A 72,089-nucleotide genomic window follows, 5' to 3' on the forward strand; every position below is an offset into this window, starting at 1 on the left:
AGGACCCTACTTAGCGCCCGTCACTCTGCCACAGATGTCAAACTGTCCAGCTCTGTGCCTACAATAGAGCCTGCCTTCCTAACAAGTTTGTCCAGGCGTGAGGTGTCCTTCTTCTTTATGCTGCCTCCCCAGCACACCACCGCATAGAAGAGGGCGCTCGCCACAACCGTCTGATAGAACATCTTATTGCAGATGTTGAAGGATGCCAGCCTTCTAAGGAAGTACAGTCGGCTCTGTCCTCTCTTGCACAGAGCATCAGTATTGGCAGTCCAGTCCAATTTGTCATCCAGCTGCACTAGCAGGTATTTACAGGTCTGTACCCTCTGCACACAGTCGCCTCTGATAATCATGGGGTCCAGGAGCGGCCTTGGTCTCATAAAATCCACCACCAGCTCCTTGGTTATGCTGGTGTTCAGTGGTTTGAGTCGCACCATTTAACAAAGTCCTTGATTAGCTTCCTGTACTCCTCCTCCTGCCCACTCCTGATGCAGCCCACAATAGCAGTGTCGTCAGCGAGCTTTTGCACGTGGCAGGACTCCGAGTTGTATTGGAAATCCGATTTATATAGATTGAACAGGACCGGAGAAAGTACAGTCCCCTGAGGCGCTCCTGTGCTGCTGACCACAATGTCAGACCTGCAGTTCCTGAGACGCACATATTGAGGTCTGTCTGTAAGATAATCCACGATCCATGCCACCATGTATGAATCTACTCCCATCTCTGTCAGCTTGTCCCTAAGGATCAGAGGTTGGATGGTATTGAAGGCTCTAGAGAAGTCCAAAACATAATTCTTACTGCACCACTGCCTCTGTCCAAGTGGGAGATGGATCGATGTAGCATATAGATGATGGCATCCTCCGCTCCCACCTTCTCCGGGTATGCGAACTGTGGAGGGTCGAGGGCATGGCGGGCCTGTGGCCTCAGGTGGTGAAGCAGCAGCCGCTCCAAGGTCTTCATCACATGTAACGTCAGAGCGACAGGCCGGAAGTCGTTCAGCTCACTAAGACGTGATACCTTTGGGACAGGGGGGTGATACAAGATGTTTTCCAAAGCCTCGGGACTCTCCCCTGTTCCAGGCTCAGGTTGAAGATGCGCTGTAGAGGACTCCCCAGTTCCAGCGCACAGGCCTTCAGCAGTCGTGGTGATACACAATCTGGACCCGCTGCTTTGCTGGCACGAAATCTCCTCAGCTCTCTGCTCACCTGTGCTGCTGTAATTGTGGGTGGGGATGTCTCACCTATGCTGGTATCAGCAGAAGGATGGTTGGAGGATGCAGTACTCCGAGGTGAGAGTGGGTTAGGGTGGTCGAACCTGTTGGAGAAGTTGTTCATCTGGTTTGCTGTCTCCATGTCTCTGTCGATGGTGGCACCCCGCTTCGAGCTGCAGCCAGTGATGATCTTCATCCCATCCTACACTTCCTTCATGCTGTTATTCTGCAACTTCTTCTCCAGCTTTCTCCTGTACTGCTCCTTAGCCACCCTGAGCTGGACTCGGAGTTCCTTCTGCATCCGCATGAGCTCATGCTGATCACCGCCTTTAAAAGCCCTTTTCTTCTGGTTCAAAAGGCCCTTGATGTCACTTGTAACCCATGGCTTCTTGTTAGCATATGTAAACGCTGGCCCCGGCACAGACAGACGGACAACATATTTTCACCCAACACACCGTTTATTATACACTATATACAATATCAAGTCCAAATCACGTGCACTCACAACCCCAGCGCCCTTGGCACTGAATCCCCCAAAGTCCAGGGCCCACAGTCTCTGTGCCTTTGTCCTGGCCGCCTCCTGTCCTCTCTCCAGCTCTGTCCACTTCCACCCGACATCCACTGCTGACTGGAGGGAGGCGGCCCCTTTTATGGGGAGCTTGATGGGCTCCAGCTGCTCCCGGCACTTAACGGTGGCCACACCCCTGTGTGGCAGAAGTGCCGGCTGCGCACCCAGAAGCCGTCCGTGTCTCCCGTCGTCTTCCCCGGCACTTCCTGGTGTGGCGGAAGTGCTGGGCTCCCGGAATAAACAGGCACTGGGGCGCCGCCTGGCAGTGGCCACGGGTCCCTACAGGGCTGGGCTTCCAAGCCCTGTACCCGAGGCCCCCTGTCTAACCAGGACGGACGCCCCCACTCGGTCTGGAGGAGGCTCCATCCCCAGCCGAGGGCCACACGGGATGAACCGGCATCGGGCGCCGCCTGGCGGTGGCCACGGGCCCCTACAGGGTAGGGCTTCCATGCCCTCGACCCGTGGCTCCCAACAGAACCAGGACGGACGCCCCCTCGCGGTCTGGAGGAGGCACAAGCCCTCCTCACGTCCTCCTGGGCGTCCCGGCCGGGGACCACACATAGCAGCATACTGTTCTTTTGACTGCTGATGACTGATCAAGAACCCTGAGGGTTGGTTCCCAGACTGTGGCAGACAAACGGGCTTTATTCGGTGGGAGACACTTTCCCTTTGTTTCCCACCTGCTGTGCACAGCACAGCAAGCTCCAATAATACCAGAAGACTTTGTCTTCTTCTTCCTCTGTCTTGTCTCTCTCTCTCTCTCTTTCTCTCTCCTTCTACCTTCACTCCTCCACTGGCAGGCTTCGTCTCCGACTCTGGCTCCCAGAGTAGTGGCATTGGGCTTCTTTTACACTGCATTCATACTACTATACTGGAAATACTTCTGGATGAAGTGGAAGCCCAATGTAGTAGGGCCCCACAGCCCCTGCAGCACCCCCTGGTGGAATCCACGGAACCCACCAGGGCTGTGCGAACTACAACTCCCATGGAGCCCTGAAGGAATCTGAGGCACTGCTGCAACTCAGGGCTGCCATCTATCGCTCCGGGGGAGATAATGCTCTGAACGTGCTCTCTCCCCTGGTCCTTTCACTATAGAGGCGTTCCAGCAGGATAAGGGCCATGGCCGTCGGCACCAACATATATACATACATATAAACACACACCAATCAGCCACAACAGTTAAAACCACTGACAAGTGAGGTGAATAACACTGAGTATCTTGTTACAATGGCACCTGTCAAGTGGTTGGATATACATGGTGAGCCAAAACGAAGTGCCACATTTCCCAAGGTCATTGTGCGAGGTAGAGGCAGCCCAGTGGGTTGGGGTTCTTTGATGTGTGATCCCTTGTAGTTTTCAGTCGGCAACATGCCCTGGTCCGGTGCGCACTGTGCTTTCGCTGTTGAAGAGTTCTTCAGAAACAGCGAATCCATCATCAATACGCAACGTGCCTTCCAAACACACTACAGCATTCCTCCTCACGGTGGCGTCCCAAATCAGAAAACAGTTCTTCAGTGGGTGGCTACATTTAGACAGACGGGTACGACAGAAAATCTACAGGCCATCCTCTGACCTGTACGAATGCCTGAAAGCATCCAAGCTGTAAGGGCATCAATTTTTCAGTCTCCTAGACGTTCAGCGCATAAACATGCTTCTGCCTCAGGCATTTCCAATATGTCTTTGAGGAGGATTTTGCATGAGGACCTTAATGTCCATCCTTACAAAATAATGTTAGTGCAGGAACTCACTTAGAGAGACTGGGAGAGCCGTAGAGAGTTGTACGCGATCATTCTGCAAACCGTTCATCGAGATGCCATCGTCATGTACAGCGATGAGGCACATTTCCATTTGAATGGTTGCGTAAATAAGCATAACTTTCACTTTTGGGCTGAAACCAACCCTTGTGAACTTCTTGAGAGACCCCTGCACAGTGAGTGTGTTACAGTTTAGTGCGTAGTTGCAGAATTTGGCATTGTAGGCCCTTATTTTTAGAGTAGGGAGGAGCACTGGTCACCGTCACTTCAGAAGCTTACATTGAAATGCTAGAGAACTTTTTGCAGCTCCAACTGGAAGAAATTGATGTGCTGGATGCCTGGTTACAACAGGATGGAGCAACAGCTCATACGGTGCAGGGATTCATGCAAGTTTTGTGTGAGATATTTCTGGGGAAGCTGATCTCCCTGCATGGCGATGTCAGGTGGCCTTCATGTTCACTTGATCTTGCTCTGTGCGATTTCTTCTTGTGGGGTTATATTAAGTCGAAGGTATACACTCACCGACCTCAAAACATTGAAGCCCTCAAGGACTCTACTCGCTACAAAATCGCTGCTATTCCCCTTTAAGTGACCGAACGATTCATGTGAGCGTTCAGAAATCGTCTCAAAGAGTTTTTTTGTTAATGATGGCCATCACATTGAAGACATCATTTTTAAAACTCAGTGAAAAAATCTATTTTGTATATCCTTTCTTGTGTCATAAATTTATTTTATCTTGTAGCGTTTTTGTAGAATAAATGTTTGAATTGTGGTACTTCTTTTTGGCTCATCCTATATTAGGACGCAGGTGAACACTCAGTTCTTGAAGATGGTTTGGAACTAGGAAAAATGGGCAAGTGTAAAGATCTGAGCACACTGGTGAAGGCAATGTGATGCTCTGAGCAATGCTCTGCTGAGACACTATGGGAATGGGCATTTATGTGGATATTACATTGACGTGTACCACCTACCTAAAGGTTTCTGCACACCAAGTACATCCTTCAAATTAATGGTACCCCCTGATGGCTGTGGCCTTTTTCAGCAGGTTAATGCCCCCGCCACACTGCAAAAATTGCTCACCAATGCTTTGAGAAACACAACAAAGAGTTCAAGGTATTGATGTGGCCTCTGAACTTCCCTACATCTCAATCCAATCGAGCATCTGTGGCATGTGCTGGAAAAACAAGTCTGATCCATGGAATCCTCACCTCACAAGTTACAGGATATAGGATCTACTGCTAATGTCTTGATGCCAAATACCACAGGACATCTTCAGAGATTCTGTGGAGTCCATGACTCAATGAGTCGGAGCTGCTCTAGTGGCATGAGGAGGATGTACACAATATTAGACAGGTGGTTTTAATGTTGTGCCTGAGTGGTGTATACACACACACACACACACACACACATACATATACATATATATATAGTGGATGCTAGAGGCACTGTTGCCCCATTGAACGCACCAGACAGATGTCCCAGACACACTTGTAAAAGCACAAAGAAGATTCCTTTATTATTATCTTCAATAATAGTGCCCAAAGCACCGCACACTCCACAATTAACAATTCTCCAATAAATAATCAATAAACACAATCCTCCACTCCCAGCAGCTCCGTCCTCTACCACCCAACTCCGGCTTGACCTGCTGGGGTTGCCCACAGTCTTTTTAAAGTCTCTGACCCGGAAGTATTCCATCTCCGGGTCAAACGCTTTCTTCAGTTATCCTGGAAGTACTGCGGGCTTCCATCCTGCTGACTCCTAAGTACTTCCAGGTTAATGTCACCATAATATCCCCCTGGTTCTTGGTGAGCTCCCCCAGGCGGCACCCAACAAGGCTGAAGAACCGGACTCCATGTCCCATGCTGGCCTGCGGGAGTCCGGGGAACCATTTCCATCCAGGGGAACTGCCATCTAGCGTCCCGGGGGATGTATTGTCCTGAAAAGGCCGGTGTCTTCATTTGAGGGATGTTCCAAATGGACTGAAATGCCAGCCATCCATCACAATATATATATATATATATATATATATATAAATATAGTGATAGACAGCTGGCAGCTCAACTCAGCTGGGATGCCCTGAGGATGGAAGGATGGGGGGGAAGCAGCTACTTTTGGACACTACCTCCCCCAAAACTCTACAAGGCAGCTGCCCTGGAATGTAACAGTGCCCTAGATACCTGCAGGGCATCCTGGGAATTGGAGTGTGGTTTCTCAGCCATGTTGGGTACTGTGGGTGCCGCCAGGAGGAGCTGTGAAAGGACCAAAGGAGCCATGCATCATCCATAGCCCAGAAGTACTCACGAGTCACAAGGACAGAAGCTCCAAAGTACTTGCTGGCTGAAGAAAAGCCAGTTCTCCATCTTACCTGGAAGTGCTAGCAAGTCACATGGGCGGAAGGGCAGGACTGCTGGAGACCCAGCAAGCGAGTCAGAGTCGGGTGAAGGTGGACAAAGCTTTCTGGGAGGTGTGGAGGAGAGAATTGTATTTCTTATTATAGTGATTAGTGGTTTATTTGCCTGTTTAGTGTGGCTGTGGTTCTACGAGGCACTATTACTGGAAGAAAAATAATGAAAAGTCTTCTTGGTGCTTTTATTCCGTGTCCTGCTTGTCTGCCTGTTGGGTTTGAAGGGGCAACAGCGACCTCTAGCGTTCAAAATATACATATACATAAATATACTGTATTTACACACACAGAGATACTGTAGATAGATTGATATGCACAATAACAATGAGTCGTGTTATTTTCCAACCTGCTAAATCCAGACTATGCTCATGGGGGTTGCTGGTGCCTATCCCAGCTAGAATAAGGGCACCTGTCCATCGCAGGGTCAACACACACAAACACACCAAGCACACACTAGACCCAATTTGGCGTTGCCAGTTGACCTAACCTGCGTGTCTTTGGATAGTGGGAGGAAACCAAAGCACCTACAGGAAACCCATGCAGACACTGAGAGAAGATGCAAGAAGAGCAGGAATGCAAACTGTCATCTCCTTACCACTACCACTGCTCAACTGTGTCACCCATAAACTATGAGTGCTAAATATGACTAAATGATTTATACAAAATAGGAATGAATAATTGTAATGGCACAACATGTGGCAGTGTCATGCCAATTATTCATTCATATGTTGTATTAAACACTTAGTCATATTCAGCCACTTAACATTTCAAGGTGGATGGAGAGGACCTGCTTATCTCTGAAGAGATCACAACCATCACAAACATACTGAACAAAGCGTGGAGGTTATCTCTGTACAGTATTGACACCAAGCTAAAGCTTTACCAGAGCTGCATTATGTCTAAATGTTTGTATGGATCAGAAATCCGGCAGTAACAGAAACAGACATTTTTAAACTGTCAACATTCTGCACCAGTAGTCTGAGAAAAATCCTTCACATTATTTGGCCACACGTCATGTCAAATTAGGAGCTGTTTACCAGATGTAAGAAAAAGAGCAATGAACACCATCATCATCAAATGAAGATGGCGATGGATTGGACACACCATCACAGGAGAGTAAGACTTCATCATGAGAACAGTGTACCTCCACTGGGCCATCCATTAAACTGGTGACTCCACCCTGACTGGCCTAATCACAGACAGGGATGAGTTGCCATGTCAGAGGGAGGTGGATTACCAGGCCACTGGTTGCACCCTCAACAATCTTAATTTGAATCCCTTGAAAACAGCAAAAATGATTGTGAATTTTAGGAGAAACTCCTCACCTCCTGTCCCCCCTAGTTAAAAATGATCTCACTGTCAACTGTCATTTACAATCTGATTTAGGATGGAAATGTAACTAAATTTTATCAAAAAAGCTCAGCAGCAGAAAAAGCTCTTTTAGCTTAGTAAGTTCAACCCACCACAATCATGCTGGTACAGGTTTATAGAGCGACCATCGAAGGCATCCTCACTTTCTCCATAGCATTGACCATTCTGTCAGTCCAACTCATAACCACAGGAAACTACAGCCAGCTGCCCCCCTGGGCCAGAATAATAAATTAGAATTGGTACAGCCTGGCATGGGGTCTGTGGTGGCGTGTAATTTTTACATAAGAACAGTTTGTGGGTCTGAGTGTGTGCCAGTGGAAAGCTGCGTAGCCATGGAGCGTTCAATGAGGAAGTTGGCTAATTATGATAAGCCCAACTGTTCCTCTTTGGCGCACAACATGTCACTAAGGAGAGCACCAGAGTAGGCCAAACAGGCAAAGAGAAACAAAGGAAGATAGTTATGGAGAGAACAGATAGTAGGAGATCGAGCCAGTGCGTTGGACTGAAGGCGAGGTGATCGGGTGGCCCACAAGAAGTGAGGAGAAACTACACTCCATGGGCGGCTTGCTCCTGTTGAGTACTGAAGGAGCAGGAGTAACCAATGGCTTCAAGCGTCAGACCACATATGCCAAGGGATGGTGGCGGGATGACAGGGCTGAGCTTTGGGCATCCCAGCTGGTACTGGGTGAGGTGACTAGGATGAAAGTCAGTAATGGATGACTGTGCTTGCCCACACCTGCAGAAAAGACACAGAAAGTGAGCAGGGAAGATGGGAAAACGAGATGTACTGGGGCTGAGAGAACATACAGAAGAAAAGGAACCTAATTCTGACTGTGTGTTAGACATTCATATGAATTTATTTATCGATTTGCACTCCTGCAAAGATGCTTGCTTTTATGGATTTGGCATTTAATGAACAACCCGCACTGCACTTTTATTGGACGCTGCTTTGGTTTGGGGAGTAAACACACTAAGCATTTTGCACCACTTTTTGTTCTTTGTGTCCTCATTGTCATCGTCTACTCTTAGTACAGAACTACCAACATCCGGGAAACAGGCGATTACAGGCACTCACAGGAATTTGGACAATTCATTTTGCCTTTACAGTACAAGAAAGATGTACAGTATTCATGAAGAGAATAACCAATTAGACACAGGTTAGCGAATATTTATTGAATAAATGGTTAAAGATATTCTAAAAACAATGCAGTCTTGTTGGAAAACACTTTTGTAAATAAAAATGAAATTCTTCTTAAAAATGCAAATACATGTATATACCTTGTATTCTTATTAGATTGCTTATATAAATAACTCTTGCATATTTTATTAACTCTGACTATGAAGATGGCAATTAAGAAAAAGTGCACTATAAACTATAAACTGGCTTACTGCAGGTATTAATAAAGAACTCCACAAACCGATGGCAACCCAACATTTTTCTAGTAAACAAATTAAACGGACTGTCAGCACCTCTTGTGCTGAAAGCAGAATTTACAGAAACCAAGGTCATAACAAGCAAATAACACCTTTTACGTTGTACAGCTTGACCAATAAGAGTCATCACTGTGTGCAAATTTCCCATTATTCATTTTAAGCTTACAGAAGAAACCGTGTACTTTTCTTCAATGTTTACAACATTATAACGCAATTTAGAAGAGTAACGGTTTAATGTGCAAAGTTTCCAGCACACTTATGATGACTATAAACATCTGGTAAATGAAATTCTCCAATAATCAGAAGAACATTCGCCCAGGCAAAAGGAGAGCACACACAAAAACATTTTAATTTAAGAAGAGAATAAAGAAACATGAAAATACTTCATTTATAAATAAAGATGATACTGTCAGTTTAAAATACTGTACACTCTTCATTACATCTGTCGTGTCTCGGCTAGTCGAGTGCTTGGATGAGGCTCTTTGTTTCAAATGGTGTCAGAATGGCTTTAAAAATTATTTGTTAATTATATATTTTTAGTTCAAAATATAAAACTTAAACATTGGTTTTGATTTTGGGAAAACGGTGATATTGGGATTTGTGCAGGTACAGGTTTTCTTTCAAAGTGACGTTATTTCACATTGCACTGGGGTCCTGAGGGCAACGAGAATGATACACATAATGGTTGCATTTCCACAAAGACAACTAACTGCATGCTGTTGAAAGTTAAACAAAATTAGCAATTGCTATATTTAAAAGAGAGCTTTGTTACCATAATACATCCATGTGCATGAAGTCACTCCTGTATAAAATAAACCTTAAAAAAACGAGATCTTCCAAGGGACTATGAAGGCAAGTATAACATTTCAAATAAAAGCAACTCGTTTGTTAAAGTGTGGCTAACAAAGTACACTGTGGGCATTTACATTTCAACTTATTATTGTTTTAGAAACCCTACCTGTTTCTAAAGAAAGTACTTAAAAGGTTTTCAGGCTACAACATTCTGAAGTCAGAAGTATTTTGATAGTTCTTGTAGCAGACAACAGAAGAGATCAAATTGAAGAACAGTAAATGCAAAGAAAATCAAAGCACTTAACTGAAATGATGAGGACCTTTTTTAAGAAATATGCGTCTTCCTCAGCTTCCTTTGTACAGTTCACGTAGTCCTTCAGTCAGTTGACACATGATAGCAGGCTTCACTATTTTTCCCTTTTTACTAAATATAAGACAATTGGCTTTAAATTTTGAATCCAATTAAATGAATCAATGTCTAGTGTAAAATAAGTTGTTAGACGGCCCAATCTCATGTTAATGCTGCCTTTGCATATCAGATATGCAAAGAACTCGGTATAATGTATAAATCATATTGCTAAAGAAATTTTTAATGCAGAAATGTTATACGTCTCTGACTGTGACAAGTGACTTTGGCTAACTTTAGGCAATTATGAAATTCAATAGTTACATTTCTGAAAAGTGAAATTCTTTTTTGATTGTTAAGAACAGAATACATCCACATACTTTAACAAGGGTTTCCAAATTACAGGCTAGAGAATTACATATAATGTGGAGATTTATTAGGAAGCATTAAGATCACAAATAACTGTGAAAAATCGGTTATTAAAAAATAATGTTGATCAGTCATCCTTACATAAAGGGAATATGACATCACTTCCATTAACAGAATAAACAGCTTGTCTTTGGTACTTTTCAATACCCACCTTTTGGTCATTCTAGAACTGTACGTTACTGGCTCCAAAATGTATCTGGTAATGTTTTAAAAGTGTCAGAAACCTTTTCAGATGTGAAGCTACATCCAGACAACTGACATTTAATGGGACACAAGTGTTCAAAAGACAGCTATCAACTGTCCATGTTCACATTCAACTCCCAGTCTGATATTAACTTAGTTAAATAAACATCTTCATTATTAATGATATCTTCTGAACACTGTCTAACAAACACTGTTGAAAGAAGTTTTTCTGTTTCCTCCTGGACGACACAGGGATGAAGTTCCTGTTCTTCATTTTCCTCATGTTCAAGTATAGGAAAATTTAGCCTACGCATTTCACAGTCCCAGTCAATAAAAATGTTACTGTCTTCTCCTTGTCCGTCCTCGTTTTTAAAGTCTAAGCTTGGGACCAGCTTGCTCTGATCACTGTTCTTGGAAGTCACTATCACTGTTTGCATTACATAGGCACATTTGCATGCTTTCTGATTTTGTTGCTTTATCAGTGCATTGATCTGAGAGTCCAAAGGGGGAATGGACGTATTTAAAGAGATTCCTGTCTGAGACTGGCAAGCGATGTTCTCTACTTCATCCACACCACATGGCTGTTCAGTTGACGTCACTATTCCATATTCACAGTTATCACTCAGGATGCATTCTGACCCATGGTCGTTTGAGGATTGATTGTGGGATGGCAAATATGCAGTTAACTGGGGTGCATAGCTTATAACTTTTTCCAGTTCTTGCTCCAATGTCTGAAGACCTTTTCTAGCTGGGTCAATGGAAGACCAGTTTATAGCAGAAAAAGCAATTTTACTCAAAGCGACATCATCACATGGAAGAAGCACAATTTCCTTCTGAGTTTCACAATGATGTTGTAGAACCTATAACGAGAAAGTTAGTTAAGGTTAGTTAACACTATGTAGCATAATATAAATTATATTTTCAAACATTAATGATTTAGGTTGTTGGCAATCTAACTTGTGTGTAGCTTTAGAAATGGCTTTACATGCACAAACAAGGCCTTTACCATTACCTTTCACGCTTATTTTGCAAGATTACAGTTACTGAAGATAAATTTAATCAGTGCTTTCATTAATAAATTAATGTGCTTTTTAAAATTTTTTTACAGCATTTACACACTTATTTTGTATGCTTTTTTCATTTTCATGTTACTGCTATGTGTCATTTTGAACAGTCACTGTAATATTATAAGTCTAGGAGTTGCTTCTTAGAAGAATTTCACATGAAACTCAAAACACAAAATAAAAACAGAATCAACGGCATGTGCCTCTTCTATGATTAAAGTGCTGCCACATATTTATATCATAATTTTATAATGCAGAATTCAACATTATTTTGAAGTAGTAAACATCTTACCAGGTTATTAGGCTGCACTTGCTTATTTCCAAAAACATAACGATACATCAGGCATCCACCAACAGCAATGAGTGAGAGTATGATTATTGGGGTCAAAATGCATGCATAAATGATGAAAATCATTGTTCCCCAAAGTGCATCTAAAATGAGAAAGTATCTTCACTGTTACTCATTTTACATTAGAACAGGCATTTATCACTATCTTTATCTAAAACTTTATTCATATTCATGCTGTATACATCAAAAATATTAATGTGTAAAATATTAATTTAAAAATTGTTTCAATCTTCATTTTCTTTCTGAGTGGGAATACTCATGCCTGATAGTAAAACATTGTTCTATCATATCTAGATCATTCTCTGAATCTGTTATTAAATCTGGAGCTTTGGTTTGCCAGACCTGTTTATATGGGGTTTGTGGATACAGAAAAAGCCCAAGACCAAGTGGTAGTTGAGGGGTTAGTACAACTTTTGTTGGGTTTGGTAAGGCTGCAAAACTTTAAGAACATATTCCAAAGGAGTGTAACCCCTCTATCGGATACACAACGTTTACGGAGTATTGAGTTTGGAAATTACAGTACAGGGATGCTAAATGTGACGTGGACGGGATAACCACTAGCACATCCAAATTTGAAGTTGTGGTCCTCTCCCAGTAGAGATATGCAGATAATAGGTGAGTAGCTGCCCCAGGGTGGAGGAGCTTAAGTACCATGGGATCTAATTCACAAGTGAGGATAGAGGTGATTATGAGACTGACCAACGAATAAATGCAGCAGTAGCAGTTTCATGAACATTATGCTAGACTGTGGTGGAGAAGTGGTAGCCACGTCTACAGACAAAGCCCTTGATTTACTGGTCAGTCTACATCCCCAACCTCATGAAGTCTGAGAAGTAATGATATTGCCGGTACAAGCAGTCGAAATGAGGCTCATCCTCCATGAATAAGGAGCTTGAGATTGAAAGAAGGAAGTTAGTAGAATTCCTCCTGAACACTTTCCAAAGGACAGACATTGGGCATGCTAGCAGTATTACTGTCTTGGTAGCGTCCGGGTATTCCACAGGAAGGTCAAAAAAATCTGAAGGGGATAGGGAGTCCTGCCTAGCCCAGGCTCAGGCTTTTGCTACTGTGATCCTCACCAGAAAAAGCAGAATGAAAATGATGATGATAATATGGTGGACAATAACATGACATTTTACCTTGCACAGTGAGGAGAATTTCATATAATTACTCTGTTTTAGACATATATTCCAACATTAAAATCAGTCATAACTTTCACCATAAAATGTATCTCTCTATGCTGCACAAACATAATAATCATCGTGTGAGATAACCCAGATTCTCAAAGTTATGTACTATATATGTTATCCCAACATTTCTCCCTGAAGTACTTCTGGAAATAATATTCTTTCATTCATAACTGTAATTAAATCAGACTTGACTCTGTTTAGGGTGGAGTGGTACCTCTGAGGCTAGGGATCTGTGTCAGCAATCGGAAGGTTGCCGGTTCGAATCCTTAAATGCCTGAAGTGACTCTACTCCGTTAGGCCTCTGAGCAAGGCCCTTAACCTGCAATTGCTCAGTCCTGGGTATGACGTTAATCTGCATCCAGCCCTGCAAGCAGGTCCTCCAACCTACAGGGATTGGCACTTCAGCTGTAATCAGTACGTGCTCTCAACCTGAGTCTGTTCTCCCATTTCATTATTGGTATAAAATATTTATTTTTAAAGCCTGGCATTGTTTTGCCTCTAAACAGGTGTTTTTTTTTTAAAATTGTTTTTGGTAAAAAAGGTTTGATTTCACATAAGCAGTAATAATAAAAGTGTCAAAGAAATCTAGGAATGAATATGTCTTGAAATAATCTTCTGCGTAAGAGATTGATTTTATACAGTAATTGACTATGTAATTACTAGAAAAGACAAAAATATGCAAGGCACACATCCAATATGTTTTGCTTTTTCCATAACAAATCTATATTTTTAAAAGCCCTTAAAAACAGTAAGTGAAAGGTTACGGTGGTAATTGCTTACCTTGTGGTGTGGTTACACAAACCTCATCTGAAAGGTTACTGTATTTAGAAAACAACTGAACATGTGAGCTGGCAGAGACACAGTATTTTGTACCACTGTGTAAGCTGGACAGTCGTATTGAATTATTTTTTAATAGAAAGAAGAACTGAAACAAATCAGGATAAGTTAATGTTAATAGTTGTTATTAACAATAATTTCCAAAACTATAAAATACCAAATGCCTAAATTAGACTTATTTCTAAGCTTATCCTAGCTTTACTTAAAGCATATGACAAGAATAAAATTTTTTAAAGCACTGATTTGTATGTGTTTAAAACCCAATCAAAGTTGGTTATTTGTTTAAATTTGTGCTGTAGTCAAGTGCAAAGACATGCAGGTTAGGTGCATTGGCAATCCTAAATTGCCCCTAGTGTGTGCTTGGTGTGTGAGTGTGGGTGTGCCCTGCGGTGGGCTGGCACCCTGCCCGGGATTTGTTCCTGCCTTTCACCCTGTGCTGGCTGGACTGGCTCCAGCAGAACCCCGTGACCCTGTGTTAGGATGTAGCGGGTTGGATAATGACTGACTGACTGACTGTTACTATTTTTATTCTTTTGATATGCAAAAGCATCTTAAAATGCATTAGTTTCATAAAATGTACAAAATCTAAAAATGTGAATTTGTTTTTGCCAAGTAAAAAAGAAATCATAAAATCTTTGATGAAATGAAAAATAAACATAAGAATTTGTTTAAAATGTGTACATGGGAAACAGTAGAATATATTACTTTTTCATTTAAATTCATTCTTATTATGCACACTTATTATTGTAACCCCACCATGCTAGACAATTATAACAAATATCAAAAAAGTGCAACAATAAAATAATGTTGAAAGTAAAACACAAAAACATTATGCAATATACTGTATACAAAAAGATATACAGTAGATGTACAATATAAATATATAAATGCAACCTTTAAAATCAAAGTTCTAACTATCCTAGGTCAGTCACAATGTGAGAAGGACCTTTAAAATGTTGTTATACAGTATGTGTTGTTATTACTATTTAAAAAATGATTTTCCTACTTTAATCTGAGTGTTCCAAGTTACATTTCAATTTCATACTATCAATGCAGCAATTAAGCCGATATTAATCCATATGCAGAGATGATTGCAATGAAAACAAAGTGAAGCACTTGATTGCTGGCTGTTAATTGATAAACTCTTTTTTGTGATTTTATGTTGTTTTCTTCATTAGTTTTCATAAGTTTGTACAATTTATTCAAATTAAAAAAGGATAATTTAATTTCATTTAATTTGGGGTCACACTGTGTTAGAAAATAGGTACTCAGTATGAACTGGACAGGAGTATATATCACTTATTTAAAAATTAAATAGAAATAACTGAAATAGTGCATGTAATGTAAAATGTTTTTCAATGTAGAGTTAAATCCACCATTCCTACATCATTCATATTCATCATCCATTTTTTTTATTAAGCTTAGTCCCACAATGGATCAAGGGAAGCTGCTTTATTTCTTTATATTCTCATTATATACAGTCATATACTACAGTAGTTAAGGCAAAAAATATGATTTAAGAATTTCTTACAACACATTTTACTTACCGATCGACGTGTCTTGTCATTGTAGACAGTAATGTTGTATTGCAATGAAGGATAGTAATCAGCCATTGACCTTTTAGTTTTGCTGTTGTTTTGCCAATCTTCTGGATCTTTTATAATGATTAAAATTGCTTCTTTATCTGGAATCAGGTCCAATGCTGGAGGTCCAAATAAAGCTAATAGAATATGAAGAAAAAATATATAATATACTTAACATACAAGACATAAACATAAAATAGCTGCAAAACACACAGATAAAATTCTAAAAAAAATGATAAAGCATGGGTGTCAGATCCAGTGGGGCCACAGTGTCTACAGGTTTTTGATCCAGCCACTGTCTTCATTGGTAACCAATACCTGATGGTAATGGAACATACCTATTTTACATTCAATTTAAATGATTTGCTTTTTGAAGGTTTTGAATCTGAGATGAAACAATAATTGGATGAAAAGCAAGTCAATAGATGACAAGTTATTTCAGGGACAGTTAAACTCACTCTTTTCACTTTAACCATTTTCTTAATTATAAGTCAAAATAGTGTTTTAATGAAGCACACATTCTAATTCTATGGATTGTTGCTTTCCTCTCTCTGCCACGTCTGAATTTTGATTTTTATTTCTGAAAGAACCATAAAAATATTTTGAAGACCAAAGCAACTTTATATATCTCAGACCTTAACTTAAGTGGATTGGCAATTCTAAACTGGCCTTGGTGTGTGGATGTGTTTGTGTGTGTCCTGCGGTGGGTTGGCACCCTGCCCAGGATTGGTTCCTGTCTTGTGCCCTGGGATTGGCTCCAGCAGACCCCCGTGACCCTGTGTTCGGATTCAGCGGGTTAGAAAATGGATGGATGGATGGATGGATATATTAAGATGAACACGTGTGCAAAGGAGAACAAGATATTTGGTTATCTGTTGGCCTGCTTGCATGTCTTTGTTATTAGTGATGCACAAACATTGCCAAGTTAGTTTTTCCAAAAATCACAGCAATATTTGCGATATTGTTTGAATTTGGCAAACTGCATTAATGTCAATGGGGAAGGACTAAATGAATTAGATTTGATTGGATTATAATGGTACAGTCGTCTTTAAAGAGTTCCTGAGGACTAGGGAAACGTCTGCCAACTATACTGAACCAATTATTGTCATCAGAAAGATGATCTGTGCTGTGAGGCTGGCAATTCAAAGATATCAGCTGAAACTAAAAATATATGTGGACCTACTCTATGCAGCGGTCTAGCCAAGCACGTTGGATACTTGTAATTGGCACACATTAACACTATTTGTTATAATACATTACAACTTTAGAACTAGTTATTTATGCTGTGTATGTTTCATTATTGTGGCCAAAAAGGTGACCTGAGCTGTGCAGCAGAAGTGCCAACCACTGCACCACCGTGCCTCCATAAGAAGAAAGAATGCAGTCTCAGAAGTGCAATCAAATATTTCATCAAAACGAGACAGAAATGTTGAAATCATAGTCAAAAGTCAGAAAAATATTTAGGTCTTTTAAAGGCAGAAAATTCAAAGTGGTGTGTCATGATTCAAACTGCTGCCTCGTTCTATTTTTTGAAGTCAAGCTGAAGGCTGTCTAGACTGTCTGTGCTGATGCTTCACATTTTTTATTCTATCAAAACGATAGACACGCCTTATAAATAGTAATAAATGTTTTGTTATTATTATTTCTTAGAATCTGCTCTGTTATGTCAGGCACCTTCAAGTTTTGTTTTCACTCTTGCCGTGCCAAGTGGTTAATTATTATGCATGCATAGGACACACACCTCATTCTCTTATGTTGATGTGGAACTCGAAGATCGACCTGCACATTTGGCAACAAGTATAGGTAACTCCTCCCACAGAGTCTGTAATCCAAATGATCAGGATTATATACCCATTAATGTTGACTGTTACAGCACTGGAGGACGTCGCACTGGCCTCGCAAAGCATTATGGGGCACTGGTATTAACAAAAATTCTCCTAAACTGGCTGAATTATCTGTAAATAATTCGACAAACAAGGGCGAACCGGAACGCAGCAAATTTGCTGTAAATAACGCTTTGGCAAAATTCACTGATCAACACTAATCATTATTGTTTAGTTGCAGGTTAAAGAAAAATGAAACAAACATTCATAATCTTAAAAAGCAAGTCAATTAAAATCTGGGCAAAGGAAGTACATTATGTTCTATTAGCTGCAGTAATTGGTTACTAATTAAGAAACAGGCTAGAGTGAAAAACAACAGCCACTGTGGCCCTGCAGGATCAGAGCTTGCCACTACTGCCCTAGAGAGTTTATCGTGTAGAGAAGATGACTATCTGTTGACTCAGTGGGGCCAGGATGACAAACTGACTTCTGCACCTACAGATGCTGTTGAAAGAGTGAGCAGCTTTAAATTTCTAGGAATGAGCTGACAAAACTAAAGTGGGTATAGCACATGTTATTTCTGGTCAAAAAGGCTCACCAATGAATCTACTTCCTCAAAATGTCTGAGGGCACCTTACATTTCTCAACCTGTTCTTACAAACTTCTACAGGGTGCACAGTAGGGGTCTTTCTCACTGGAAGCACAACTTTCTAGTTTAGCCCCTGATCAGCCCAAGACGTGTGCATTAAACACATTTGTGTGATTCAGAAAGTCACACCCTACTCAAATGACTCACACAGACAAGGTATGTAGTCTGATGTATCTTGTCTTTGGGATAATATACATAATTTAGTTTAAAGTACTTTGGGTACATAAGTGCAACAAATCTAGTCCTTGTGTTTATAAGATCCTTCTGTTTATAAGATCCGCACTGATAAAAGACAAATCATAATTATAAAAAAGAATGTGTCTTTACTTAAGTAATACAAAACAGAACTACAGCTCAAAGGTATGACTACCAATTAAAATTACTGTTTTATATTCATTAACACTCTCGGGCATTACATGCAGAGTTAAATAATCATTGTGTGTGAAAAAGTTTTCTCTTTTTATGAAAACAGCATGGGAAGTAAAAAAATGTAGTCTGAAAGTTATCAATATTTAAAACTTCCTGAACAATTAGGAACAAACTCATATTTTCTTAAGAATCATTGTTACAATATCTGTGAAACTTATTTCTCCTAATGTTCGTGTGGGATTTCTTTGGGAACTCTGGTTTCATTCCACCACTCAAAAGTGCAAATGTTAGCTTAACTGGCAACACTAAATTAGCCGGGTATGAGTTAGCACGACTGTGTGTGAAATAATGTGTCCTGCAAGGAGAGTCTTTCCGCACATGATCATTTTCTGCATTGAGACTAATGCTGTTAGGACAAGCTTTGGATCCCAGTGGCAGGAAATAACGTTTCCCCTTTGCAAAGACAAATAGTACACATGTATCATAAATACATTACAAATGCAAGACATTTAAGAACTATGCTATAATATACTATACTATAGTTTGCTGACTTATGTAACCAAGGCACTAAAAATTTTTTAAATTTGTTCTTAGAAATGATCAGTAAATATTGTTGATTATAAGATCTTATTACAGTTGAAAAAACACTGACATAGTTTATTTTAATTTTAACTAATAAATCAACAAAAGATTAACTAACAGTAAATTAGGGTATGCAGATTTTTAATCCTTTACAGCAGCTGGACAGGTTTAGAAAACATGTTTGAAATTAAAGGGGTACATAGAACCTTTTGCTTTTGTACCTTTTCCCACTGTTTCCTTCTACTCCTACCTGAACAATGGACCTTTCTTTCTATTCCTATCTCTACTATTTCCATTCAGCACTTTTCAACTATACCATTAAAATTTGGTAGTTAATGCATTTCTTTCAATACGCTTAATGTGTGCTGTAGGCAGATGGAACATAGTAGTAGAGAACATTTTCTAATTGATTAAATAAATAACATTTTACAAATAAACCATCTCTTTAGGTTTATTTCTAATGCCAATGATATGACTTTATATTTAACTCTATGACTGAAGAAAACTTATTTATCATTGTTATCAGATACCTACGTTTATTCAAGTGGATACAAACACACACTTTTAGTAATGGTTAAAACAGTGAGGAACACTAGGCTCATTTGTTAATTGAAGCATGCTAGATCACTTTGCTCTACTCTTTGCATCACCTTCTTGGTTTAGCTACAAACATTTTGTGGTGAGATCACCTCTTAGGCTACTGCAGAAATGAGAAGCATGAATTCTCAGAAATGATGAAGTTTATTATAACAGAAAGGGGTTTTACTTAAAATTTGTTTCTTTGACAAAATACAAAATAAATTAGCTTTACCTCTTTAACATATTTATTTCCTAACTCCAACAGCACTGTCTCCTATTACACATTGCCCTATAAAAACTATACTGTAAATATCATTTAGAAACAAAAAACCTCTAATTTGGTCAATTCAATTACATGTCACAATAAAAGGGCATGAAAAACCATTAAAGACATTATAAATTACAATTGACAGAAATAAAAATAATTCAAATCCAAATTATATTCTAAATAAGGTTGATGACACTTACTATCATACTTGGGTCTGAATTTTCTTGTATATGCCCATTCTGATGAGTTATCTCCTAAGCTGGCCTTTACGCGTCCATAATATGCACTATCAGGATTCCTGGTCTCTTCTGAGAGATCACATGACAGACTGGCAATGTTTATACAATGTCTCACATATTCATTTGTTTTTTTTCCATACCTATGAGGAAACATAACATAAATCACTACTAAATGGTTGAAATAAAAAGAAATCAGACCTTTTAAATTAACTTAAGTTACAAGGTAGCTATGACTGGGAGTTATAGAAAATTTAGTTAGCACTTGCAATTTATTGTAACTAAACTGCCTGTTGCAACATATGCTACCTCATTGAGTTAGCAGCATATACAGTATAAAGGAGATATCTTGTAAACAAAAAATGAAAAATATATGTTTTATTGTCAACATTCTGATAAAATATGCAGTAGTTTTACATCTGTCTGAATTTTCTTTGCTGCTCTGTACCATTCTTTTCTGACATTTTACTATTTAGTTTGTTTTACTGTAATGAAATACATTTGTGGGGCATTAATATTGCACAGTGGCAGTGGTGCTGCCTTGTAGTATGGAGACCTGGGCTCACAGCCCAGGTCCTCCCCCTGGAAGTTTCTCCCCATTTCCATGTTTGTTTTCTCCTACAGTCCAAAGACATGTAGTTTATGTGGATTGATGATGCTAAACTGGTCCTCAGGATTAAGCAGGCTTAAAAAATGGTATGGTAAATACATTGTTGGATTCATTTTTCCAAACTGTTTAATTGACTCTTTCTGAGCTATTTCTGATACCTGATGTAAACGCTGGCCCCAGCACAGACAGACGGACGACATATTTTACTCCACACACTGTTTATTATGTACAATATATACAATGTCTTTGCTCACGTGCACCCCCAGTGCCTTCTCGCACCGAATTCCCCAAAGTCCAGGCCCACAGTCCTTTGTGCCTTCCTGGCCGCCTCCAGTCCTTCCTTCTGCTCAGTCCGCTTCCTCCCGACTTCCACCACTCACTGGAGGGAGGCGGCCCCTTATATAACGCCCCCGGATGAGCCCCAGGTGTTTCCGGCATCTGCTCCTTGGCCACGCCCCAGCGTGGCGGAAGTGTCGGCTGCCTTCCTGGCAGCTCTCCGGGCCCCACATAAAGTCTTCCCCCCGGCACTTCCTGGTGTGGCGGAAGTACCGGGCTCCCGGGATAATTAGGCACTGGGGCGCCGCCTGGCGGTGGCCACGGTCCCTGCAGGGCTGGGCTTCCATGCCCTGTACCCGGCCCCTGCCTAACCAGGACGGACGCCCCACTCCGCCTGGAGGAGGCACTCGCCTCCTCTTGTCCTCCAGCGCCCCGGCCGGCTCCAGCCCCAGCCGCTGACCGTGACGGGTAAACCGGCATCGGAGCGCCGCCTGGCGGTGACCACGGCCCCTACAGGGCTGGGCTTCCACGCCTTGACCCGTGGTCCCAACAGAACCAGGACGGACGCCTCGCGGTGTGGAGGAGGCACAAGCCCTCCTCTCGCTCCTCCAAGGCGTCCCGGCCGGGCTCCAGCTCCGGCCAGCGACTGTACGGGGTAAACCGGCATCGGGGCGCCGCCTGCCGGCAACCACAGGCCCCTACAGGGTAGGGCTTCCATGCCCTCGACCCGTGGCTCCCAACAAAACCAGGACGGACGCCCCCTCGCTAAACTTAAGACAGTCTAGCAAAGTCAGCTAGTGATTTGTTTTAATACGGAATTAAGAAAAAGTGTCAATTCCAACACTGCAATGTGACCCACTCTTCTGTTCAAGAGTGTATTTTGTTAATAAAAAACTATACAGTATAGTTGACAATATCTGTTAATAACAGTGACTACAAACCACGTAGAAATGGGCTATTGTTCATTTACTTAATTCTATGATTGGAAATTTAACACACATCTAAACACAATGGTGATATAGCCCTTATTTATGTAAAATTCTGGACTAGTATCTTTTTTCTTGGTCAGCAAAATTTGAACAATGAATCTGATCACTTTGCATTGGTAAAATGTAATCAAACAGTATTAATTAAAATATTAATTTAAGAAATGAGCAGGGGTATAAACTTATACATCACCAACACTATGTAAATTGACCAATGAGAAACTCTGAACTGTGACCATGGTCCAAAAGCTTTCCAAAAGTCTGAAAATGATATAATTAGATAATGTTCTTGTCAGCAGTGCTTGGACCCTCTGCTCTTAGTTACAGTTAAAGTGTGGCACAGCAGTCTAGGAAAAAGCCCTAATAACCATATGTGACCTTAATATGAATATTAAAAAGAAGCCACCCTGAACATCATTTCTGATTAAACTAGGATGAGGAAGACACAGCAGCCGCATGTGCTCTGTCAATACATTCTCTCTCAAAAATAGGTCTCTCAGTCTGAAAAGAAGACTACCAAAGACTTCAATTTCTTTGTTATTAAGAGAGCAAACAATTATCAACAAACTAGTGAAATATACACAGGAGGAGGCACTGGATACAACAGCAGATCCACAATTCTTTGTATGTGAGTGAGAGAGAGTGTGTATGGCTGTTGTTTGTGTGTATATGCCATGATATTTTGCTGGCTTCCCATCCAGGGTTGTTCTTCACCCAGCTCCCAGTGTTGTCAGTTAACACTGGCTACCTGTAACCTTAAACTAGATAACGGGGATATAAAATGGATGGATAGATAACAAACATATGCAACAATGATTTTGTAGGTACTGATGCCATATTTTTTGCATTTCTACATACATTATGTGAGCATCATAGGAACACTTTTAAAGAACTGTTTTTAAAGACTTTTTAAAGACTATTTGTTCCCTTCATAATTTTTTTAGACATACAGTAAGTACACTGTAATTTATTTATCTCTATGATTTTCACACAATATAAATATTTTTTTTCTTAAATAACAGAAAGATCTACTTATTATTACATATCTTCTGAAAAAAGTAGTAAAATTTTATAAAATCTACTTCAGATGAAAAAGCAGTTTTTCTAAAGACTCAGTATTAAAAAGATTTTAATCTCCCTTTACAGCAGTTGTAAGTGGTGTAACACTAGACATTCAAGATGGTGTATTTTTAATATTAAAACCTCAGTCTTTACTAGAAGAATGAACATTAGTAGAAATGAGAATGCACAGAAAAAAGTACATTCAGTACAAAAGTATATTAAGCTAAATTCAGCTGGCTAAGAAGGCAAGATTAAAAAAAAAACTATTAACACAGACATTTCTTAAAAGTACAGAAGATCCAAGTGTTGCCAAGATAACCTCTTGCTGTAGTAAGCAAGCAAAGGATGCATGAATGTACAGGATATTTAATTAGTGGCATGCAAATTAATTCTAACTAAACCATTATATAGATATGAAAATTAATTGCACACTTTAATGCATTGTCCTGGGTATGACGTTAAACTGCTTCCAGCTCTGGAAGTGGTCCTCCAACTTTCAGGGAAAACTGGGGGTTGGTAACAGGATTGGCACTCTAGCCATGGTAAAAACTTCATGCAGCTCCGATCCATCAAACAGGACTCCTTTCTGCTCTCCGTGAGAGTAGCTCAGTTGATTGAGCTGACCTGTGGGACATCCTGCGACTTTGTAGGATCCCCTGGAGTTGGTGGATATCATGCTTGGCCCGTACACTGGTACGGTGAGTGCTGTGTAGAATGGAGGCAGAACTTCTGCATTTTTCCTAGCTGATTCTGGTGTTCATCAAGAGTGTGTTCTTGCTACAACCTTGTTCAATGCATGCATAGAGTGGATGTTGGGCAGGGTTGTGGGGTCCAGCAACTGTGGGGCATCTGTTGATGAAGAAAGATTTACTGATCTTGACTTTGATGATGCTGTGTTTTTCGCATAGTCAATGGATGCTCTGAATGGGGCTCTCAAGAGAGTCTGAGTGTTTGTGCTTGCGAATGTTCCGGATAAAAATCCAGCCATTAGCAGTTGTGTCTGTCTGCAGAGAGAATGTCGATCTTGTCGAGATGTTTACTTACCTTGGCAACAACATTTATGTCTCTGGCAACACTTTCTATGAAGTCAGTAGATAGATTGGGAAAGCATGGAGTATCATGAGGTCGCTGGAAAGGGGTGTGTGGCGCTCCCAATATCTTTACAAAAGGACGAAAGTCCATGTTTTTAGAGTCCTGGTGCTGTGTCTCATCGGAGAATCCATGGGTACCCCTGGTTTGATTTTGCATTGACCAAGCAGTTGCTCATGGAGTCCCAAATGAGGCACATTACCTGCATTGTTTGGGAGTGGCACTACAGCCATGTTGCGTGATTCCCCAAGGGTGATCCGGCTTGCAGGATCCTCATTGCTGAGGACCTGAGGGTTGGACTTGGCCAAGGGGATGCCCAAATAGCATCTGACTGCAGCTGACAGAAGGTCATTTCTGGGGGGTGGGAATAGACCGCATGTCAGCCTGGGGGGTGCCAACCAGGATCCTGAGCTGTTTCGTCGTGTGGTGGGTGCAGCAAAGCACTGTACCAGTGCATACTCCCCAACCTGACCTAACTAATGCATCAACTTTAACAGCCCTGAAGGATTAAAGATTATAGATGCTTGTGCAAACTAGTGAGAAAGGGAGACCCAACAGATAAAGTGGGACCAAAAGAAGAGGAATCAGAAAAGTGAAAAATTAAGAAATAAGAATAGTAGAGCAATGTGGATCCTCAACCAACAAGTTCCCAACCAAATGCACTGCAGTTTGCCATTTCTCTATACTCTATACTATTCTCCAATACTTATTTTTTAAGTACTGCCTGATTAAAAATTGTATTTATATTCTCCTAAAGGAGAAAGGAAATACATAAATCTTTGATCGACTTAAATCATAATGTCTTAAATACATGATTTAAACGGTTTATTTATGGAAGAATCTTATTTGAAGGATCATTTAATACAAAGTATATGAACAATTCTATAAAAAATAACCAACTGTATAACCAGCATAGTCCTCCTTAGCTGATAAACTCCTTTTAAATTTTCACTTAATCTTTTGAAACTTATAACATTTCAACTGCAGGATGGTTACGTCTGTCACTTTCTGAAATATTGTTTTTTTTTTTGTAAAGTACAGCAAGTATCTACTACATATATTTATTCACATATATATTAAACAGACCCTTGAAAAAATTAAATTACTTTTAAAGACCCTTACGTTAAGTACTGTACAGTGTAGTTCAGTTTTTCAGTGACTCCTTCTCCTGGATGCCACACCAAAATGTTTCTCATGTTCAGTGAATAAAAGGAGACATTACATGGTTTAGGTATCATTCCGAAGCAGATTATATCTGAAATGAAAGACCAGAAATAGGGCATTAATATTACGTACTGCTTACTGTCTTACTACACCTGTGATTCAATGTTTTCTGTCAACTAATTTTTTTTTTTAATTTTGGCGCTAAAGACAATTTTCTATTTTGGAAGGGTCCAATGGTGATCTTAACCTCATCTTAGGACTTTCTATGTAGATATGAGTATACCAAACCATTGATTCTAGCCCTATAAAGTTACACTTACCAGGCTGTCATGGAGATGCAGCTGTACAGTAGTTCACAGCTCCACTTGTGTCCACAAACGATGAACCAGGATTAACTGTACCTATGGTTAAAATACTTCCTCCCTTCCCTTATCTCTAAACCCCAGATAATTTACAAAGAGTTCAAAGTAAGCAGAGAAGTGGAATCAAATATTTATTTACTAAATATAGAATAACATTTTCTTAACTATGATTCTCAATGTGCCTAAAGCAGAAGCAAACCAAAATGATTATCTTTTGCCTCTGTAAACCCCAATTAGTGGTTTATGTGCCAGTTCAATTGAGCCGAAGTTCCTTTTTTAGCTGGTTTTGATCTTTTATGTCGTAAACAGAGCAAGACAGCAAGTAAGTTAAGTATAAGTTAAATTGCTTTTAATTTTTACTTTTATGTATATGAACATCTTGTTACTTAATTTCAGGAAGATGAAGTAGGCTACTGTGGGATGGTTGTGTGCAAGATACACAGATAAGCCTGGGATGAGGCAGAGGCAGAGGCAGAAGCCAGATAACAATATATATAAACATCATTTGTACATTTGTTAGCATTTAATGAGGCCTTCATCTGCATTCAGGTGCAGTAAGTGATGGTACTTCTCTTGAACAGTAATGAATATATAAACATAATCATTACTACTATATTGAATAAAGAATATCATTATTAGTGAACTGAATAAATACATCTGATATCACAGCTTTCTTATACTGTATGGTAATACTCAGTCATCAAACCTCACCTACATCTTACCCCACCTCGTCCCGTGTCCTGCAATGAGGTGTACTTGCTTCAGAATAAAAAGCTGCATGAGTTTCAGTATTTTAATATTGAGAGCCGCTGTCAAATAAGTAAAGAAAAAATATACAAATTGAAGTAGCCAATCTCTAGGTAAATTATAAACAGTAAACTAAATCGTAGTTGAAGTCATGCAGAATGTTTCTCTGTTCTAAGACTGACCTGTTTTGAAATTCTCCAATACTTTTCAGTGTTTCAGATTTCAAAAATGTGTAGGGGTGTGCTGTCTTCAAGGTAGCTCAATAAAAATTGATCTGCTCTGACAAAATCAGTCCACTGAGAAGACAAATCTTTTTCCATACAGACATGGCTAACATGGCAGGTGCTTTGAATATTATATGCAAATGCACCTAAAAATTGGATAATTTTTGAATGCCATATCTTAGAGTGAAGTATGCACATTTTATATTATTTATGCAAAATTAGGCTTCAGTTTTAAAATATACTACTTTAATTCATGTGTTTAATATGACCAAAACCAAATTTAAATAAAGTGACAAGTTCACACTTATTGACAAACTAGCAAAATACCCGCGCTCCGCAGCGGCAAAGTACTGCCTTAAAATTTTTATTAAGAAGAAAAGTAAACCTTTTTAAACTGAGGGAAAATATACCAATAATTATTTGTTAAGGATCTCTTTGTATGCCACATTGTCAGTTCAGCCCTCCGGTTGTAATATGATCAAGCTGTGCGCTGAGCTTACTCTTGAGCATGCAACGTACAGTTGGCCATGTGAACAGTAATCTTGTCTCAAATCTCATAGCTTGGATTGCTGCTGTCATAATCTGTTTGAGTTTCATGGTTTGTTTCAATTACGTTAGTATTTGCAGGACTTGTTGTGTTGAAGTGACATTCGACATCTGTCAAGCGTTGTAAGCATACAACCGGTTTCATCGATAACTTCACATCTAGCTTTTGAGAGTTTAAACATTCATAAACATCAAAGTGTCTACTACTGAAATCGTCACCTGTCAATCTAAGATGTTTAAGAGGCATTGGCGGTTGTCGAAAGGTGTAAAATATTTGGCCATTTCGGTACACTTGAAAGAGACAACCGAACAATTCAGCTGCAGCCATCAACTGACATGCAGAACCACAGGTGAAGGGCCTAAGCATTTCACTCTTATAGTGCTCCTGTGTAGTATAATTATCTCCTGTACCGTCATCAGTCCACACCTTGAACCTGTCCCAGTCATTCAATACATAAGACACAATGTTCCTCCAGATATCAAGAGTGAGCCTGATATGGCTGTGCAATATGTAACACAGAGAATGGAAAAGGCATGGAAACCACTCGGTAAGTGACAGTTCTTTGATCGATGGTGATCACCTCAATAAACATGTTAATGGGGGTACAATTGTAACGATAAAGGAAATGGGTACCTGAACAATGTAAACTAAGTCTAAAATACCTATACAATAACTATAATTGTAATAAATGAACAATAAAACAGCAGAGAAGCCGTGGATTAAATAAAAAGGCTGCAGTTATTAGCAGGGAGACGTGAATACCGTGACGAAGCAAGGAAGGGAATGAAGAGACCAGAGCGACTAACGGCCTTATATAGGCAGGCAGCCAACAACGTGGGAGGCGTGGGGAAGGGGGACCCAACGCCGCCTCACACGGCGACCAAGCTGCAGGCTATGGACGTATATATGTAAGTAAGTAGAATTCAGTTAGCATTGGGAACCCCCGTATCAAATTTCTTGAAGATGGGCCCATAGGTAACAAAGACCGTCGGAAAGTTCAATATGGCGGCCGACAGTGGCGTCATACCACCAAAATATGTATGTACATTGGTTTCAGTTAGCGCAGGGAAGCTGCCTACTAAATTTCGTGAAGATGGGGCCATAAATAAGAAAGTTTAACATGGCGGACGTTGTCGACCGTTACGAGTAGAATTTCAAAATAAAACCTGCTTAATTTTTGTAAGTAAACTGTAAGGAATGAGGCCTGCCAAATTTCATCCTTCTACCTACACGGGAAGTTGGAGAATTAGTGATGAGTGGGTGAGTCAATCAGTCAGTCAGTCAGTGAGTCAGTGAGGCCTTTGCCTTTTATTACTATAGATTCAAATGTCTTTTCACAGTCCAAACGAAGAGGCTCAGGGAATCCAAATTAGGATGAAGTTTATATTACGTTAAAAATATTCTGCAAGTTTGAAAATGAATGTTTGCATTTGACAACCCTGGTCTGATCTAGTGAAATGACTGAAAGTAGTACTTTCTCAATTTTATTTTCAAGAAAGCCTTACAGATATCTGATATAGGATTTTGGGCATGGACACCTTTTCGTTTGTTTTGAGGAACATGGTATCTAAATACTATTAAAGGCAGGGTGATAATTCAGTTATCTTTTGAAATTATAGTACTTATTTCAGATGAGAAGCCTGATTCTAGACCTCAGTCCCTGACTTAATGACCCAATTAAGTTTAAAAAGATGTGGAGTTTGTTAAAATACAAAAGGCTGGAAGAGAGAGAGGAAGTCTTATTCAACTGATTTAACATCTGGACATCTGTTTAGTGTTGTCAGTGCTTGCAAGACATGTTTTATTATTTTCATTCATTTAAGCCAAATCAGCAGAAAAAAGAAACATTTTCCTCTTTTGTAAAGAAAATGTAATTCTAAAATGCCAAAAATACATGAAAATATGAGTAAAATCATTTCATTTTATAAGCTGGAAAGTTAAAGATCTGGAGCATGAATAAAATGAGTTGGCATCATATCTTAGTTCAACCAAAACAGCCGTTGTGAAAGAGATCCAGTTGAATAGTAAATATGAAGCACAGCTGAAAAAAGATTGGGTTGGTCTGGTTTTTCACTCTAACTATAACAAGATGACTAGAGGGATTGGTGTGTTAGTTCATAAAGAAACTCTGTTGAATAGATATGGAAGAAATATCAGATTTGGCAGGGGGTTAAATGATAGTGTTTGGGGAAAAATTAATTTTGGCTAATAAATCTACACTAAATATGGCAAAGTTATGGAAAGTTAAAGTTCTCTCTTTAATCTATAATATAATCACTTAAGTTCACAATGACAGAGCATTCTGTAAATTAAATACTGTACTAGATGGATTATCTCCAACTATAATTACAAAATTGGCCTTCATAATTTTACCATTGATTAAGGACCACAACTTAAGCGAAACAGTTGTAAACAGTATCTACAGTGTATATAATTCACTAAGGGCACGCAAGACACTGAGCGGAAGCAAGACACTGAGGGCACGCAAGACAGTGAGCGCAAGCAAGACACAGCCCCGACCGCCAACTCTAAGACAATGAGATACAATCAACAGAGCCCCGCCTGCCAACTCTAACTAAGGGCAAGCAAGACAGAGAGCACACGCAAGACAGAGAGATATGCCCGCCAACTCTAATTAAGGGCAAGCAAGACAGAGAGTGCAGGCAAGACAGAGAGCCATGCCCGCCAACTCACAGAGCCCTGCCCACCAACTCTAAGACCACGGGATACACACGACCGAGCCCCGCCCGCCATCTCTAATCCTATATCCGCATCCACTGTCACTTTCGATCAAACAGCAATAATTAGCAAACAAACAAAGATAACTGGCAGTAACAGTGCAAAATTCACAATTGGTATGCCAGTTTGAAAAGATAAGTTTTGAAGGTAGTTTTAAAATGTGTTATTGAATCGGGCTGATGTATATGAGAGAGAAGAGAATTCCCGAGTTGAGAAGCACTATGAGAGACGCTCAAGCTCCCATAGCACAGAGTTTGATGTGTGGTACAGAAAGTACAGCTGCAGATGAGAATCTGAGTGAGCGAGAGGTGTGTCAGTCTGTAGGAGATCAGTGAGGTTGTGTACAGCTTGAAATGTTAAGAGCGGTATTTAGTATTGTATTCTGTAATTAACAGGGAGCCAGTGAAGTTGAGAGACAATAGGTGTATAGTGATTCCTCGCTATATCGCTCTTCGACTTTCGCAGCTTCACTCCATCGCGGATTTTAAATGTAAGCATATCTAAATATATATCACAGATTTTTCGCTGGTTCGCAGATTTCTGCGGACAATGGGTCTTTAATTTATGGTACATGCTTCCTCAGTTGGTTTGCCCAGTTGATTTCATACAAGGGACGCTATTGGCGGATGGCTGAGAAGCTACCCAATCAGAGCACGCCATGCACGTATTAAATAAAACTCCTCAATGATATACGATATGCTTCCCGCGCGGTGCTTTGCATACTTAAAAGCTCTACCAGCACCTATTAATTTTTGATTCTCTCTTTCTTGCGGCAGCTTTATCAAACGATTGATGATGCATTTTTTGTTAACAAGCGTCTCCTCTTCCTCCTCCACCAGTGCTTCACATACTTAAAAGCCCAACAGCACGTATTGATTTTTGATTGTTTGCTTTTCTCTCTCTCTGACTCTCTCTTTCTCTGACATTCTCTGCTCCTGACGTGCACTCCTTGAAGAGAAAGATATGTTTGCATTCTTTGTGTGAAAGAACTGTCATCTCTGTCTTGTCATGCAGCACAGTTTAAACTTTTGACTAAAGGGTGTTATTTCATGTCTAGAGGGCTCTAATAATGTTAAAAAACGTATTTAGAAGGTCGTAAACAGGTGTTCTATGCTCTGCGAAAATATTAGATTTATAAATAAAGAATCCTACTTTGCAGAAATACATTTATCACGGTAGAGTCTGGAACGGATTAACCGTGATAAACGAGGGTTTACTGTAGTATGTTCAGTGGATTTAGAACAGCAGGCTATTATTCTGGCAGCAGAATTTTGAATAAATTGTAAGTGATGGATACGTTTTTGTAGGATAACAGAGAATACCATTACAGTAATCTATACATGAGGTGACTCGGGCATTAACCAATACTTTAGTACTGTGTTGCATAAGAACAGGACGAAGTCTAGAAATGTTTCGAGATGAAAGAAAGCAGTCCGAGAAATGTTACTTATATGGGAGGAACTATTTAATAAGTGCCATTATTAGTCTATAAATGGATATAAATAATTGCATGTAAACGATTCACCAAAATCTGTTGTATGGAAACGATACTGTTTAAAACGTTATTGTTTTTTCATCAGAAAACCCGGTTTCCACATCTACCTGTATTAGTTTAAATGGCACTTTTACCACTCGCAATAGGGCGGACGCCCTGATTTATCGTGTCGACTGGGCAACACAGTGAATGCGGCATCTATCTATATATGTCTATGTTTTCCGTAGCCTGCTACAGGAAGGTACTCTCCCGACCATTGACATTGGTTTTGCTCCTTGCTATTTTCGTTATATTGTGACGGTGGTTTCCTAAGCCTTTGTTATACTGAATTCCTTTCTCACCATTTTCCATTCCTATTCTTACACCGCCATATGCTACGGGATTCGGATAGTACAGTATATTATTTTTTAGGATCCAAGCGTCAATTTTCTCTAAAAGTTCAAGTTCAGATCTCTTACCTTCATGAGTTTTTGTCTAGATAATCAAATCTTCTTCACTCCTTTCCGTTTAAACTAATTAGCAACTACAAATTATGTACTGTATATGTGCATGAGTGTACCATACAACAGACTGGCATTTGTTTCTTTATTGTGGTAAATGCCGTCAAGAACTTGGATTAAATGGGTTTAAAAAATGAGTGAAGGTTTAGACCTTAACTATTATAGCAGTAATGAAAGGGTAAAGTTAAGTCCTGTCCTACTCTAACTGAAGCTTTATAGGCTTCACATATTTGGCAGCTTGTGTTAGAAACTGAATATTTAATTACAAAGCAAAATTCAAACATATTGTTCCTTACCCCGTCAGGACACCTTTATAATGGAAGGATGGAATGAAAGCACCTCCTGGAGTAATGTGCCCCCCAGTCCAACAGGTGGCAGCAGCTCTCTGTTGGGTCTCCCATTTACACTCCTGCAGGGCTTCATGGGAAATGGAGCTTCAATAGGCAGCTCTGCTGGGTCTCTTGGGATCCACCAGAGGGAGCTGTGGGGAGGAGGATTCTTCCTTTTTAGGGTGGTTCCGTCTGACTCGGAAATGCTTCCCGGATGCAATATTGTTGCACCAGAAGTACTCCCGGGTCTATTAAGGAAGCCACACCTCCTTACTTAAGTTGAGTCAGAGTCGGGTGGATGAGAACGAAGCTCACTGAGGAGGAGTGGTTTAGAGAAGGAAAAAAACTTTCTGTAACTGTATTTGTGCAACTTTCAGAGAAGCCTGTGAGAGGTATTTGAACACAATAAATAATTTGTTTGCACCCGGGACTGGTGTAGTTGTGGCTGTGATTAGGGTGTTGCAAAGCCCTCTTACTTGTCATACTCCATTTAGGTAAACTGTATCTGACCATTCTAATCAACAAATAGTTAAAGCTGCAGAAGAGTCAATAATAAGAATTTAAAAACTCTAACATAATAAATAATGCAAATAAATATATAAACTTTGCATATACTTATTGTATATAATAGTATATAGGCAGTACATAGGCTAAGTATAATTTTCATTTATTTATTTTCCTTTATCTGAATTGTATTGTTTTCAACTGTCTGAGGAAACATGCAAGTGTGAATTTCATTGTACTATGTATACATAATGGGTGGTATGGTAAGAAGACTGGGTTTTGCATCCCTTATACTCTCTGCATGGGGTTTGCATGTTCTCCCTATGTCTGTGTGAGTTTCCTCCAGGGGCTCCGGTTTCCTCCTACACTCTAAAGGCATGCAGGTTAGGTGGATTGGTGATATTAAATTGGTCCTAGTGTATAGCTGGGGTGGGTGCATGTGTTCACCCTGCGATGGACTGGTGCCCTATCCAGGGTTTGTTCCTGCCTTGTGCTTTATGCTAGCTGGGATAGGCTCCGGCAACCTTGTTCAGGACTAAGCAGGTTAGAAAATGACTGAATGATTGACAATGATGTATACTTGACGATAACGTGCTCTTAAAATACTCTTTGTATATTAAAAATACAAATTTCAGACTCATTATGATACTGAAATGCAATTCTATAAAAACTAGACCTTTAAACTTCTTGTGAAGTATGAACAATTTTGCATTCATTTTTATTTCAATCTCTTTTAAAGCATTTTACAAACCACAGGAAAAAAATACTTCAAATTTAGTTTCAAAAACTTAATCGCTTAACTGAAAATTTCAATAAGAAATCACTAAAAACTTTTATAAATATTTATTGAATCTCATGCCTTCCAACAATGAATTAATGAGAAAATATTTTGCCACATAACCTTTCTGTATACTTGCATCATTTAGTTAAATTAAGAAACATGAAGTAATTATGAAACAAAGTAAAGAATACTATAGTATGAGTCAAAGTTAAAAAAACATACATACATACACACAAACACACACTCATGCACGCACACAACAGCTCTCAAAAAAGTAAACCAATTCCACAATAATGTAATGAGAGAAATGTATTAATAAACCCCCTGTACTTATAAGTGCTGCATCTATATCCTATTTACAATTAAGACAAAGCCACTTCCTTAGGACTTAACACTGGGCCAAGGAGGAAGCCCACTACCGAAATGCAGTATGATAACAATTTCATATGTAATACCATACCATACCTAATGATATTATGGATTTATTGATGGAATTAGTTTTATAAAATTCTGTCACCAACAAAAACTGCATTAAAATACAAAATGTGCTAACAAAGTTAGGCCAGTAAGCTTAACAAGCATCACAGGAAAATTAATGGAAGGAATTATTAAGGATAAGATTGAGCAACACATGGCAAGGACAGGAGTTATTCTGAACAGTCAGCATGGGTTCAGAAGAGGGAGGTCGTGTTTTACTAACATGTTGGAATTCTATGAGGAGGCAACAAAAGGATACGATCAAAGTGGAGCTTATGATATTATTTATCTGGACTTTCAGAAAGCATTTGATAAGGTGCCACATGAGAGGTTGGGCATCAAGTTAAAAGAAGTGGGAGTTCAGGGTGATGTTTTAGATGGGTGCAGAATTGGCTCAGACACAGGAAGCAGAGGGTGATGGTGCGAGGAACCTCATCAGAACTGGCCGATGTTAAGAGTGGTGTTCCACAGGGGTCAGTGCTAGGGCCGCTGCTATTTTTAATATATATAAATGATTTAGATAGGAATATAAGTAACAAGCTGGTTAAGTTTGCAGATGATACCAAGATAGGTGGATTAGCAGATAATTTGGAATCTGTTATATCATTACAGAAGGACTTGGATAGCATACAGGCTTGGGCAGATTTGTGGCAAATGAAATTTAATGTCAGTAAATGTAAAGTATTACACATAGGAAGTAAAAATATTAGGTTTGAATACACAATGGGCGGCCGGAAAATCGAGAGTACACCTTATGAGAAGGATTTAGGAGTCATAGTGGACTCCAAGCTATCAACTTCCCAACAGTGTTCAGAAGCCATTAAGAAGGCTAACAGAATGTTAGGTTATATAGCACGATCTGTGGAGTACAAGTCCAAGGAGGTTATGCTCAACCTTTATAATGCACTGGTGAGGCCTCATCTTGAGTACTGTGTGCAGTTTTGGTCTCCACGCTACAAAAAGGACATAGCAGCACTAGAAAAGGTCCAGTGAAGAGCGACTAGGCTGATTCCAGGGCTACAGGGGTTGAATTATGAGGAAAGATTAAAAGAGCTGAGCCTTTACAGTTTAAGCAAAAGAAGATTAAGAGGTGACATGATTGAAGTGTTTAAAATTATGAAGGGAATTAGTACAGTGAATCGAGACTTGTATTTTAAAATGAGCTCATCAAGAACACGGGGACACAGTTGGAAACTTGTTAAGGGTAAATTTCGCACAAACATTAGGAAGTTTTTCTTTACACAAAGAACGATAGACACTTGGAATAAGCTACCAAGTAGTGTGGTAGACAGTAAGACGTTAGGGACTTTCAAAACTCGACTTGATGTTTTCTTGGAGGAAACAAGTGGATAGGACTGGCGAGCTTTGTTGGGCTGAATGGCCTGTTCTCGTCTAGATTGTTCTAATGTTCTAATGTTCTAAACAAATGCAGACCATATGTATTAATTTCAGTCCCAAACAAGAAACAAGAACAAACGTCCTTTAAGTGACAAACAAAATAAAACATTAAACAAATATCAACATTAAAAACCCCTGTATTGCTGCCGAGCAACTGTTCATTATATCTTAAGAAATGTTTTGAAGCACAGTATTAAAATCCCAGAAACCAATGCATTATACTACAGCAAAAGCCGTTGGCTATGTTAAATAGATAGATAGATAGATAGATAGATAGATAGATAGATAGATAGATAGATAGATAGATAGATAGATAGATAGATTTACTTTTGCTCTTATTGTCAGATAATCCAATTTGAGGTCAAACTGGCTAACTTTATGTTGAAAATGTCAGCCAATAATCCAGTTTCTAACCCGCTGAATCCAAATACAGGGTCACGGGGGTCTGCTGGAGCCAATCCCAGCCAACACAGGGCACAAGGCAGGAACCAATCCTGGGCAGGGTGCCAACCCACCGCAGGACACACACAAACACACCAAGCACACACTAGGGCCAATTCAGAATCGCCAATCCACCTAACCTGCATGTCTTTGGATTGTGGGAGGAAACCGGAGTGCCCGGAGGAAACCCACGCAGACATGGGGAGAACCAGCCAATAATAATAATAGTAATTTTAACAGATATCTGCATATTAATATATAAAAACGTTTACAAAGTGTTTTTGTACAACGGTTTTGTGAAAAACACAAACTATGTTTCTACTTCTTTCTCATATTTAAAATAACATATCATGATTCTCAAAGCTGGTACTACTGTTCCACTCAAGAATATACAAATGATTCGAAAGAAAGTGGAGGTCAAAAATTGAATTTATTTACAAACAAGATACAGCACAAACCCATTACCCAATGTGATTTATTTTCTTATGGAAGGATCATGGACACTGCCTTTAAAAGCTCAATACATAGTCCCAGCTAATGTGTTCAAGTTTTACTAAGCAAAAAAGATGAGTTAGACTCAGAGTCCTAGTAAAATCCCTTCCAGGGATTGCCTAAGATGCCACAGACTTTGTTACACTTTTATGAATTTTAACAGCTGGATTTAATACATACAATCCACACATAGCTTACAATGTAAAGATCTTTAAGCTGTGTACAGACTAAATTGCCAGAAGTCAGTCTATCTAACCATTATTATACTCCAAACAGCCAAAGTGAGTTATAAGAAATGATCACTAATGTCTTTAAGGATATAAGCCGCTGATCTTTGTCCTGCAACCAAGACCACTACATTGAATTACATTGTGGTTTACAAAGCAACATTGCAAACAACTTTGTGGAAACAATGACAGTACAGCAACAAGTTTCAGAAGTGATAATATTTTTAATATATCTAAAAAGAATGCTACTAAACTGTTAATGGAATGGAAGGCCTCACATTGAAAGTGTTCTCAGAACACTCCTTTCATCTGATCATGCTAAGGTATTTTTTATGTTTGGTACTTTGTTCTCAGTATAAAATGTTTTTCACTGCTGACAATAATGCATGTCAGAGTGTTTTAGTGGCCAGTTATTAAACACTAATTTCTGCCTTGTAGGAAGAAATGGTGAAATGTATTTCTTGGGAACTGCTAAAGCTTAAATGATTTTTAATGAGTATATGATCTTTGTGATGTAAATCTAAATAAAACCAATTATATATATTTATTTTATATTTTTTTGGTTGCTGTTTCCTACATATACACATAATTAATATATGTAGATCCTATGTATTATTGAGAATCTTTTAGTCTGTTTCATAGTATATTCTTTACTACTTGCCTGAATCAGTTGAGCAATAGCCTACCAGCAAAGCATCTAATACTGCCTCACCCATATGCAAAATATAAACATAAGAACAAAGAAGTACATTAAAAGTCACATTTCCTTTTAACTGCAGGACACATAATAAAAGCAAACTTTGCTTTCTGTAACATGCAACACTTTGCTCTAGCAATGTCTAAACTGAGACAAAACATGCATACTGCCCGACCACCGTACTACTCTTTTTCAACCTTTTTAATCACCTACCCACCTACAGCACAAGAAACGAGATACCACTTGACAGCATATTTATGCTGTAAAAACAATTTTCCCCTATAAACTAAAAGACTTCTGGTCTTGCTCTCATATAAAATTCTATACACCTGGAAAAAAAGTCTTGCTTTAGCTTACACCTGTATGAACGATCTTACTGAGAACTGACAAAAGTGTATTATTTGTACTGTATAAGTGACTGATGACACCTAAATTGATGCTTGCATCACTGCTACAGAGCCAACTGGCTTATAAAGGATTGATCTATCTTGTAATTGTTATTGAGAACAACTGCTACTTAATAATTTAGTATTCTTAAATCATAAAATTAGTTTTAAGTTAGCAAGCAATTACAAAAATAATAAATAGATGATTTGACAAAAAATATTACAGGACTTTAGACGTAATTGTAATTGTCTAATGGTTAAAAAGCACTTCAGTTTCAGTGAAAATTTAAAAAAAAACACATTGTTTTAGAAATATGTAGGAGTCAACAGAAATGCACATAATTGTATATTTTAGAGTTATATACAGTGCATTCAGGAGATATTCAGACGCCTTTTCACATTTTTATGCTGCAGCTGCTATCATTTACTATAAATTTATTTTCCTCACTCATCAAACAACACTCAATACTCCAGAATTACAGAAAACAAAAACAGTATTTTAGAAGTTTTTGCAAATATACTGAAATTAAAAAACTGAAGTATTATATTGAAACAAGTATTCAGACCCTTTATTCTTTACTTAATTGATAAGTACTGTATATAATATGTATACCAGCATACTTCTACTGTATGCATACTCTACAAACTTGAATGATTTGCACTTCTTATTCAGCAGAGAAGTATCTTTCTGGGTGGAAGGAAACTGTCTGGCTAGAAAAAAGTCACATGAACACAAAAACTCACATACTCTTACAGGAAACATAGCCCTGTAAGAAAATTATATGAACATCCAAGAATAAATAACTGCATCACCATGATTTGCTTAAGTACCTCCAAATGTTACTTTTACGTTGCAAGATGTTGACTAATATTGCATGCAATATTTAATTAATTCATCACGTGATACAGTTTAATATTTTGGGGCAGGAAATGCTTCTTTCTTCAAAGCTCTTCTGTCTCATGATGTGGTTTAGATTTTTTAAGACAGCTTTTCAGAGTACATTTTCACACCTATATTACATGGGGACAACAGAATGACAACAAAAAATAAAAATACCTTTTCTTTGAGATGATAAAAACAAAGGTACTTTGTGGGCTAAACACTACTTTTCTTTTAAAAATATTTTAAAAGAATATCAGAACAGGGTGCAACATTCATTTAAAAATCCTAGCAAGAAGTAAAGCTTGGGACATAATTTTTATTTTTTATCATATCTATACAAGGTGCTGAAGATATATCACACAATGTTACCCCCACTATAAAACAGTATGTATTGCAGATTTCAACTTTGTCAAATAAATAACATTAACAAAAATAATGTCTTCTTTTGATAAGAGATAATTATATTAAATAATTTGTAAAAAAAACAAAGCATATGACCAAGGACACAACACTATACATTACAGGCAACACCACAACTAATCAAAAATGTCCATGCCTGTCAGAGTACATCCTGTATGCATATGGAGTTAAGTCAACTGAACATTTACAAAAGATGTTAAGATCTGTCTTAGAAGGCAAATTACACATGTAAGGAATATGCAGTAGTAATAGCTTCAGTATAGTAATTAATATTTGAGGAAGTGAGGAAGAGAAAGAGAGCGAAAGAGGGAGAGGGAGAGAATCCAAGTACTCTATACACAGAATATAAAACTGCTATGGTAATAACTGATGTTCACTGAGTAACAAACATGTTTAAAGCTTATGTGTTGCTTGCTTGGATAAAATGGAGCCTACAGTAAATGTGAATAAGTTGTGAAAATTGTAAGTTTACATATCAAAATTTCAGCACAACATTATTAGATAATAATAATAATAATAATAAGCTACATTTATTGAGCGCCTTTCACAAACCCAAGGTCGCTAGATCTAGAATACAGAAGACGAGGAGAAGGAGGAAGAAGTTGGGCAAAAGGTATCACACAAGAATTTGAATTCAAAACTGGGCTAGAAGGATGACATACCTGTTAAAACATTAACAAAAAGATGCAAAAAACTAGAATGTGTAATATGTTAAATTGTGCTCCTAGCACAGATACAGTGCCAACCTCACACAATTCTGTAATATAAAAAAACAAAGGAAGGTTTGTTAAATTTTAGAAGGTTAAAAATACCACTGTATAAAAAAAAATCATAAACCTAATTCAGGATCACAGATGGCTGGAGATTTTTATGGCAGCCATAGACAAAGTACAAGTCTATTGAAGGTATCATTCACAAAGAGCCAATTTAGATTAATAGTTACTGGACGTCAGTAGAGAGTGTCTTCATTCTGGATCAGCTGGAGAGAACAGATAGTTTCTGGGAGTGCTGCAACAAGACACTTGCAGTAGTCCAATCTATAAGGAACATGGAACTAAACAATGAGTTGAGTGGCTTTGTAAAGGTCAAATATGCTGTGAAGAAAGAAGACACAGGACTGGGTCAAAGAAAAAGTGTTTCTTGAAGAAGAAGGAATCACCAATAAAGGAAATTGAAGGAAGACCTAGACATTACCAGAATATCAATGTTAAAATGCCACTAAAAGATATAAAGTGCCTAGAAACTAATGTAGAGAGATAGAGAGAAAAAAGGGTCTAGCACTCATCACTGAAACTAGACAGCATCTGACAAATGGTCAAAACCATCATCGCAAAAATGGGTCTTATTTTGGAAGTGTTCAATATAGATTTTTGCAAATAACTAATTTCTTTTTTATGTAGAAGCCGTAGCCCTTTGAATGGATTTAAATTGTGTTTGGTTGCACTACCACACCATGCAATAATACACTTCAGGAAACTTTACATTGTACAAAAAGAAAACATTGCTGTTATTCTTTTATTTCTATGCACTTTTTGAGACGCATCAAATGGTAAAGATAGTCTAGTGTCTTTTTTAGCATGCTGCAAGTCTGACCTAGGTCATCTGGTATTTGTAACCTGAGAAGAGCTACAAGTCTCCTCTGTTGCTTTACTGATACAGATAAAAAGGTGCAGGCTATCTCACCAGTGAAACTGGTCTCTGTAATATTCACACAGCAAGCAGAGACGTAACCTTGTACCTCACAGCAAGCAGTGATGCAGATGCACTCCATAGGTTCAGGAAGAGCACTGTGACAAGTTCTGTATATTAATCACTTTCAATGCAAGCACCAGTCACACATTCCGGGCACAACATAAGTCATGCATGGCCAAAGAAGTAACGTGGCAACGTGCCTCTCTAGAAGGAGCTACGTGGAATTGCACCAAGGCTGACAGGAAAAGTATGCAGTGTTGCTGACAAGAAAAGAACCATGGTGACCAACTCTGGTGACAGTGAAGCACAATGTACAGTCTGAGTCATAACTTTAAGCACAAGCCCCAGTCATACACTCCAAGTACAACAGAAAGTCATACCCAACAAAAAGATTGGATGTGTAATGACATCAGATGGCAGTGAAGGACACTGCAGCAACCTTGCAAGAGTGACCTGGGGTGTTGTGTTTACATATGCACCACCTTTTTTTGAGGACCGGTGGTCCAAATGTTATTATACTTCATTATACTGATTGAAGCAAAAGAAGTGTTTGCAGGAGTTTAGCAGACTTACTTTAGATTAACCTTAATGAATTCCTGTCCAATTCTTAAGCTTTGTACAAGGTAAATATTTTTTTTTTTTAGTTTTAGATAATGCCTTAAAATTCTCCTAGTTAAGCAAAATTAATCAATGCACTAACAGCATAGAGCAGGAAATAACAACAAGTTTGTCACTACATAGTCAAATGTGATGCAATGCTACTAGAACATGCTACATATGGATTTGGGATCATTATCAACTCCAAAGCTAACTGACAGATAACAAATGATAACTAAAGTGTGAAAATGGATGGAGAACAAAGGAAGTCAGGAATAGTCTTAACAAAGGTCCATATTTGTAAACAGAAGAATTCTTGATTTACAACAGAGCTGGTCAAAAGATGCAAAAATGTTATCAATACATTAATAAATTAAAGACTGTATCATTAAGGTGAGGCTAAAATGTAATATTATCCTGTAATGTAGTCTGAGGTTACAGGACCTCTGCCCTAAAGTTTATTTTTATATCCTGCAGGAAAAGGTACTATGTGTTAAGCAAGAGGAGAACAATCTGATCTAAAAAAAAAAATTATAAGTCGATCAGAGCTCATAGTAAAGCATATAGTATATGGAGGAATTTGTACTAGATTTCTTTTCAAGAACCAACCAAGCAAGTGCGTTTTAGTAGCTTGTGCTTCCTTCCATTGTCTGAAAATTTAAATACTACCAACCCAGCAGTAAAGCTGGAAGTTAGGTAGTGGCATACCGAAATGTTGTTTTGATCTTTGCATTGTCATCCTATTAATATATGTGCTTTTTGCATTCCATAATAACAAAATTGAACATTCTGAAAAAGCATTTGCTGCAAAGTATGGAAAGACTATGAAAAATAAGCAAGAGTTTAAGAAAAATATTTATTGAACAACTAGGGGGTTATCCCCTTGCTTGCTTTGCTCGGCAACCCCCCCGGCCTGCACTACGTGCCAGCCACTTTGCGTCTCTGCCACTCTCGTTGTGAAGAGGGATGCTGAACGCACCCCAAGGAGACGGGGCTGCTCCTCCGAAACCACCTCTTAAACGGTGATACAACAACATCACAGGTCACTGTGACATTTAAAGAGTGTTTTTCTGTTAATCAATGTCATGAATGCCCAATTATATCTACTTTGATTCCTTGTTATTTAACAAGAAAATGTTGAAACATTCAAGGGGAGCTGAATACTTTTTATAGGCACTGCAACTGGAAAAAACACTTTTACTCAAACTAATTTTAAGCTTTCATATTTAATAAAGTTCATCTAGTAAGTGTAAAACAATATAAAATGATACATTTAGATTAGTAATCAAAATTTCCATTCCTTCCTTTTAATTCCCCTTTACTTCCAAATGTGGCAAATAGCCAGCGCTTTGATAGCAATTGCTAAGCACATTCGTGACAGTGTTTATCTTTACTTAACTTTATTTGCTTCCATGTCCTAATATGAAGTAACCTGAATTTATTGTGTTTAAGTGTACAGAGGCTTCTGGGCTTCAGTAAAATAGCTTGATCTGAGTGCAAATATTTAGTCCAAACACAAATTTTCATAATATGGTAAAAAAAAGATACCCCAGCCTACTCTATGAACACTTTTTTTGCATCCAGAGACATTAGCAGTGGAGGAATATGGTGTACATCAAGCAGTGTGTAAATGTTTACAATTGCTGGTTTCCTTTATCCAATTTAATCATGTTGATGTTTTAATTAAATTTGTCTTGTTCAGTTTGGTTTTTCAAAGGCCACCATACTATATGCCACCCCCTATCCTCTGGTTCACATAAACATTGTCAACATTTGAGACAGTGTAAACTGGAAATATGTCACTAATCCCTCTGAATATTCAGAAATTCATGGCCTGTCTATCACTCTGAATGAAAACAAACCGAGACTGACTGGAAAAACCTTTGCAGCTTTAGACCCCCACAAATCAAGTTTTCTTTTATAAATCTGGACATTTGCATGGAAAGTTGTGTATGTACATTTCAAACTCTTTTTGTGCATATACCAGCTTTACAAATGAAGCCCCAGGACTGTGAAATGATTATGGTTAAGAAGTTTCAACAAAGGGTTTCTTTGTAGTAGGAAATTAATCGCTTCAATGTAAACTGTTTTATCTACACATGTTATATATCTCTTTTAGCGAATTGTATGTCCATTGGTCAGTTTTGCATGCATGCCAAAGATGAATTAAAATGCAACAAATGAATAAAGTAGCAAACGAGCCTATGCAGACCTTTCCCTGAAAACTTTTATTAAATCCTTACCGAACCTTACACCTTCTACTTGCTCCTAACGTTACAGTCTCTTTATATAAAACCCATAGGATAAATGAAAATGATTATAACCTAACAGAAACGTCTTGTTCATTATACACTGCCTTCCTATTAAAAAACAATACTAAAGAGCAAAAAATCAATACCGATATTATACAGTACATTCTTGTTTTACTTTGTTAAATATGTGATTTCCGATTACAGCTCTGGAAAAAATCTGGGTGCAGTTAAGAAAACCAGCTTTGCATCACTGATTTTGGAGACCCTTATTTTAAGTAAACTCATTAATTAATAAGAATGGTGCTTACCTGGTTCTTCAAGCTACTGACAATTTTTAATACACACTAACGGATGTCTTTCACAAAATATGCACGTTTGTCATGACCATAAGAAATTATGTTTAACATACTTTATAATATGCTTCTGTCAATTTTCTTTACTTTTACCTTTAATAAATAGACTTTCCTTTGGAGCAGGGGTCAAATTGCATAGTGCAATGAATAGTCAATGTTTGCAACTTCAGAAATTACTCATAGAAATGAGGTCTCAGCTCGAATTGGGAAATTTCTGGACAGGATTCAGATGAGTTGACATGTCCCACTCTTTTGAATGTTAGTTTGAATCATTCATCTTCAATGAACAGATAAAACTGTAACTGCCATACTTGACAAAAGAAACTGTGATTTGCAAGGTGTTGAGCTGTTTTGGCTTCCACTAAACATATCTTTTGGGAATTCAGGCAGCAGATGTTTCCCCAAACAGTTTTATAAAACTGAATGTTTTCTCTTGCAAACTTAGAAGGGTTGAGGATGCATGTTCTTTTTTGAGAAAAGTTACTTCTGTCTTACTACCCCCCCCAAACTCAGTCTTATTTCTGTTGGCCTCTTGGTAGTTCCTTGAATGAGCCTTCTCTTTTCTCTGTCATCTGTTTGGAAGGGACATCCTGATATTTGCATTATTTTAACAGTGTATTTTTTCTGTTATCAATAGTCTTTAAAATGTGATCAAAATTCTTGTATATCTATGTACTTGTCTGTATCTTTCAACAAAAAGATTCCTGTAGCTCTTTTATTACTGCTTGTGAATGATGATTATACAGTATATACATCATGCAACCATGAACTTGTAAGAGAAATCCTACATAAACAGGTTAATTGTATTTCTAGGTAGTGAGAATAACTTTTGATATGAGATGGAGGCAATCTGCCCTGATATATGGTTTCAAATGACACTTGTTAAAAATAAGCCAAATTGTTATTCAAAAATGAAAAAAGTGGGCACACCCTTGTAATCAAGGCAATATTTTTTACAATTTTCATGGGTGGCATTAAAGCAGTGGTTAGCACTGCTGCTTCATGGATCCAGTGTCCTGGGTTATGAGATATTTGCACATTCTCATAGTGTCTTCATGGCTTTTTTTTTCTCCAATATCTCCAAAGATATCCCCAAAGATGCGTGGCTTATATTAGTTGGCGACTCTAGAAGGTCACAGTGTGAGTGCAGGCGAGTGTGAACAGGACTTCAGACAGACTGTTTAGGGCTATGTTATTGCATTGTGCCGATGAAATTCACCATGGCTCAAACTCTGAATTGGATTAGCTGGGTTTGAGAATGTTATGTATAAAATAACCTATTTGTTTTCTATTTAGGTATCGCTAGTTACAAGATCTTATTTAAGATTAAAAATACCTGATGCCTTTATATCAACGAAGGTTTAATAAGGGTGTGCAGACTTCTGCCATGCACGTTAATCCACACTCATATGGGGTGGGGGCAGCTCAGCTGATTATGCTCCAAAGCACTCCCAAAGTTTGTCTAGGAAATGGCCCTGCACGTCAGTATCATTTTCTAATTGTACAATGATACTTTGAATTACATTCTTTGACTCAGAACAGTAGTATTACGTGCAAATACAAAAATATACAGAAGGGGCTATTTTAAGACCGACATCATAAAATTCACTATATTATTAAATAATAGGTTTTCTGCCCATTATCTACAGGATTTGTGCAGACTTGAGGTCCTACTATCACACTGTCTTCGTCCAGTTTCAAAGATGTTTTGAATTACATCACTTTGGTGCATTTCACATTATTGCACAATCAATTTACAGTATAAAACAAGTCAAATCCTCATTTATCGAGGATTAAGCTATCTCCGATTAAATACTTGGGACAGACAGTGCAGCAACAGCGTGTGCCACCCTTGTTTGAAGTGATAACTCACTGACTAGACATTATCTGCAGCAAGCCAAACCACAATAAAATTAGAATTCAAAAAACAAAAAAATGCAGCTACCAAAGCAGCTCGGTTAACAAAGAAATGCGACAAGTTCCTGTGTATTTGCATAAATCAGAACAGAAGTGCTTACCTGATACAAGTAGTGTTAGGTGGAGCGTCACCTCCGTGGAGTATCCTAGCCTGAGCATTTAGACACAATTTACGCTGATAGCAAGGGGTCTAAATGGTCCTCGTCTGAAAATACTGCTGCTGTACTACGCCGCGATCCGTCTTAAAATACTGCTGCTGTACTACGCCGCGATCCTTCCCGTATACACCGCTGTTAAACTTGCTCGCTGCCACCACTTTGCGGGCGTAAGACGCGGTTTAGCGCTTAGGAAGACAGAGAGTGGGCGGGGCAAGGCACGCGCGGTACCTGCAGAAAAGCTACAGTTTGAAGAGAGCACGTACAGTGACAAAGTGAAGGTGGGTGTATGTTATGCAAGGCTCACAATAATTCAATAAATATATACAGTATATACAGTCGCGATAATTATAGTGCAGCCGTTTTTCAAGCAGTTAACAGTTGAATCAGTGTATTACTGTATACAATTTTACACTACCTAATTGAACTTGGAAGTATACCAAGACGGAGATAATGCAGAAGGGAGCGTAGTCCACAAACTAGTCTTTTTTTATTTCTAACCTTTTAGCTGTCAGTGCCTGACATAAGTTTTATGTGACCTTAAGCCAAACCGTATCAGTGGTCCTAAAATCAGTAGACCCGTTCTTTGTAATCTTATGATCTATTAACTCAGTGATTCTTAACCTTTTTTGAGTCACGGACCCTTTAAAGAATCTGATGAAAGCTATGGACTCCCTTCCCCAGAAATATTCACATAAACACAATTTTTCATGCAGTTAATATAATGTATTTTATTTATCTTGATTAACATTCAATCCTCTTGTGCAAATTAAAAAATATCTACTATTACTACTACTACATCTATTACTACTACTATCTACTACTACAGTAATAATAATAATAATAATATATTTTATTTCAACACCCAAAGACACTGTACAGATAATAAAATCATAAAACCAACAAAAACATGCATGTACACATCCATCCCGCTATCCTAACACAGGGCCACGGGGGTCTGCTGGAGCCAATCCCAGTCAACATAGGGTGCAAGGCAGGAACAAATCCAGGCACCCACCCAGCCCACCGCAGGGCACACACCCACCCACACACCAAGCACAATTTAGGATTGCCAATGCACCAAACCTGCATGTCTTTGGGAGAAAACCAGAGCACCCGGAGGAAACCCACGCAGACATGGGGAGAACATGCAAACGCCACACAGGGAGGACTTGGGAATCGAACCCAGGTCTCCTTACTGCGATGCAGTAGCACTTACCACTGTACCACCCTGTACACATACTCATATATCTATATCTATAGAACTGAAAATACAGCAATAAGAATACAGCCTAAGGTCATGTAGAGTAAGCTAATCTAAACAGGTAAGTCTTAAAATGAGATTTAAAAAAAATAGGTAGGGAATCTGTGTCCAGAATGTTGTGTGGTAGTGAGATCCAGTGACAAAAAGTCACTACTTTTTCAAGAATTTTGAAAAATGAATGGTAGATTTGATATAGGATGATAATTAGTGTAGTTCGAGGTCAGTGCCAGGTTTAAAACTGGAGTTATTACAGCTGATTTGAGGGATAAAGGAACAAACCCAGATCTCAGAGAGGACTGAATGATGTAAATTATAAGTGAAGAAAGTGAATGCAAGCAGGCTTTTACCAGTCAAGTAGACATACAATCAAGCTGACAAGTGGCTGATCTAGACTTATGAATGACAGAACAAATTTCAGCTTCAGTGGGCAATTCAAAAGTTGATAGATAAGTTAAAGAAGGCTCAGTTGAAATATTTAAATAAGAATTGCATGGCAAATGTACTGAAGATGCAAGTTGTTGGCAAATATTATAAATTTTGTTTTTTAAAAAGGTCAAAAATGCATCACATGTAGCAGTGCAACACATTTGAGATGGAATTATATCAGGAGGTGCCAGAATTCTGTTAATAGTGGAAAACAATGCTCTTTTGTTACTATCAGACATGCTTTGTTTAGAGTAATAAGCAGTTTCAGCCACAGGTAATACATAGAAAAGGTGGATTTTCAAGCATGATTGAATTTGACCACAGCTAGAATTAATCCTCTCTGCAGGTAAAACTTGATGGATGTCCCAGAAATGACCAACAATAGATGATGCACCAGCCACTGAGAATATAAGTTGTGCTTAGTTTTTTTTAACTGATATGTTGATGCCATTTTTAAACTCCAGACTGTTTATACACTAACAGTGTCCTATGCACATCATTTCAACATTATATATTCTTATGAAGCACACTTTCATTTTTACACTCAATGAACTGTGCACTAATTACTAATACAGCATATTTTAATTAAAACATAAACCATAATGTAGAAACAAAGCATCTGCAATGTGAACATAAACATATGCCTTTGTGTGCTGTTTTTCTAAAAGCAATTAACACATATAAACCTAAAGTTTTAGTTTTTTCTATTTCAGCCAGCCTTATTATCCTGCTATGGGCAGTCTTTTGTGCAACCAAGCACAGACAAAGGATAATGATTTCACCAGAATACCACAAATGTCTTACAGTGAATCCATACCATACCATTTTCATCATTGCTTATAACACAATTACTCAAAGGTGCATGAAGTGCCAGTACAAGGCACTGAGAAAAAAACAGAACCAATGTACTTTGTAGTAAAGGACAATCAAAACAATAATTCTAAACATGAGCTGCCTCATTAGCATCTTCTGCAAAAATTTAGTAAAAGAATGACTTTTCACCCCTGATTTAAGTAGTTTCTCTGATAAAAAGAAAGTCTTTATTAATGGTTATATGGTTAATGTCACTGTAATTTGAAATTCAGTTGGTCAGTACAGTACATAAGAAGGGCAGGGAAGTCAGGGATGGACTGTCTTCTTGTCTGAATTGAAAACAAGATTCTTAATTAGCAATTGAGGACTAGAGGCATATTTTCAATTCAAACGCACAGTATTGTACAATTACATTTCTCATGTTTATATTCAATGTGGAGTTTTCAGAAGTAACTGTTAATAATATTTTAGCAAATAACAGAAACCCATTTTGATCATAAGAATGGCATGTGGATTATGTGACATGAGTTATGTATGATTTTTTTTATATCTTTTCTTTTTCCATGGATGTTTTTCACAATGTGTGACACTGTCAAGCATTGGTCACCTAGTGATCCTATGAGAATCTCTTTATGTGCGTTCTCCACAAAAATATGAGATTACATTTTTTTTCTCAGCCACCACTTCAAACTACATGGGGTCAGTAGTATTTAAAAAATCATTTTTGGGTGAATTCCTTTAAACACAATACACCAAGGTTCTTAATTAGTTATTCCTCAACATTAAAAAATAATTCAAATAATCTATTATAATGTATTATATTTAATCTCCATTGCATGATTCTGTTGATTGTCAAAATGCAAGAATTTAATTTACAGTGCAGAAGACCAGAAGGATTAAATATTTGATAAAGTAAAACTCTGGATAACTCTTTATCACCTATTTGTACTAAAGTTAATGTACAGTAAACATCAAAATACATAGCATAGTAAATACTTTTCTTAGTTTTAAAAATGTTAAGACAGCAAAAAAAAAATTCTAGCAAACTGTATTTAAACATGTGTATTTTCTTTTTGAACCTAGTTTCTTCATTATAGGTTTATTGGAACCCACCGTATAAATTTATAAGCTACAGTGAATAAGTTGTTAGGCCTTGACATTGTACACTCATGCACACACCCTCACACCCACACACACTGAATAAGTGAATAACTTCAGTTTCTATGTGAATACTTGCTGGGCAATCCCTGAGCTACATCATTAAGTGGACCTGCCTCCTCCAGCTCCACAAGAAAGATACAGGACAGATAACAAAAAACACTGCATAGAAACCTAGGAAAGCATACAGCAGCAAAACATTTAATTAACACAATATTAATGAAAATCATAATATTGCAAAAATAAAAAAACAAAACAAAATCTAAAACAGACCTATTAACATAATATGAAAAAGCATATTGTAAACAGCGTAATTCTTCATCCAAATACTTTATAGTCAGCTTATCTTCTCTGAGGGTTTGGTGCCACACAGCTTCCAAACCAGTCATCATATGTGTGTGTTTTCTTATTTCTTCCCAAAGATATATGTTTTAGGTTACTCTGTAACACTAAATTCTCCCAATGTGTGTGTCTGTGTGCATGAGTGTGTCCTACAATGGACTGGTGACACATCCACAATTGTCTTGTGCCGGATGCTGCTAGAATCGGCTGTGACTTTTATGGGCATGTTTCTATGCAGAAAAAAATTGTTGCATTTAAGACTTAGAACATACTGTATTATTACTATACTGTTGTGCAGGTATGGGTGTGTTAATTATATTTAATGAAAAGCCAGCTGTCTACATTCTCCTCTTTAGATTGTTAATACACCCAAACCATTAAAGGTGTTTCCTTAGGTAGGCAATATAAAAATGCATCTTGTCTAATTAGAAAAAAGACAGGTGAACTTTAAGTTGTCAACGTCATCACATACTAACATTAACATATTGCTTCTGGGACAGAGAGAAAAGTATTTTATACCATTGAGAATAATTTTACTTGCACATTAATGATCACCCCTTGGGCATTATTAAAAGTTGTTGGTCTGGTGCTGTTCTCTCTGGTATGTGAGGAATGAGATGGATGGGAGTGGATGTTACCATGAGTAATTTCAGTAGCTAATCTATCCAGCTTTTTAAACAGATGTTTTCATTTATTATTTAATTTAATTATAGCTGCTCAACTGGGAGAAGCAAAAAAGTCCATACTTTAATACTAGCTAATGTAATATGTTAACAATGGTATATATTATTTACTTACTGATATGCATCAGTTTAGATGTTGCTGGTTCCATATTTGACACATATGGAGTGATTGCTAAACTATGACCTTTTAGTATTTTTTGCAAATTGCATATGCTTTCCATTAATTTCATGATATGATCCAAGTAGTATGCTAGTACAGTGGTTAGCACTGCTCACTTACAGCTCTAGTTACCTGGGCCAGGGTCACAGATTGGAATGCATTTGAACCATCAGCCACTGCTAAGGTCTAGGTACTCAGTTTCATTTCACATACCAAAGATATGCAAGGCTGATCAACTGATGAATTTTAATTGCGCAAGAATATTCATGTTTTCCTATATAGTATACCAATAAACATCCAGCTTTCTTCACAAAATACAGTTTTTGTGCTTAAGCAGTATTTTTAAAGGGCATCAGTTCATTTACCAAGCACATATAGCATATATAAAATTTATGTTCCATTTGTTATTAAGCTCATAACTCAATATATCAGCTAAATGACAGTTGTCTTTTAGTGAGGCAAAGAAATTGCCTGCAGCATAGGTGTGTTATGTTCGTCACTGCTTTTAATGAGAAAACCTACTATAGAATACATACCAGAAATAACACCTGGGAGAAGATATCTGATACTAAAGTGACAGTTCATTGGGCCAAGACTAATACTCTGCTAACTTTTGTCACAAATCAAAACAACTTTGTTTGTCATATTAGTTTGAAACTGCTTTAATAAGGCTCTTAATGTTTAGATAACGGATGCTAAAATATGTACAGCACAGTTAAAACCAGTAGAGTGTAAGTTGTAAAGATTTCCTAGACTGAAGTGCATTGTGCAAAGTATTGCATTCATGAATTAATAATACTTCATTGCAGTTGAAAATGTATAAATTTACAACACATATTTTGAAATATGTTTCTATAGCTTTTTAGCTTTTACTCCAGACAACTTACAAAAATCAAGAGGTTTATAATGCATCTTATTGCTTAGAAAAGCAACTCAAAAGTTAACAAGTAGTAAAGAAGGACAGTCTTAGAGAGAATTCAAAAAGGTACAACAATTTAGGGATGATAGGGTGTGTCCAGCAAGATGTGCTAGTTCCTCAGATGGAACAGGTTCAGTGCAGGGATACGGACTATGGAAATGTCATACTGCAACCAGTACCGCCTCAGTGCCATAATGACAACAAAATAACCACAACAACACCATAAATCAATGATCACAATAATAATACATTTATACTTCACTTATATTAAGGAATCTTACAGCACACAAATCCTCAAACAGGCTATTTAAGGGGACCTGAGATCAAAGTCGAAAGAGATGAATGCAGCCATTATCTGATGTGCTCTCAGCGCTCCAGCTATTATCTTCTCTATATATTGTATGAGTATGCAGACATGTGTAGGTGAAAGGTTATGGTGACCAGCTATTCAAAAGTCACAGGTTTAAGCAGATACACAGCTGCTGTGCTCCAATATATCCAGGATCAAGTACCAGGATCTCCACATGCCATGGTGTTGTAACCCTTTTTGTACCTTTAGGATAGTATAATTTTAATGCAGTGAACTAGGAATTTTGCTCCTCCTTTTCTGGATGTCTATGTAAAACACAAAAAAAACCTTTCTCTCTTATTCCTAGCAAAGCCCACTAAATAATTTCTCATTCATGTATGCAGCACAAAAATGGAAACATGGCCAAGCATACCACAATGACACACTGAAAATCATTGTGTGTAAATATGGATCTTCAGTGGTTTCTGATTGTCAGTGAACAGAGTACAGTTGGGAGGGCCAGGGGAAACTGTAGTCCACAGATTGGTATAAAAAGTGCAAATATTTGGTGCATATGGAAAGAGAGAAGACAGTTGATAGGCTGAATTACATGAAACAGTGCCTGAAGATCGTGAAGAACAAAGAAATCTTTGTAGATTCCTACAAGATCATGAAAAGAGTTCTAATTTTTGTCCTAGCAGCAGCTGAAGGCCAATGGAGTAAATTAAACAGAGTGAAAATATGGTCTGAATACGTTTTTCTAATAAACGGATGTATACTCATATCAGTTTAAAGATGTTCATATACGCAATAAACTAGTCACATGAGAAAAATAACATTTAACTTAACTAAAAAGTAAAGTTACTGTATACAAATATTTTTACCAGATGTCTTAATTAACCCCTACAAAATATTTTCAACATTTAAATATGATTACAGGAAGAATTATATTTATATAACTGAAGAATAGTGTAACACAGTAATACACTACTTCACCAACCCAGAGTCCTGGTTTGAATCCCATACCTGTCTGCAGTTTGTGTACAGTTTGCACTAACCTCCAAGTATATGTGGGGATTTTCTTCCCATATCAACAAAGACATGAAGTTTAGGTTAGTTGTTTACTCCATGTGGGCTCCATTGTGAGTCTGGTGTGTGTCTGTGTAGTGGATTGTTTCCTATATTATAGCCAGTGCTGTTGAGATATGCTGAGGGTGCATGTGACCCTTAATTAATGTAAGTGGGCTGCAGACAAATATTGACTAAGAAAAATACAGTCCTAATAAAGCCAAATCTTTAAATGGATTTTGACAATACTGATCTTCACAGTAAGGGACAAATTACAAAATGTATTTTATTGCCACATCCTGACTCTTATTAATGAAGTCTATTAAGAGAGTCACCTGCCTTACCCCTTCTGCTAAACAAAGAATAGCACTGATTAGGCAGCTCAATCTACAATGACCATATACCTTTTTATTATGCTTGTAACATGAAACCTGTCTATGTAACAGTCATTTAAGAATTTCACAGTGTTGGGAAACTCTGAATCTCTCCCACTCAAACTATTCATGAATTATCATCCATCCATCCATCATCCAACCCAGTATATCCTAACTACAGGGTCACGGGGGTCTGCTTAATGTAAGTGACTCAGTATCCATCTGAAAAACATGTTTCAAGTAACTCCCTTTCAAGTACGGTTTATAGAGCTGACCATCAACTGCTTGTTTCTCATATCAGGTCTTTGGAATATATCAAGAAAGGAAAAACATTGCAATCACAGTAGCAATAACCTCCAATGAGGCCAATTTGTTGGCCCATTTTCTGAATTAAATTTACAGGGTCACAGAGAAATGTGGTCTATCCTGGCAACAGTGAGCATCAGGCATCAGCCAAACCTTACTAGAATAACAGTCCTATTACAGGACCTCCAAACACACTCACCTACACTGTACCATATATGCCCGCATTAGGTTGTGTTACCAGAAAAAGTAACAATGGGATGTGGAATAACACATAATACTTAAAGAAAACCCAAGAAGCAAATCCATGTTCCCAAAAATGTGACAATGTCACTAACTACTGCAGAAAAGAAAAAGGGCAAACATTAAAGGGCTGCAGTAATTACTGCAAAGTAGTCAATAAACCTTTTGACGTCAATGCTTATCTCCTCCTCCTGATTACCTTCCCTGTGTTGACTGAACTTGACATATACCCTTTTCAAGTAGTTTTTAACTATTATGCGCCTTAGTAATGTTTTTTGTAACTTTAGCCAGAATTATTGATGTAATTATTAGAGAATATGATATTCCTTATTCTGTAGTAAAGATACAGTATACTCTATACTTCTTTCAGACCTCTTTGGGTTCAGTTGATCTATTACAAACTTACTGCCTACTAGGTACTGTATATTCTATAAAAGAATTCTCTGGTCTCAAGGCACATTTTTGGAAGTAGCTGACATAATTCTGATGACGTCTTTGTTTTTCTCTTCTCTCTATGACCCTGATCTTTGCTGAGCTTAAAATTACCAATTGATTTTGCTACATAATTTAATCCTGTGAATTTAGTCAAAATTGTGTAATCTTCCAATAGTCTTTGTGAAAGAACTTGACTAAGATAGCATAATCAGACTTTATCCTCTCTTGACACTTCTCAATTATATTCTCAGGTCAGCCATAACAGATTATTAAGATGCTAAAAGTGATATAATTTACAAATTTGACTGAATTGTGCTTCAGGCTCAATATATAATAAAAACCGAAAACTTTTAAATCATTTTGGTACATTATTAAAAAAGTAATCCATCCATCCTCTTCCACTTATCCGGGGTCGGGTCGCGGGGGCAGCAGCTTAAGTAGAGAGGCCCAGACTTCCCTCTCCCCAGTCACTTCTTCCAGCTCTTCCGGGAGAATCCCAAGGTGTTCCCAGGCCAGCCGGGAGACATAGTCTCTCCAGCGTGTCCTGGGTCTTCCCCGGGGCATCCTCCCGGTTGGACGTGCCCGGAACACCTCACCAGGGAGGCGTCCAGGAGGAATCCTGATCAGATGCCCGAGCCACCTCATCTGACTTCTCTCGATGCGGAGGAGCAGCGGCTCTACTCTGAGCCCCTACCGGATGACTGAGCTTCTCACCCTATCTTTAAGGGAAACTCCAGACACCCTACGGAGGAAACTCATTTCAGCCGCTTGTACTCGCGATCTCGTTCTTTCGGTCACTACCCATAGGTCATGACCATAGGTGAGGGTAGGAACGTAGATCGACTAGTAAATTGAGCGCTTTGCCTTACGGCTCAGCTCTTTTTTCACCATGACAGACCGATGCAGAGCCTGCATCACTGCGGATGCTGCACCGATCCGCCTGTCGATCTCACACTCCATTCTTCCCTCACTCGTGAACAAGACCCCAAGATACTTGAACTCCTCCACTTGGGGCAGGATCTCTCCCCCAACCCTGAGAGGGCACTCCACCCTTTTCCGGCTGAGGACCATGGTCTCGGATTTGGAGGTGCTGATTCTCATCCCAGCCGCTTCACACTTAGCTGCGAACCATTCCAGAGAGAGCTGAAGATCACAACCTGATGAAGCAAACAGGACAACATCATCTGCAAAAAGCAGTGGCCCAATCCTGAGTCCACCAAACTGGACACTTTCAACACTCTGGCTGCGCCTAGAAATTCTGTCCATAAAAGTTATGAACAGAATCGGTGACAAAGGGCAGCCCTGGTGGAGTCCAACTGTCACTGGAAACGGGTTTGACTTACTGCCGGCAATGCAGACCAAGCTGTGACACCGGTTGTACAGGGTCCGAACAGCTCTTATCAGGGGGTCTGGTACCCCATACTCCCGGAGCACCCCCCACAGGATTCCCCGAGGAACACGGTCGAACGCCTTTTCCAAGTCCACAAAACACATGTAGACTGGTTGGGCAAACTCACATGCACCCTCCAGGATTCTACTAAGGGTGTAGAGCTGGTCCACTGTTCCGCAATCAGGACAAAAACCACACTGTTCCTCCAGAATCAGAGGTTCGACTATCCGACGGACCCTCCTCTCCAGAAACCCCGAATAGACTTTTCCAGGGAGGCTGAGAAGTGTGATCCCTTGTTTCGGCGTGCTGCCTCAACAGTCTCTTCTGGCAACCCCCTTTCGTTCTTGTTTCGGCGCTTTGCCTGAAGCTATTTTCATTTCCTCCTTGTTTTGGCGCTTTGCCTGAAACTATTTTCCTTTCCACCTGGTTTTGGCGGTTTGCCTGAAACTATTTTCCTTTCCTCCTTGTTTTGGCGGTTTGCCTGAAACTGTACTTTCCTTTTTCCTGGTTTCGGCTCTCCGAACTATACTACTTCTGCTGTTTAACGGCCAATCCAAGGGCACCTACATATATACTCAACTTTACCCAACCCAAACAACTTGTATCCCAATTCCTTCAATAAGCTTTATTAACACAAACAAGGTTATATTTTCCTTTGAAACCTGACCAGGTTACAGTATGTCACTAGGAAGTGCAGCCTGCATAAAGGAAGTAATGAACAAGGTTGAGCAACCTTGTGGAAAGTTTCAAACCCTATGAATAATGCCTACATGACAACCTGCAACCAACAATAATACAGTGTATTATTGTATTATATATATACAGGGTGAGGCAGAAAGGAAGGACGTTTTTACAAAATCACAAAATTGTTAATTTTTTCTTACAAAGAAATTTATTGAAAGATTTGAGTTCATATTGAAACAGCATTTGACAAAATATGCCTTACCGAATGATTACTGAGGCCAAGTTCAGAAGAATGCTTCCGAGCAGATCGACTTGGACTGTGCAGCAGAGCTAGTTGTATGCTTTCCACATTTTCAGGGGTATGTGCCGTTCGTGTAGCCCCCGGCAGTCTTTTGTTTATTAGTGTACCTCGTGTACGAAGTCCTTTAACCCAATGTAGGATAGTTACGAATAGGAAAAGCTTTATTTCTGTGGATATTGAAATGGCAACGAAACTCATGCTGAACTGCGGTAATAGATTGGTTGTTCTTGACAAAACAGTCGTATGCAAAAACGCGGTGTTCTATCGTCCACAGCTCCATGGCTTCAACTAAAAGAAAATAAAAATGCTAAGACTTCACAAACGTAACGCCACCTACCACACAGCTGTTACTCCACCTAGTGGTGAGTTCTAGCCATTTCAAAGACGTCCGTCCTTTCTGCCTCACCCTGTATATATATATATATATATATATATATATATATATATATATATTGTAACAGAATAAGATGCTTCTCGCACCCTTGCACCCTCAGACACCACGTCAGACACTAGGTAAAAGTCCAATAATTATATTTATTTTATAATAAAGTGCACAAAGCACCCTCTACTCCCAAATACTCCAATAAACAATAAACAATAACAAATCCTCCACTCCCAGACGCTTAGCCACCCTGCCTCCCAACTCAGCTCATCGTCTGGGAGCTCCCACAGTCCTTTTATATTCCCTGACCCGGAGGTGTTCCTTCCCAACAGTCCACAAGTCCTTATTCCTTCCGGGTCAGGGTAAATAATGTTTCTCAACCCGGAAGCCGCCGCTCTTCCTATGACGAACTTCCGGGTCATAGGGCATGAAGAATTCTTGGTCCTCCCTGCAGCTCCCTCTCGTGGCCCCATGGCATCCAGCAGGGCGGTGCACAAAACTACATGGTCCATAATGCCCTGCTGGTCTTCTGGGGACCTCCATGCTGCAAGGAGGGCTCCACCTGGCGGCTTGCGGGTATTGGCCGGGGTACCTGGCCGGCCATATCTTACAGTATTCCCCAGCGGCAATTATAAAGATTCGGGCGGCCTGCCCCGAGGGAAGTCTTCCTCCAAGAGGACGCCATCCGGGCTCTGACTGCGTTGCCCCTGTCCTCGAGCAAACCTTGGGGGGACGGTGTACCTCCTGTCTCCCCGGGGACATTGGCGCCACTCGTGACCCGGTCGCTGGCAATTGTAGCACCGACAGTCCTCCTGGTTGGCTCTTTTCCCGAGACCTGAAACATCTCGGGAACTCGGTCAGCTCCACCCTTTCCCCCGCCAAGGAGGGTTTTCTGGCCGCCTCGCTGCTCTCCGCCCTTTTTCCCACCTTGTCAGGAGACCCCCTCTTTATTCTAAGGATCTCCAGTTTACTCTGGGGCTTGTCCACAGTTTGGGTCTCTCTATTAGTGAAAGAGAGCCCTTTTACTGTCTGCACGCCTTTGATTTATAAACAACATGGGTCGGGTCTTTAGGATCGAATCGCCCAAGAGACAGCACCAACCAGCTGCTCTGGCTCGATCGGTCCTTCCCCGCCCGCTCGTCGCGTTCGCCTCTCTTGTAGGGCACACATCCATTTGGCACCCGCTATGGATTAAAAGCGGGCCCGGATCACACTGCGTCCCTATTACATTATATACGGTACCGACATTACCTGTCTGTACCGCCAAATCACATAACACGGGAGGCTCTCGGTCCAATCGCCGCAGGTACTCACGTACTCTTCTTAAAGGCGCTGCCGCCGCTCCCAGATCTCCAACGATCTTCTTAATCGCCTCTAAAGTCTGCAAAATACTCCGCGGGCTCGATTAATTTTTCGAGTTCCCGCACGTCAAAATAATTAGTTAATTCGGCCGGGGTTTGGCTTACTTCCTGGTTTGCCATACCGTCCGGCCGGGAGCCAATGAACTCGCCCGCTGTCGGCACGTGTTCTGACGGGTTCCGCACGGGTTTCTGGGAATTGGAGTTCTCTACAGACGAGGACCGGGCCGCCATCTTTGGTTGACTGCGACCTGCCTTTATTAATTTGTCGGCAGATCGACCAGCCATTTCCCGGCCCTCCTTACCTTCTTTTGGGTTGAGCAGTGCTTCGCTCACCACCCCTTTCTCCTTCGGAAAAATCAAGTCCGTCTTTTCTTGGGCGAAGTCATAAACAGCTGGACACGGAACGTCACCTTTCTGGAATCCTTCGTGGTACTTCCCGTGTCCCTCGCCGCACCCGTAATGCGGAAGTCCTTTTCGTTGTCCGTCTGCCCGTACAAAAGCGCCACACTATCTTCGGGAGATTCTCCTGCATCCCGCAGAACTTCCGGATGATCTTTTCCGAGGTATGTGCATGGTACGAAATGAGTAATTTTAAATAGATTATCTACATTTGCAGCACATACCTCGTTGTAGGTTTCTTCGTCCGGAGTCCTCTCCCGATCCGTAGTCGCCCTGTCGCTCATCCCGAGTGTCGGCCATGACGAACATGGAACTTCCGCTGGTGCTGTTGCCCTGTTTTGTCTTCTTTTTTCCCATTATAGACTTGAAAAAAGGTGAGGTTTCTGGCGATTTTCCTGTGTGTGTTGTGACGCTGTCTTCCCGGGGTATTCTGTCCACAGTAAAATTTTTCCAGGTCCTCTGCCAAACTGACGGCCAGAGAATCCTGCCGACTACGCCAACTGTAACAGAATAAGATGCTTCTCGCACCCTTGCACCCTCAGACACCACGTCAGACACTAGGTAAAAGTCCAATAATTATATTTATTTTATAATAAAGTGCACAAAGCACCCTCTACTCCCAAATACTCCAATAAACAATAACAATAACAAATCCTCCACTCCCAGACGCTTAGCCACCCTGCCTCCCAACTCAGCTCATCGCCTGGGAGCCCCACAGTCCTTTTATATTCCCTGACCCGGAGGTGTTCCTTCCCAACAGTCCACAAGTCCTTATTCCTTCCGGGTCAGGGTAAATAATGTTTCTCACCCCGGTTTGCCTGAAACTATTTTCCTTTCCTCCTTGTTTCGGTGGTTTGCCTGAAACTATTTTCCTTTCCTCCTTGTTTTGGCGGTTTGCCTGAAACTGTACTTTCCTTTTTCCTGGTTTCGGCTCTCCGAACTATACTACTTCTGCTGTTTAACGGCCAATCCAAGGGCACCTACATATATACTCAACTTTACCCAACCCAAACAACTTGTATCCCAATTCCTTCAATAAGCTTTATTAACACAAACAAGGTTATATTTTCCTTTTGAAACCTGACCAGGTTACAGTATGTCACTAGGAAGTGCAGCCTGCATAAAGGAAGTAATGAACAAGGTTGAGCAACCTTGTGGAAAGTTTCAAACCCTATGAATAATGCCTACATGACAACCTGCAACCAACAATAATACAGTGTATTATTGTATTATATATATACAGGGTGAGGCAGAAAGGATGGACGTTTTTTACAAAATCACAAAATTGTTAATTTTTTCTTACAAAGAAATTTATTGAAAGATTTGAGTTCATATTGAAACAGCATTTGACAAAATATGCCTTACCGAATGATTACTGAGGCCAAGTTCAGAAGAATGCTTCCGAGCAGATCGACTTGGACTGTGCAGCAGAGCTAGTTGTACGCTTTCCACATTTTCAGGGGTATGTGCCGTTCCCGTGTAGCCCCCGGCAGTCTTTTGTTTATTAGTGTACCTCGTGTACGAAGTCCTTTAACCCAATGTAGGATAGTTACGAATAGGAAAAGCTTTATTTCTGTGGATATTGAAATGGCAACGAAACTCATGCTGAACTGCGGTAATAGATTGGTTGTTCTTGACAAAACAGTCGTATGCAAAAACGCGGTGTTCTATCGTCCACAGCTCCATGGCTTCAACTAAAAAGAAAATAAAAAAATGCTAAGACTTCACAAACGTAACGCCACCTACCACACAGCTGTTACTCCACCTAGTGGTGAGTTCTAGCCATTTCAAAGACGTCCGTCCTTTCTGCCTCACCCTGTATATATATATATATATATATATATATATATATATATATATATGTGTGTGTGTGGGAAAAGAAAAATTGCTCTTGCAGATCTATAGGTTGAACTAAACTTCAGGTAAGTTCATGGTGGACTGTATTTGCTTGAATCTGTCTGGGATATTCTATGTAAAAACAGCTTTATCTATACTAATAAAGGCAAAGCCCTCACTGACTGGCTGAACTCACTCACTCACTGCTCATCACTACTCCAACTTACCTGTGGTGGAAGGCTGAAATTGGCAGGCTCATTCCTTCAGCTTCTCAAAGTTAGGCAGGTTTCATTCGAATTCTAGTGCTGTAGGTCTATCTGTTAACTTTTTCCTTTAGACTTAAAATACAGTCCATGCCTTGCCTCGGTCACGCGTGTGGCGGGTTTGCATCCTGCACATCACGCTCATTATTGAGTGCCTCCCAATAAGTAAAATCATGCGGTGAAGGACTGTGCTTAAATACAAGCTTTAGATCTGGCCCTTGTTTGCACAACTCAGCACTAGGTAGCAAAAACTTTTTAATGCTATATATATATATATATATATATAGTGACAGATAGGGGGCGCTGTCGTCCCCTTGAACCCTCAGACCATACGCCAGACACCAGATAAAAGTCCAAATTTTGGATTTATTACAATAATAAAGTGCACAAAGCATGCTCCACTCCACAATACTCATATAAATCACAATATACCACATTTACTGTATATATAATATGTGTGTGTGTGTGTGAGAAAAGAAAAAATTGCTCTTGCAGATCTATAGGTTGAACTAAACTTCAGGTAAGTTCATGGTGGACTGTATTTGCTTGAATCTGTCTAGGATATTCTATGTAAAAAAACAGCTTTATCTATACTAATAAAAGGCAAAGCCCTCACTGACTGGCTGACTCACTCACTCACTGACTCATCACTAATACTCCAACTTACCGTGTAGGTGGAAGGCTGAAATTTGGCAGGCTCATTCCTTACAGCTTTCTTACAAAAGTTAGGCAGGTTTCATTTCGAAATTCTACGCGTAACGGTCATAACTGGAACCTACTTTCGACCATATATACAGCCATAGCCTGCAGCTCGGTCACCGTGTGAGGCGGAGTTGCATCCTGCATCATCACGCCTCCCACTTAATTGAGTGCCTGCCCATATAAGGTAAATATTCGCGGGTGAAGGACTGTGCTTATACAAACGAAGATTAGATGGTCTAGTGTTTGGCACAAACTCAGCGAAAGTGCGAGAGAAACTTTTAAGTGCCGGTTCTTAGCTAACATTAAATAAAGCCGTGGACATCGCAAGATCACACAAGAGAGCGGCTCACGTGAACTGACTGTGAACAAAGTACGTAGAGAACAAGGAAGAGCTTCAAAGAGCCCTGAACAAAAAACGCATTACACAATTGAGAAGGCAGCAAAAGAATATGAAGCGAGTGACGTATACAAGCATATTCATAAGTGCAGCTACTGCGGAAATAAAGCATGGTGTAAACCGTAAGTTTAAATTAAGTTTATAGACACGCTGCCGCTGCCGTTTGTCATGCCTACGACGAATACAATATTCGGAAGATATAAGTTTAATGAGAAGACATGAGGTATAAACGAGACTTTGGATCACTTTGTAACGGAGTTAAAGTTGCTGTAGCGAGAAACTTTTAAGTGCCGGGTCTTAGCTATCATTAAATAAAGCCATGGACATCGCAAGATCACACAAGAGAGCAGCTCACGTGAACTGACTGTGAACACAGTATGTAGAGAACAAGGAAGAGCTCCAAAGGGTGCTGAACAAAAAAACGCATTACACAATTGAGAAGGCAGCAAAAGAATATGAAGCGAGTGACGCATACAAGCATATTTAAAATATGCTTGTATAATATAAGTGCAGCTACTGCGGAAACAAAGCACGGTGTAAACCGTAAGTTTAAATTAAGTTTATAGACACGCTGCTGCTGGCGTTTTTAAAATTGCTGGTGAAGGACTGTGCTTATGCAAACGAAAATGAGATGGTCAGTGATAGAATAGTGTTTGGCACAAACTCAGCAAAAGTGCGACAGAAACATTTAAGTGGCGGGTCTGAGCTAACATTAAATAATTGCTGATGAAGGACTGTGCTTATGCAAATGAATAGAAAGCAAATGTTACGTTATTTTTAAAATGTTTCCTTTTCTTTTTCATAACTTCTTTAACACACTTCTCCGCTGCGAAGCACAGGTATTTTGCTAGTTTTATATAAAGCTAAACACTTAAACAGTGCACTTTACTACTGCAAAACAATTTGTTTTGCTTGGATGCATTCAGTAGTTCTATATCAGAAGCATACACAAGTGAAGTGACTTGTTTAGAGTCAAACAGCAAGTCAGAGCTAATTTTTGAAAATGAAACTTCGTGGTTTCCTGTCCAGTTTCTTAGACATTGCTGTACAATGCCTAATGAGAAAAACTAAAATAAGCAACTACAATTTCATGAAATGTGTAGTATGCTCACAAATAGTACAAGTGAAATTGCACAAAAATTAATCTGCATTAACTATATGGAAGAAACAGACACTTCATCTCTTATTGGTACACGCAGAAGCTTAAGCATTCAAAGGCAGTTATCAGTAGGCTTTTATAGACTTGACAGTGCTCCCCCTAACACCCCCACCACACACACACACTACTTTCCTTCATTAAGGCAATCTTTCATTATAGAGTCTTTCAATATCTTTTTAGTTATTGGAGCAGTCATCTTTACAGTGATTAGCAGAGACAGGTCAATGGACTTTTTGTAGGAAGATGGTACATAACAATTGTTAACAATAAATTTCTTTCGCAGTTGTACTTATACTTACTACTATTTCAAAATATTCAATTGTTTGTGATCATATACACATATTCAAACTGAAAAGATGTATCTTTATATCTAAAGCTAGAAATCTCTTTTTTTTACCTCTAACAATGTTATGTCAATGTGTGCAACATGTTAAGTATTACCTAAACAAGGTGATTCATTATAAAGTATTGTGCCTAATACAGTAATTGTGGGTAACTACTGTAAATAAGGAATAAAGAATTGTAAAATACGTTTCACTATGGACCCACTAAAGCTGCAGAGGATGTGCAGTCTCTGAAACATGGACAATGTTCATGATACCTTAACTTTGCTAATTTACTTTTACACTGAAAAATTCATTAAACAAATTTATAAAACTGCAAAATCCTTGCAACGGAAAGTCTTTCTAAATCTAACACACTACTGTATATGTGGGACACTTAAGTATATGTACAGTGCAGTACCTTGATGACAAAATGGCTTGTCCTCCTTCAGCACTTAAGCGGAGAATGGAAAAAATGCCTGCAAAATTACTCCCTGATCTGAATCTTAATTTATCAAGTTCAAGTTTATTGGTACATGTACACAGTACAATGAAGTTATTGTCTCTCACAGACTTGCATCAAAAGTATAATCTGAACAAAAGACAAAGCATGCAGCACCATGTGTTATCATATGTATGTGTTTCATACAGACACAAGAAACAGAACTTAAACATGCTCATTCCATCTACAGTTAAGTTACCTTATGACCACAAGATAAAATCAGTGCCTTAGAATTAGAATTAGAATTAGAATTAGAAAGCCTTTATTGTCATTGTAAAATAATTACAACAAAATTCCAAGCACCACTCCAGCTGGGTAGAAAAAGCAAAACCACACTACTTTTCAAGAAACACAACCAATAAATACTACAACACATAATACAAGCAAGAAAAAAAAAATAAAACAATAATATTATGTGTAAAAATATAATTAAAAAGAAATTAGATAAAATGACAATGAAACCATTAGTAATACAATAAAATAATACCATTCCACTGAGAAATACAGTAGCTGCACAAGAGCAGCTGCAGTATGTACGAGTATATTTCCCAAGAAGATATTTTTCAGCACTGACTAAAAAAATTATTTAAGTCGCCTTAATTTGATTATTTTTGTTCAATGTATTTTTGGCCATTGGAAATATGCTGTTTCTGAATCTATCGGCCCGTACTTTCAAAGATCTGTAACGCCATCCAAAGGGCAACAGTTCAAACATGTGGTAACCAGGATATGAAGGTTACTTAATGACGTTTGTGGTTGTGTTGAGATGTAGGGAGTAGGTAATAACTTCCAGGGATTCTGTGCTGTGATTCTTTGTGCTTTGTTTATGACTGTCTGGAAAGCCTTCTTGTCTGTTTCTGTGCATGAGGCGTACCATGCTGTGATACAGTATGCCAGGATGTTTGTGATGTTTTTGTTCCAGGTTGTTTTTCCTGAGCACTTTCAGAAACTGCAGTCTCTGTTGTGCTTTTTTGACCATTGCTGTGGTGTTCTCAGTCCAGGAAAGGTTCTCTGAAATGTGAGTTCCCAAGAATTTGAGGTTCTGCACCCTTTCCACATTGTTTCTGTTGATGTAAACAGGAACTGGTTCTGTACTATACTGTCTAAAGTCCAGAATAAGTGCCTTGGTTCTTGTGATGTTCAGAGTTAGGTTGTTTACTGAAAACCATTTTGTAAGTCTCTGGAACTCGTCTTTGTAGGCTGACTCATCTGCTTCTAATATGAGCCACTTTAATCTAGTGGTGTGAATACTAAATGTCCTGTACAATTTACCAGAACAGTGGATGGAGTAAAGTGACTGTACAGGATGGCTGAGGTCTTAATAATACTATTTGCTTTTCTAAGAAGTGCATAGTAAGTATGTCTAGAACAGCAGGGATGTGTGTTCAAGTAATATGCTGATGTCTCTACCCTCTGCATAGCTTTCTGAATTGTTAATAGACCACTGTGATAACCATTGATTATGTTTAAAGGTCTATTTTGTTAGTGTTGTATTACTGTTAGTTTGCATTTATGCATTTGTTAGTGTTTTATTTCTGCTTGATTTGAAAACAAATATTTGTATTAATGTCTCATTTTATTTATGTTCCATGTAGTATCATGTGACTATTCCATCACAATTATGACGTATCAAGGTTACAAAATAAATACACCATTTCTCAGTGGATAAACTTTGAATGTTTGAAAAATGCTAGCTTTAGTTAGTTTCAACTTAGAAAGTAGAACCTAGTTACATTTTTATCTCTTTTTCTGAACTTTAACTAGTGACTATTTCTCTGTCCTTTGGTTTTAGTTGTTTATTTTTTGCATGTTTCTCTGTGCCTACTTCCATCATCTGGTGAACTGAGCCACTTGCTCGCAATAATTCCTAAAGACCCAGTGTCCCTTAATAGTTAAAAAGATTTTACTGAGGGTAATCCACAGGTAAAGGTAGCAGTGCAAAACCCCAAACACAAACCTTATATTCCCAAATTTACTACAGCAGAAATTAGCTATTAAAGAGTTAATGATTTTTAAAAAGAAGCTTAGATAACAAGAAACAGAAGGAAAAATACCAAAGAAAACCAGAAAAAGGAGAACAAGACATCTAAGACAGGAACCAGTGCATTAGCAATATACCCCCACAATTTGAAGTAAAAAAAGAAAAGAAAAAAGAACAGAAAGAAACTAAACACTGGCAAAACAAAGGATGACACACAATTTTAAATATTAAACAAAGGTTAGGAATCTTAAAATTGGCATGGAATGATTCATACAGTACTTCTATGTAAGTTTCACTTTAATGGTACCTCGAGAAATGTCTCATTTGAAGATTTTACCATATAATCCAATCGATAATATACATTTAAGTACATTAACTTATATTTAATGTTATTTTATGTACACAAATAAATGTACATTAAAATGAAAAGGAATTAAGTGAACAACTTAAATAATATTTAATTTGAAACTAAAAACACTGCTTCAAACAAAGTTAACAAGCTGCATTGTTAGATAGACTGGTACGGATGTGGCTTAATGCCTCTGTGCACATGTACCTTTACAGATCTAGGTGTGTGTTTGTGTGTGTTCATTTCTCTATGTTCATCATCCAGCATTAGGTCTGGTATGGCAAACAAGCTGCAAGCGGTCACTATATTAACTTAGAAATATCTTTGAGTATGTGAGTAAGTCTGCCTCTAATTGGGCATGCAAGTATATTTTTCTGTATCTCAAAAACTACTCATGCAAAATGTTTGCAAATCAATAGGCCTAGTCCTATGACTAAATGGAGCAGGATCTTGATTTCGACTATTTTAGGCAAATTCTTTTTGCTATTTTGAGCATTAGTGATTTCTTTTTCTATTTTTAATCAAATCCTTCCTTTTAAAGATTCAATTTTCAGATTATCATGCAGCTGGAGTTTTTATGGTTTCTCTCCTTCTCCTCCTCCTTTTCCTCCTCCTTCTTATCCTCAGTTAGATATTTTTTATATTTTTACATACTGTATTTACAGAAATTACTTGGATTGTTTTTGAACTGTATAATCCTAGCCTCATTTGTGCTTGACCAGACCAGAGCCTCCCAGCTAGCTAGGTTAAGCCATATATAATAAGCCATATATTGGAGCAAACTAGTAAGGATTCTGGGTTGTTTTTGTTAGACACATCCATTTTACTATTTTGTGGTGCCTGAATCACAGCAAACTGAGACAAGGCCAACAATGGTGAATGACATCTAGCCAGAAATGCTCGAAGCACTGAATATGGAATGGGTGCAGGATCTCCTAGGAGGCAGTATGAGTTCATGTGTAGTGTTCAGAGTACCTCCTAGAGGTAGCACTTCACTCTAGTATTTTTGTTAATTTGCTAGTGTACAGAAAAGGGAGAATGGAGTATTTCTATGGTAGTTTGCACTCTATGGCAAGAAAAGAGAAATCAATAATCACTGACTTGATGGGTGTTTAGGTCACACTTATACAGTGCATCCGGAAAGTACTCACAGCGCATCACTTTTTCCACATTTTGTTATGTTACAGCCTTATTCCAAAATGGATTAAATTCATTTTTTTCCTCAGAATTCTACACACAACACCTGATAATGACAACGTAAAAAAATGTTTACTTGAGGTTTTTGCAAATTTATTAGAAATAAAAAAACTGAGAAATCACAACAACATAAGTATTCACAGCCTTTGCTCAATACTTTGTCGATGCACCTTTGGCAGCAATTACAGCCTCAAGTCTTTTTGAATATGATGCCACAAGCTTGGCACACCTATCCTTGGCCAATTTCGCCCATTCCTCTTTGCAGCACCTCTCAAGCTCCATCAGGTTGGATGTGAAGAATCGGTGCACAGCCATTGTAAGATCTCTCCAGAGATGTTCAATCAGATTCAAGTCTGGGCTCTGGCTGGGCCACTCAAGGACATTCACAGAGTTGTCCTGAAGCCACTCCTTTGATATCTTGGCTGTGTGCTTAGGGTCGTTATACCATTATACATGTATAATTTGAATTTAATGCATTCACCAAAAAGAGAACAAGGATACAGAAAAACCTGGAACTGAAAAGTACTGTTAGTTTTGGTTAAGGAAATAGTCTAATTCTTTAGCTATTTTAGAAACACTTTTCAAAATGTAAGTTCTCAATTTCTCATTTCTTTAGTATTAGTAATCACTTTTACTTTATTTAACTTTTTTTACTTTATTTTCTCAATTTTTTTATTTTTAATAAATTTGCAAAAATCTCAAGTAAACTTTTTTCATGTTGTGATTATGGGGTGTTGTGTGTAGAATTCTGAGGAAAAAAATGAATTTAATCCATTTTGGAATGAGGCTGTAACATAACAAAATGTGGAAAAAGTGTGATGCGCTGTGAATATTTTCTGGATGCACTTAAGATTATATAACCTAAATTAGTCTAGGAATCTGGGAATTCGTGAAAATTAATGATTATAGTACACAGGTTTCTTTAAATTGGCCGGTGAGTAAACACGCAATGAAAGACATGGCAACAATTACAAGAGAAATAACACTAACTTGTATTACACCAGACAATATAAAATTCACCAAGAAGATAAAAGTAGATAAGAGTGTAAAAATATCAGGAGCAAAAACCTTTTAAAAAGAGCGCACACAGTCCACACTCCGTTAAAACATAACAGTGGAGGATACAATCATTGGTTGTCCAAGTTAGGTGCTGTTTTACCACAATAATTAATCTTCCAACTGTCCCACTGAAACATTCTGTTTGCCAAATGCTTGTTTTTTAACAGAAATCTTGCTTCTTGTCCGCTGGCTTTGCTCAATCCTTTCATCCTTCCTTCTCTCACTGGACCAGGCACCTCTCTGGTGAAACTTGTTTCTTCCTCCCTGGAGGCAGGTGTCACTGTCCGTGTGCCTTACGTCTTGTCAGCCACATACCCTCGTCTGCCAGGAAGTCCATCCTCTTGTCTAACTCCATCCCTTCTGCTTGTACTCTTTCTCTTCACACCGTCTGAACACCACCCACTGCCCAGAAGTATATAACTGCTTCAGTTTCTGCCTAGATCAAAATGGTGATCAATTAAACAATGGTACATAACAATTTCCTTTGCTTATCAATAGTGTAGACACATTTTCATTAATTAAATTAATGAGTATTGTTGTCAGCTATCAAGAAGTACATCACTGAATGCTGATTGAAACCAATGTCCCCAGAACATGTTCATTTTCAAAGGAAGCAGGAAGTCACGTATCACAATATCGTATGTTGACGACATACCAATCAGAGCAGTCTGATCTTCAAAACAGGTGACTCTTTTGAAACTTAGGTAAATATCTAGTATGTCCAATAGACAGCCATCTCAATATCCTGTAACAGAATTATTCAGGAAATTTGGCTTTTCACTTATCACCCCAGCCTCAACAAAGGGTGCCTATTGCCCCTTCATGTATTGACTTTTTACATTTATTATTTACATGTTTTTCTGCCTAAAATAAAAATAAAACCGCCCACTATACAAACATGTTCCACTCTGACACTGATGCCTGGTACGTTTTCTTTTGGAGAAGTTTTAACCTAGATAAGTAAATGAGTGTTATATTTATGATAGTTCAAGAAAAGGCTTACATGAGATGGGCTGCATCATACTATGTGGCATGGATCACTCACTGGCTCACTTACTGTTTATGAAATATAACTTTTTAACTTAGTAAAGGAAATTAAATAAAGTAAAAGTGATTACTAATACTAAAGAAATGAGAAATTGAGAACTTACATTTTGAAAAGTGTTTTTAAAATAGCTAAAGAATTAGACTATTTCCTTAACCAAAACTAACAGAACTTTTCAGTTCCAGGTTTTTCTGTATCCTTGTTCTCTTTTTGGTGAATGCATTAAATTCAAATTATACATGTATAATGGTGTATATATATATATCTATATCTATACTAATAAAAGGCAAAGCTCTCACTGACTGACTGACTCACTCACTCATCACCCTAACCCTAACCCTAACCCTAACCCTAATTCTCCAACTTCCCGTGTAGGTAGAAGGCTGAAATTTGGCAGGCTTATTCCTTACAGCTTACTTACAAAAGTTAAGCAGGTTTCATTTTGAAATTCTACACGTAACGGTCATAACGGTCGACAACGTCCGCCATGTTGAACTTTCTTATTTATGACCCCATCTTCACGAAATTTGGTAGGCGGCTTCCCTGCGCTAACCGAAACTGATGTACGTATTTATTTCGGTGGTAAGACGCCACTGTCGGCCGCCATATTGAACTTTCCAATGTCACTAATTCTCCAACTTCCCGTGTAGGTAGAAGGCTGAAATTTGGCAGGCTCATTCCTTACAGCTTACTTACAAAAGTTAAGCAGGTTTCACTTCGAAATTCTACAGGTAACGGTCATAACGGTTGACAAACGGTCATGTTGAACTTTCTTACTTATGGCCCCATCGTCACGAAATTTGGTAGGTGGCTTCCCTGCGCTAACCGAAACTGATGTACATGCTTATTTCGGTGGTAAGACGCCACTGTCGGCCGCCATATTGAACTTTCCAACGGTCTTTGTTACTTATGGGCCCATCTTCACGATATTTGGTACGCGGGTTCCCAACGCTAACTGAATCCTACTTGTGTACATATATACGTCCATAGCCTGCAGCTCAGTCACCTTGTGAGGCGGCGGGTCCCCCCTCCCAACGCCTCCCACGCTTGTTGGCTGCCTGCCTATTTAAGGCCATCCGTCGCTCCGGGCTCTACATTCCCTTCCTTGCTTCGCCACGGGATTCACATCTCCCTGCTGATAACTGCAGCCTTTTTATTTAATTCACGGCTTCTCCACTGTTTTATTGTTCGTTTATTACGATTATAGTTAGTGTAGGTATTTTAGACTTACTTTACATTGTTCAGGTACCCATTTCCTTTATCGTTCTAACCATACCACTATTAACATGTCTATCGAGGTGATCACCATCGATCAAATAGCTGTCACTTACCGAGTGGTTTCTATGCCCGGAGATGGCACCTGCCCTTTCCATTCTCTTTGTTACATATTGCACGGCCATATCAGGCTCACTCTTGATATCTGGAGGAACATTGTGTCTTATATATTGAATGACTGGGACAGGTTCAAGGTGTGGACTGATGACGGTACATTAGATAATTATACTACACAGGAGCACTATAAGAGTGGAATGCTTAAGCCCTTCACCTATGGTTCTGCATGTGAGTTGATGGCTGCCGCTGAATTGTTCAGTTGTCACTTTCAAGTGTACCGAAATAGCCAGATATTTTACACCTTAGGACAACCGCCTCTTAAACATCTTAGATTCACAGGTGACGATTTCAGTAGTGGACACTTTGATGTTTATGAATGTTTAAACTCTCAAAAGCTGGATGTCAAGTTATCGATGAAACCGGTTGTATGGTTACAACGCTTGACAGATGCCGAATGTCACTTCAACACAAGTCCTGCAAATACTGTCGTAATTGAAACAAACCATGACGTTCAAACCGATTATGACAGCAGCAATCCAAGCTGTGACATCTGAAACAAAATTACTTTTCACATGGCCATCTGTACGTTGCATGCTCAAGAGTAAGTTCAGCGTAAAGCTTGGTCATATTACAACCGGAGGGCCGAAATGACAATGTGGTATACAAAGAGATTCTTAACAAATAATTATTGGTATATTTTCCTCAGTTTAAAAGGTTTAATTTTCTTCTTCATAAAACTTTTAAGGCAGTACTTGCGCTGTATTTTGCTAGTATATGTACACACTCACCTAAAGGATTATTAGGAACACCTGTTCAATTTCTCATTAATGCAATTATCTAATCAACCAATCACATGGCAGTTGCTTCAGTGCATTTAGGGGTGTGGTCCTGGTCAAGACAATCTCCTGAACTCCAAACTGAATGTCAGAATGGGAAAGAAAGGTGATTTAAGCAATTTTGAGTGTGGCATGATTGTTGGTGCCAGACGGGCCGGTCTGAGTATTTCACAATCTGCTCAGTTACTGGGATTTTCTTGCACAATCATTTCTAGGGTTTACAAAGAATGGTGTGAAAAGGGAAAAACATCCAGTATGCGGCAGTCCTGTGGGCGAAAATGCCTTGTTGATG

General features: G+C 38.9%; 1 protein-coding gene across 1 annotated transcript; it reads right to left on the reverse strand.

Annotated features, from left to right (window-relative positions):
- Positions 1 to 8,469: 8,469 nt before the first annotated feature.
- Positions 8,470 to 46,005, reverse strand: il20ra (interleukin 20 receptor, alpha). Its single transcript, XM_039747439.1, has 7 exons — positions 45,769 to 46,005; positions 25,166 to 25,298; positions 19,985 to 20,163; positions 15,479 to 15,651; positions 13,875 to 14,019; positions 11,848 to 11,987; positions 8,470 to 11,351 (listed from the first exon to the last, which is right to left on the reverse strand). Exons 1-7 carry the CDS (start codon positions 45,824 to 45,826, stop codon positions 10,602 to 10,604), a joined length of 1,578 nt encoding a protein of 525 aa, XP_039603373.1. The 5' UTR covers positions 45,827 to 46,005; the 3' UTR covers positions 8,470 to 10,601.
- Positions 46,006 to 72,089: the final 26,084 nt, after the last annotated feature.

This window comes from Polypterus senegalus, chromosome 3 (assembly GCF_016835505.1).
Source record: "Polypterus senegalus isolate Bchr_013 chromosome 3, ASM1683550v1, whole genome shotgun sequence".
In the NCBI taxonomy this organism is placed as follows: Eukaryota; Metazoa; Chordata; class Cladistia; order Polypteriformes; family Polypteridae; genus Polypterus; species Polypterus senegalus.

Bases quoted from the DNA above. Each gene is read 5' to 3' on its own strand.
- il20ra (XM_039747439.1), bottom strand. From the start codon at position 45,826: ATGCTCAGGCTAGGATACTCCACGGAGGTGACGCTCCACCTAACACTA. The intron at 20,164-25,165 runs GTAAGGGTCTTT...GTTTCCTCATAG, and splicing joins TACACTGTACAGTACTTAAC to GTATGGAAAAAAAACAAATG. The intron at 14,020-15,478 runs GTAAGTAAAATG...GATTTGTTTCAG, and splicing joins ATGACAAGACACGTCGATCG to TTCTTCTTTCTATTAAAAAA.